At 38.5% G+C, this 72,089-nt stretch overlaps 1 protein-coding gene across 7 annotated transcripts; it reads left to right on the top strand.

The window, feature by feature from the left end:
• The first annotated feature begins 18,373 nt into the window (after positions 1-18,373).
• On the top strand, positions 18,374-46,343 carry CXXC4 (CXXC finger protein 4). Of its 7 annotated transcripts, none has more exons than XR_006263768.1 (4): positions 18,646-18,946; positions 19,070-19,145; positions 21,586-29,886; positions 41,237-41,248. XR_006263768.1 is itself a non-coding variant. In XM_043438667.1 (4 exons), exons 3-4 carry the CDS (start codon positions 21,843-21,845, stop codon positions 42,324-42,326), a joined length of 1,107 nt encoding a protein of 368 aa, XP_043294602.1. In that variant the 5' UTR covers positions 18,646-18,946; positions 19,070-19,145; positions 21,586-21,842; the 3' UTR covers positions 42,327-46,343. The 7 variants fall into 7 exon arrangements, 6 of the variants coding, with proteins under 6 accessions (XP_043294598.1, XP_043294600.1, XP_043294602.1 ...); XM_043438667.1 differs by lacking the exon at positions 41,237-41,248 and adding an exon at positions 42,282-46,343 and having other exon boundaries at positions 21,586-22,904; XM_043438663.1 differs by lacking the exons at positions 18,646-18,946; positions 41,237-41,248 and adding an exon at positions 18,374-18,507 and having other exon boundaries at positions 21,586-31,673.
• Positions 46,344-72,089: the final 25,746 nt, after the last annotated feature.

The raw sequence follows: 72,089 nt of genomic DNA, 5'->3' as shown, positions 1-72,089 counted from the left end.
GATTCAAGATGAAGGCACTCTCACTGGACTCCTGCTGGAAGTCTTCCCCATCTGGCAGCAAGTCCACTCGGCTAGAAGAAGCTATGGTTGAGGTCCCTTCAGACTCTCTGTCTTGATTCACGAAAGGAGAGTTGTCACAGCGCTGAATCAAGATGGTGAAACTATCCTGTTGTTCATTTGAAGTGAATGCAAGAGGTTTCCTGCTCCCTTTTCTGAGAAGGTGGGAATAAAAGCTCTCTGTTCAGACCACTTACTCTATATCATGGACCTGAGGCAATGTGAACCAGTTCTGGCAAATATACTACATCTAGCAAAGCAGGTGCACTTGGTATTTCTAGGCTGAGTTTTCAATAAGTGGTCCACTGTAAACCAGGATCCATCTGGGTTTTGTAGGGACCCAGCTGGTGAATTAAATGGCACTATGAGATGGATCACTAATCCTGAATCCATTATGTCTTTAATAAAGGCAATAATATTTGCTTATTTTCCCCTGGTTTTAATATAATATATCCAGATACATCTGAAGGGCATGATTCAGAGACTTTGCCTTTGCATTGCCCACTTCAAATGTTCTTGACCTAAAAGTCAAACAGCCAGTATAAGGTATTTTCAAATGCTATGTATGTCCATTTCAATTGTGCATTCAGAGGCCAAGTGAGTATGAAAACCCACTGGTCCCAGTGAACTCTGTGTGAGTCATGCCTGGGGCTTGTCTCCATTGATTAAATCCCCTACTCCTGCCCTGAACTGAAGGGCCGTAATGATGCTGTGGGCCTCCAGGTAGCCATGTCAACTTGGACCCTGTGTCAAGAGATCTTGAAAGGTTTGGACTTTCTTCCTCACTCCCATGTAAAGTTACCCAAGTAAATGTCAAGGTCAACTTGGAAAGTACTAGGATAATCATTACTATATGGGGACTGGGTACCCTTTCCATGGTGTTAACAATTTCTTCCTTCTACAGTACACGTCTCTCCTTCAATTACAATTTTCTAGGGTTGTATTAATGCATATATATGGAATCTTGGGCTTCCCTGGTGGCTCAGGCAGTAAAGAATCTCCCTGCAATTCAGGACACAGGTTCAATCCCTGGGTCAGGAAGATCTCCTGGAGAAGGAAATGACAACCCATTACGGTATCCTTACCTGGGAAATCCCATGGATAGAGAAGCCTGGTGGGCTACAGTCCATGGAGTCTCAAGAGTTGGACACAACGTAGTGACTGAATCACCACCACCACCATGTAAAATCTTGAAAAATGGTACTGTGCTTTATTGCTCAATTGTGTCCAACTCTTTGCAAACCCATGGACTGTAGTCCACCAGGATCCTCTGTCCATGGAGATGCTCCAGGAAAGGATACTGGAGTGGGTTTCCATGCCCTTCTCGAGGGGATCTTCCTGACCTAGGGTTCAAACCCAGGTCTCTCATATTGCAGGCAGATTCTTTACCATCTAAGCCACCAGGAAAAATGGTACAGATGAACTTATTTGTAGGGCAGGAATAGAGATGTAGACATAGAGAAAGAACATGTGGGCACGGGAGGGGACGAGAAGGGTGGGATGAATGGGGAAATTGGGATTGATATATATATACTACCAGGTGTAAAATAGATAGCTAATGGTAAGCTGCTATGAAGTACATGTGAACCCAGCTCGGTGCTCTCTGATGACCTAGATGAGTGGAATTGGGGGGCAGGGGGAAGGAGGGAGGTCCAAGAGGGAGGGGATATATGTGTACATACAGCTGATTCACTTCATTGGACAGCACAGACTAACACAACATTGTAGAGCAATTATGCTCCAATAAAAAGCAAAAGTTAAACTAAAAATCAAAAAATGCTTGGTCTGAAACTGAGCCAGGTCTGGAATCTGGGTAAGAAAAAGATGGAAACTTTATTAGCTTAACTGCCTACAGGCTTCTGATCATCCATCCTTTATTTTTATTGTACAGATTTGAGCACAACCTTTGTTGGCTGCCCACATAGAACCATCTCTCTAGCTCTCTGCAGGTCCTCTTCTGGCCTCCACTCCCATGTTGTTGTTGATTATAGTAATTGCCCTAATGGGCACACTGCCACCTTGCCTCTATTAACTAGAGATCCTAGGAGTCCCATTGCTGTCATTGAGCCTAGTGTTATCCCTACCCTCTAGAGAACATCTCAGTAATGCTGATATTCCTCTCACCAACATATTCCTTATTCCTTTGGTAAGTGGAATTTTCTCTCTTGGAACATAGTAGTCTGGTAGGTTTTCTGACCTACTCAGTGTATCCACTCAGGCATGCCTATCTCTATGAGCTTTTTGATCTCTCTGCAGCTATAAGCTATAGCAGTTCTACCACTTCTGCCTCACAGAATATATAGTCCACTACTTTCTCTAAGCTTCTGGGAACCAACCTAGCGCCCTGTTTGCCCTCCTCCCAGGACTTTGCATGGGTTTTAAGTCCTGTGACCTAAGAAAGTGCTCTCACATCAAAAATTTCTCATATCTGAGATCCTCAGAATGCAATCCCATGTATACTCTCCTGGATCCAGCCAGTATAAATTGGCTAGCTCTTCCTTCAGCTTCCAGTCCCATTGATACTTTAGAATATTCAGCACTTCCCCAGATGAGTTAGTTGGTGATGTAACCCTAGTTGTTGGCTTAGACCAGGAGAGAGGGAGGGAGAAAAGTGGAGGCATATCTTGAGAAGAGCACATTGTCTTGCAGAAAAGACACCTCACGCAAAGGTAATCTAGCCTATTAATTAACAAGGAGAAGTGTCTTACTGTGATGGTCTCAGAGGGCTCAGGAGTATCTGGAAATTTAACGTGTAGAAGTTCTGCAACCCAGACATCACATCCCAGTTTTCAGAGTTCTACTCCTTCCCAAACTGGGACCTGACTTTGCCACAGCAGACCTCCTAGACTAGAGGATTATACTTTCTGAAGAGCTCTGTGTTTTCAGTTGCTCGGTCATGTCCAACTCTTTGTGACTCTGCAGACTGTAGCCCACCAAGCTCCTCAATCCATGGAATTCTCCAAGCAAGAATACTGGAGTGGGTTTCCATGTCCTCCTCCAGGGGATCTACCTGACCCAGGGATCAAACCTGTGTTTCTTACATCTTCTGCATTGGCAAGTGGATTCTTTACCAGTAGTGCCACCTGGGAAGGCATCACCGACTCAATGGACATGGGTTTGGGTAGACTCTGGGAGTTGGTGATGGACAGGGAGGCCTGGCATGCAGCAGTCCAAGGGGTCACAAAGAGTCAGACACGACTGAATTGAACTGAAGTGCCACCTGGGAAGCCTCCTCCCCACCCATTAAAAAAAAAAAAAGCTCTACTCCTTTTTAATGAAGATATAATACTGAGTCATCAGCTTTCACTCTCTGCTGGCCACAGGTGATGAATTATAACTTGATAATAGACTGCAGGAGAGAAGGGGGCAAGGAAAAGGCCAGTCATGAGGGTCTCTAGGTGAGACATGCTGATGGTATCACCAGAGTGTTAGTAGTTAAGGTGCTAAGATCTGATTCTTGATATATTTTGATAATGGGGCAAATAGGATTTGCTAATGATCACAATAAACTGTGGAAAATTCTGACAGAAATGGGAATACCAGACCACCTGACCTGCCTCTTGAGAAACCTATATGCAGGTCAGGAAACAACAGTTAGAGCTGGACATGGAAAAACAGACTGGTTCCAAATAGGAAAAGGAGTACGTCAAGGCTGTACATTATCACCCTGCTTATTTAACTTATATGCAGAGTACATCATGAGAAATGCTGGGCTGGAGGAAGAACAAGCTGGAATCAAGATTGCCGGGAGAAATACCAATGACCTCAGATATGCAGATGACACCACCCTTATGGCAGAAGGTGAAGCAGAACTAAAGAGCCTCTTGATGAAAGTGAAAAAGGAGAGTGAAAAAGTTGGCTTAAAGCTCAACATTCAGAAAACTAAGATCATGGCATCTGGTCCCATCACTTCATGGCAAATAGATGGGGAAACAGTGGAAACAGTGGCTGACTTTATTTTTCTGGGCTCCAAAATCACTGCAGATGGTGATTGCTCCCAAGATGTAATTGAAAGACGCTTACTCCTTGGAAGGAAAGTTATGACCAACCCAGATAGCATATTAAAAAGCAGAGACATTACTTTGCCAACAAATGTCCGTCTAGTCAAGGCTATGGTTTTTCCAGTAGTCATGTATGGATGTGAGAGTTAGACTATAAAGAAAGCTGAGTGCTGAAGAATTGATGCTTTTGAATTGTGGTGTTGAAGAAGACTCTTGAGAGTTCCTTGGACAGCAAGGAGATCCAACCAGTCCATCCTAAAGGAGATCAGTCCTGGGTGTTCATTGGAAGGACTGATGTTGAAGCTGAAACTCCAATATTTTGGCCACCTGATTCGAAGAGCTGGTTAGAAAAGACCATTAGAAACTCATTAGAAAAGACCCTGATGCTGGGAAAGATTGAGGGCAGGAGGAGAAGGGGACGACAGAGGATGAGATGGCTGGATGGCATCACTGACTCGATGGACATGGGTTTGGGTGAACTCTGGGAGTTGGTGATGGACAGGGAGGCCTGGCGTGCTGCAGTTCATGGGATCACAAAGAGTTGGACATGACTGAGTGACTGAATTGAACTAAATGATTAGATGTGGATTGTGAGAGGTAAAGAAGAGTCCAGAATGACACCAACGTTTCTGATATGAGTAACTAGAGTGATGTAGTTGCCATTAATTGAGGGTCAGTTTTGGTGGCATTATGAAGAAAGGTGTTCAATTTAAAATAATTTCAGTGCAATTTTCGGGTTGTTACATGTAACAGTCCTGATAGGAGATCTATATATTGGAGTCTTTAGAATATAGATGCAATTTAAAACCGTGAGATTACATATATGACCAGGTATATAGACAGCTAGTGGGAAGCCATTGTAGGGCACAGCGAGCTCAGCCCGGTGCTCTGTGATAACCTAGAGGAGAGGTCTGGGGGTGGTGGGAGGGAGGCACTTGAGGGAGGGGACCTATGTAACACATACAGCAGAAACTAACACAACATTGTAAAGGAATTATACTCCAATTTAAGAAAGAAATTATTTAAAAAATAAATCATAATATTGGATGAGAACTGCAAGGGAGTGAGTATAGACAGATAAGATATATAAACTTTGGGTTACTGCAGTGTTAAGAGGTTAATAAGGCAGGAGGTAAACCAGGAATATGGTTTCCTAAAAGCTGTGTGAAGAAAATGTCAAACGCTGCTGATGGGTCAAATAAAAGTAAAGCTGAAAACTTTGTATTTAACAAAGTGCAAGTCATTGGAAATGTTGACAAGAGCCTAGTTGGATTGGAGTCAGTTCAGTAGATAAAAAGGATATTGTGACATTGCATATACACCATTCTTTCAAGAAATTTTTCTCTCACAGGAGAGAATAAGCTCCAGGTTGGCAGGGAGAGTGGAATTATATCTACAGATAGATAGAGATAGGTATCAATGAGATTTGATAAGGAGATGAGTGTACAGACATACACAAAGTTCAGAATCTATGCACCTTTCTTCATCTTAATGGAGGTGTGAGGACCTTTATAAAGAGATGACCTAACTGCATAGTTATCCATGTAACCATACAGTTTTTGATTTTTTCTTAATGGCCAAAAGTCCTTACTACCAATTTATTGGCTTCTGTAAGGGGTAAGCTCAAATACATAGCAGGCACCTCTAGTTTCTGTTTCTCCACATAAAATAAATAATAATTTCCCTAAATAATCAAATAACCAAAGTTTTGGCACATGAATCGGCAGAAGTCGATCGTGAGGTTGTACTCGGAGCAGTAATAGTAATGGAAGCTTGCCATCTCTTCCCAAACCAATTAGTGGTGAAAATAAAACTGCTCTGACTACGACTCTAGGATTGCCCCTGGCAGCTTCTTTCAAGGCTTTCTGGACCTTTCAGCATCATTATTTCTGTGGACCACTCAGCAGTTTAGGAATACCCTTCCTTTTGGGAATTCCTGTCACTATCTCCCGTCCTGATGTCTCTTTCTGAGTCACCTTCCTTGTCTTCTGAAGCTCATCTGTCCCTTAAATAGACTGTAGGCATTCCTAAAATCTTCTACTAGATCTCATTCCTATTTTATCCTGTGACAGGGATCTGAATCTTAAATGCCCTCAAGGGACAGAATGTGTCTCCTTCCTCCAAATCATCTTCTCCAACATACATCAGAGGGACTGGACTTTTTCAAAAACCAAAACCCAAAAAACTGATAGTAAACATCCCATATTCAAAACACCGAATGACCTCTTTTTACTGCTAAGCCGTCTTTTTTTTCCTTAGCATAAGGTTGAACACTGTGTACAAATTTGACTGTTCTTCCTAGGTCTCATTTTCCATCACTTGTTTTCTTCTTAGGGAACCCTTAGCTGGAGCCACATTTATTAACACATCAATTGTGGGTTCTGATATACACTTGTGTTCCTTTGCTTCCCAATATTTTTTCTCCTCCTCTTCATTTGTTAGTCAATCCAGTTAAAGAGGACTTCTTTTGTGAGGTCTTTCTGAGAAGCACCTCAATCCTTCAGATTGCCCAGTCTTCCCTGTTGGCGGTCATGACAGTGTGCCTGTGTGTTTAGTAACTCAGTCGTGTCTGACTCTCTGTGACCCTATGGACTGTAGCCCACCGGGCTCCTCTGTCCACGGGATTTTTTTTTCAGGCAAGAACACTGGAGTGAGTTGCCATGCCCTCCAAAGAGTCTTCCTCCCAGAGATCGAACCACATCTCCTGTGTCCCCTGTGTTAGCAGGCGGATTCTTTACCAGCTGAGCCACTGGGACACTTTGTTTAACATACTTCCAATATAGATATTTTCATAGTCTGTTTTTGCATTACACTTTACCTATTCATTTAAATTCTTCTTGTTAAAAAAGAAGTGAGATAATTGTCATTAAATCTGTGTGTGTGTGTTTTCCCTGTCTGAGTACTCTCTATTAGATTATCAACTTCTCCAGGGCAGTTTTTTATTCCCTCAGTACTTCATACTGTGCTATGCATATAACTGGTGTTAAAGAAATGTTTATTCAATTAAAATATGACAGGGAATAATTGAGGCTAGAAAGGAAAAGTGAATGGCCATCAGCTTAATAAGGAGATGCCACTAGACTGTGAGTTCCAGAAAAATAGGAATTTTAAACTGCTTTGTCTTTGGGGAGTGCTGTTAAAATTCATTGAATGAAAAAGACTAATAAAGGAGATTTCACACTTTTATTTCAACACTTAACCTTGAACAACATAGAAGAGTTATATGAAGGATAGGGTTTGCTACAGCCCAATTCAAATGCACTTTTCAGAAATGGTGGCTACTTTTCTCAGGTTTTTACAGTCAACCTTAAAAAAATCTGAATATACGTAAAGGAAAAAAATGTTTTCCCAAGCATAATATTACAATAAAATAGTCACTCTTCTTTTTATCAAACTTTTGGGTTGAAAGAATGCTCCTTAATTCTATTCAATTTTTATATCAATCACTCTTGTGCTGAATATTTTTAAATGAATATGGCACTTTTGCATGGATCCATAAATAAACAAAACGTGCACAGCTTTGTTTATGTTAGGAACCTTCTGCTAAGTGTTGCTTCTATTTATTTACTTTTAAATTATGCCAGATTTTTGCAAATTTGAGTCAGTCTGGGGATCAACTTGAAATTTTAAAGACTGGCTATTTACTTTGCTTCTCATACCTCGTAAACATATTAAAGTAATAGTTTTAAGGGCCAGCAGAAGTTACAAGAGGAAGTTATTCATGATGGACTTAATTATGGAAATAGACATAATATATCATTTCTCTTATTTTAACTTCCTCATTCTCTTTGCTTTCTCCTCTTACCCATAGTTTTTAGCCCCACCCCTTATATCTTAAGCTCAAATATTGCCTAATTTGTATGCCTAAATGCTAAGTCATTTCAGTCGTGTCCGACTCTTTGTGACCCCATGGACAGTAGCCCGTCAGGCTCCTTTGTCCATGGGATTCTCCAAGAAAGAATACTGCAGTGAGTTGCCATTTCCTCTTCCAGGGGATCTTCCTGACCCAGAGATCAAAAGTGCATCTCCTACAGCTCCTGCTTTGCAGGCTTATTTTTTTATTGATGAGCCAGCTGGGAAGCCCACCTGATTTGTGTAGCATGACACAATTTTGAGAAGAACCTGAAGGAGTCTATTAAGAATATGTTAATAAATCAAAGCTTTACCCAAAAAGCCATGTGGCTACAAATAAGTTCTACTTATAGACATTCATAGATGAAAGTATAATTCACTAATTCGTTCATCATAAAGAGCTGGTGTCCATGAATTGACTTCTTATCATGTGTAATTTGGCATGATTCATGAGATTTAGAGCTGGTTAGCTTTTCCTAGAGAGCAGAAATGAGGTGATGGAGTTGTGTAGGGTAACAATAAACACTGATGTCTCACCAATATTCATCTAATCCTCCTACTTCCTTCTTCCTCTTTCTTAATTGAACAACAATTATGTTCAGGTATTTCCTATCCTCCATGCTGGCATGTGCTTCAGGATGATCTCATCTCTAGCTCTATGGATTATTGTTATTATTTAGTCACTAAGTTGTGTCCGACTCTTTGCAACCCTGTGGACTGGAGCCTGCCAGGGCCCTCTGTCCAGGGAATTTTGCAGATAAGAATACTGGAGTTGGTGGCCATTTCCTTCTCCAGGGGATCTTCCCGACCCAGAGATCAAACTTACATCTCCTGCATTAGCAATTGAATTCTTTACCACTGAGCCACCTGGGAAGTCCAGCTCTATTACTTATAAAACAAATCAATCTCACTCTCTTTCAGAGTGGTTGATTTAGGTGTGGGCTTGTGACCTAATTTTGGCTAATGAGGTCGTAGTGGAAGTCAACCTTAGTGCTTCTAGGAAATTTTATCACTAGAGATATACACCCAAAAAGATAGTTATTTTCTTTCCTTGATTGCTTTTTGTGCCTGGGTATGATGACTGGAACTGCTACAACAGTACCTGTGAGGGAAGGCTGCCTGAGGGAAGAGCCAAGGTGATGGGGATGGTGGAGTGGAAGAGTGGGAAGAACCTACACCACCTATGCATGACACATTGAAGCCTCAGATTGTTCCTGCCTGGAGCATGCCCAACCTGGGACCACCTTGTTTAAGCCAGTTTTGAGCCATTTTCTATTACCTGCAGTCGGTAGAAATCTGACAATTTTCCTTCTCTTTATGGTTAAAGAAGAAAATTATGTTTTATATGTGGAAAAGACACAGATATCCAAATTCCTTTTGGAAGTACATTAGTGGCTGTAACATAACTGGAGATTAGCTTTCAATGGACATTGTTCAAGTTTTGGACACTTGAAATTTGGTAAGGAAAGAAGTGTAATCAATTACTGCTGCCATTGGGTAACAAAATTATTTCGTTTTCACTAATATAAGGTAGCCAACATTACAGGAATAGAATAGCTTTAAAAATAGAAACACTCAAAAGGAAATGCCATCAAATCATCATGCATTTTAAAAGAGCTAAGTTACAAATAGATTTTAAAAAAAAACTGCTCTTCCTAGCAGTTCAACCATTATAAAGTGTTAGCAGTTAGCAGAAAGAGACTAGGGTGTGAATGGTGGCCTCCTCTTATAAACAGTAGGTTTTCCCAAAGAAAGAAATGTAACATTATTATAACTATCTAATATACATGACTGTTTGAGTCATTTTGTTAATTTTCAATTAAATGCAGCTCCTGTTTTCTGCTGCAATGAGTTAACACAATTAAAATTTTCATATTATTTTCATCTTATTTGTAAAATCGTTTATATTAGAATGTGTTTTAGGATGAAAATGGGTCCACAAAAAGGGGGTAAGGATAAACTTGAATATGATTTTAAGTTTAGTATAGATATAGTATTCTAGGATATAATTTCAAAGATCGGATGCCAGTTTTTAATGCTAATTAAAGTGGCTATGACAGTCACTGCTCTATTTAATTGACTTATAGCTGGGATACTGACCAGGCCATTTCTGCTCCCTAGAATGCCTTTATGCAAATGAGACCAGAACATGGCTTGGCAAGCAGAGCAACGGGCTGGATTCCAGTCCCTACTTGTCCATTTGGCCAGGCGTTGTTGTGTGGTGAACAGCCAGCAAAAACGTACTCAGGAGCCCTGGGTTGCAAATTCCAATGTTTAGGCGGACAAGTGTTAGATAATAAGGAGTGCAGAGAATGGGCAGACTGGAGACCCCATTTCTAATCATAGCTCCAGCTACTGTTTACAGGAGAGAAAGTAGACACAGTGTTTTCAGACCTCCCAAGTTTTGAAAGAGGCTGGAAGTCTAATTCAGTTTATTTAACACCATGGTTCCAAGCAAAAGTTGTGTGAGGTCCAAATTGGAATTATGGACTAGATGTTTGCGACTCTGATCTAAGTGCATCACCACAGCTGCCTCCTCAGATTCCATGGTTATCCTGATCCTGTTGGACGTCGGAATGTGTGAGCTCTTGGAGGTGATGGTGCAAGTGAAAGATGTGGGACAAAGGCTATTTGTCATCCAAGGTGAGAGTCAGGTAGGAGAGGTCATAGATATAGATATGAAGGGCAGGGGAAAAGGTAATAAATGTGATATTAACTCTGAAGAAGAAAGGAGTATATAAAATTAAGTACTACATGGGGAGGGGGGAGTTGTAGTTTGCCTTTTATAGTACTGTCCTACTAAATAGCTCCAACACGTTGCTAACATTAATTAAACCTCACAAACCCTTGAGATACGTAATTACTATAATTAAACTGATATTCCAGATCAGTAAAATGAGACTTAGAATGCCCAAGGTCATAGCGAGATTGTGTGGCCCAGTTTGGCAGACAAACTGCATTTTCTTATAATGTATTACTTTCCTGGAAAGGACTTTTCTAGCTCTCTCTTTCAATCTCTCTCTCTCTCCCCCTGTTTAGATTAAGAAGATATAATGATAGGATAAATAAACTTGATCACTGAGAAGTTAAACCTGCAAGTTGATTAGGGAAGCTTAAGGACATAATGAAAAAAAAAAAATCTAAATGAATGAACAATTCGTAGTTCTAAACATTTATAATATGCAAATTCCAATTAATTGCATTTGTTTAAAATATTTCCATTTAAATTGATGGTTTAGCTAAATGCATCAATAAATCAAGAAATCAAGGCATGTAAAGCTTTCTTTAGTTTAGAAAAGACTGTCATTAGTTTGGAAAGAGAATACAACAGACAGACAGAAGGAACTCTTCTTGTTGCTATAACTACAGCATAACAAAGGTCAGCACTGGGGAAAATAAAAAACAATATAGAATAACAAACCGTCCTGAATTGAACGTTAATAACTCAGGGACATTATCTTGAATTTTTCCTCCCAACAGAGAAAGATAATAATCCTTTATGTTGAGAATAGTTAATTGAAGATAACCAAACAATGGAAACCTACATTTTAAAACACCAAGCATAAAAAAATTGGTTTTGATTTGAAATCTTGAGAGCAATGTCAGAAACTTGTGCTTTTGCAAATAGGGTCATTCAGGTTACATTGGAAGTCAACAATCTCAAGTTCAGAAGAAAAAATTAAAAATCACATTTTATGAAAAATCTTTCTTGTATTTAAAATGGCAAATCAAAACACTTCCATTAACATTATTTAATAGAGAATAGTTTACAATAAATTTAATCTCCAAGTTGTTTGACAGAGCTAAAAAGTATGATTTCTATAAGCCTCATTTTATGTCCCTAAAAAGTCAATTTTAGAACGAACTTCATTATTAAAATTCTTTGAGTTTTTTGTTTGTTTTGAACAACTGGGCAAGTCCTATCTGTTGATTTGAATATTCAGAAGCCTATTTATAAGATGCCTAGTTTCTGCATATGAATCAGTTTCTACCTTTAAGCTCAGGAGACCAGTGATTACCTGAGTTACTGGGTCTGAGATTTTTACTGAGAGTAAGACTGAGAGAGGAGATCCTGTCACTTGCTTTCCAGAGTTCTGTAAATCCCTGTCAGATAACACTTGTGTGCAGAGAATGGCTGAAAGCACGTGGGAGGCTGCTGCCGCACTCTGGACTGCTCTCTGGGAAACGAGGAGTCTGTGACAGCGCTTACTGACGGAGTGATAGGAAGTATTTTCTGGTCGACTCATAACTGCCAGTTTCACCAGGTTCCTCAATTATTGGAAATAATAATCTCTTATCTACTTTAAGAGATACTAATGAATTTCAAGAAAGCATAGAGATGGCTCCATGCTTAAGACAAATTTTCCCAGGAGAAAGGTCAGTGAAGGGTGCCTTGATACTGCCAGGCAGAGGAAAGAGAGAACCCCCCAAGAAGGAAGTTGGGGCTCAAATTGCAACTTTGTGTTTATATCTATGAGTATCTGGAAGCTACTCACTGTGACTTGTTGTTTTTGGTCTTTTTTAAACCAAAATTGACCCACTATTTCCTTTGAAAAAAATCTGGAATGCTATTGCTTGGGTTTTCTAATACGCCAATGGACAAAACATACCAAATATTTATGGTAAAATACAAGGAAGCTCATATATTACAAAGATCAAGCCAAATTAAGGAGCTTTATGGAAGAAAGGATCTTCTGGAGATTTTCAGTTTTAGTCTATTGTTATTTCAGCTGCGTGGGTTTCTGCATCTGGGGACAACTCCTATTATCCTGCCATGCAGTATCAACCCCATGGACTATACAGTCCAAGGAATTCTCCAGGCCAGAATCCTGGAGTGGGTAGCTATTCCCTTCTCCCAGGGGATCTTCCAAACCCGGGGATTGAACCCAGGTCTCCCACATTGTGGGCGGATTCTTTACCAGTTGAGCCAATAGGGAACCCCAGTAATTTTATAGAAATGAGAAGTTATATAATGAGAAGGAGTGACATGAAAAAATAAGAAATGGCCTAGACCAAATTAAGCTTTGCAAAGAACAATTCTAAAAATTAATGCCCAAATTAGTGTTTGGTACAAACTGTCCAAATTGTATGTAAAAATAAGTGAATGTGTGTCCTGATTAGCAGAGTTGATTAGAATATGCTGCTAATGAGGCCAAGGTAATGGGTTTAACCCTGTGAACCCATTATTTTCATTATCCTCAACAGTCACAGATTTTATCCCTAACAGTGGTCAGCCATTCCATAAATGCATCCTGTTAGTCATTAGGAGGACAGGGCAACAGGGTGTAGAGAGCTTAAGACAAATTTATTCTTGCCAGAAAATAGCTCAAAGCTCATGACCTGTGGTTGGCAGGTTAAGAGTGCCAGCTACGAATATGAAGGTCAACACTGTGATAATGATGTATAGATATTTAATTAAAAGTGAAAGAAAATAACAAGTGTGCAGAATATTGATTTTAAGGATTAATTTCATCAAATTCCACTTTGTTGAGTCACCAAGAAAATCTCAGAAAATTTTAGTTCATTTAAGAGATTTAAAAGCATTATTTCATTATAATAGAATAGTTCCTTATAAGTAAAGTGTCTCATATAAATAATAACTTCATCTTAGTTTATGGTTTTTTATCAAAGAGTTTTTATGATCATGGTAAGGTGATGGACATTTTCTGGGAGAAGTGGACCTGCTAGAATAGACAGTTCCTGCCAGCCAGGTGTAACATGAGATGAGATTCAAAACATGGGACAAATTAAAGAAGAGTTTTGGATGCAAGTTTATTAATTTTGCATTTTTATCCTACAGACCACGGGGGAATGTACTTCCACATTTTTTGTATGCTACTTTCTTCAATGTGCTTGGCACAGAATGTAAGAACCTTCTGTGGGCCAGGTGATATATGAGATGGAACGCAAAACTGATTGTGACATCAGACACAATCACTGATGACAAGGATCTCCATTTCTGGCAAAAGACAGGTCAATAAAAATCCAAGATAGCTATAGTCAGAGAAGAATTAAAGACATCATTCCCTATTGTTTTATTGGCATAGTCCTCCTTGAATATGGTGCTTATTGTATTATTATTTGCAGTATTAATTACTATGGAAAGAGGCAGTCCTCAGAGACTGTATGAATGGAATTGGGAAGCTGGGTTCTAAGATGGGTGAGAGAGTTTCACACACTTTACCTAACCTGAATGGTGAGTAGATTTTGTGACTAACAGGGAACACATTATCGGTGGAGGGATTAAAGCTTACCTCTGGGTTTTGAAAATACCAGTAGACAAGCTGCTAATGCCTAAGATTTATCTCTAAGTCAGTTTATTTTAGATTTATGGTATTTCCTCTGCTTGTGTTACTTCTGCTTTCTTTATTCTTTAGTAAATTTTTGTTTGACTATTTCATCCATAGCTTGGCTGTCCTACAGGTATTTAAGAAAACATAGTTTGTTCATAGTTACCAAACTTTCCCCCAAAATCATTAAGACTGCTTTTAGTGGTAATCTCTAAGGATGGTAATCAGCAAAAAATGCTCTCAAGGGAAAAGAACTCTCATGGTCGACTGAGGGTTGTGTGGGCCAACTTAACCTTTCTGGTGGGTTATTCTCCTTCCAGCATTACTCTTCTGGGAAACTGCCAGCTGTCCACCAAAACCGTTTGTCTACTCCATAGTAATAGAGCTGCATCCGGGAAGTGACTGCCCAGCCCATCTTTGCAGCTAGCTGCAGCATGTGACTGGTTCTTGACAACTGTCAATGAGTCATGGTGCTGTGGGTTACTTCAAGATGAAGTGTTTAAGAAGGGATCATGCCCCATTCTTGCCCTTCTGCTCACTGGATGTAGTTGATTAGAAATCCATCACGGATGGCAAGGTCCCATGATGGAAGGAAACTAGATCCATGAATCAGTCATAGAGGAGAGCCATCCTCTGATCTGCAATTCCCACCCTGGATTGTGACTTAACAAATATACATCTATGGCTTTGCATTGACACATTTTGAAGTCTGTCTATTACAACAGATTACCTTTTTAGAGATTCTGGATAATGATGACAATATTGACCATTATAAAAGCAGCCATGTTTTAAAAATATTTCATAGCACAGCACAAAATTTCTGCATAGTACAGGACACTTTTTCAGGTGATATGCAAGTTAATTTTTTCCCAGGAAGATATCACTGAAGCACCCATACTCCTACTGCAGATCACAAAACATACAAAGTGGAGTAAAGGCACAAACCACTTCCAGGAAACTGGAAGCTGTGGCAGACATTTTGCATAGAGAATGAACCTGAAGTTTGAGTACTTTATAGAACTGTGAGTTTTGAAGAAAAGTTAATAGAGGACTAACTGTTCTCAACAATTTACCTAAAAACTCTGACACATTATTCTGAAGAATACAACAAAGAATGTGGAGTAACGTGAGAAATGGCAGATATGCAAGTGCTAAAACTACTGTAATATAAAAAATAAAGGATATAAGATATCCTAGACCAGAAGAGAAATGTTGCCCTTTATCACATTTGGCTAACGTCACTAAGTCGTGTCTGACTCTTTGCGACCCCATGGACTATACAGTCCATGGAATTCTCCAGGCCAGAATACTGGAGTGCGTAGCCTTTCCCTTCCAGGGGATCTTCTCAAACCAGGGATCAAACCCAGATCCCCCATTGCAGGTGGACATTTGGCTAAGGATGTCATCAATTCCCTCAGTGCTTCTCTGATGGTTCAGCAGCAAAGAATCAGCCTGCAATACAGGAGACACAGGTTCTATCCCTGGCTCATGAAAATCCCCTGAAGGAGAGCATGGTGAGCCACTCCAGTTCTCTTGCCTGGAGAATCCCACAGAAAGAGGAGCCTGGTGGACTACAGTCCATGGGGTTGCAGGAGTCAGACTTGACTGAAGCGACTGAGCACACACATGCACATAATCAATTCCCTAGTAGGAAGGAAATGGATGTTGTATCAGAGCTAGTAGATATACTGTTTGAAATAAATTCTGTATGTCATATAAATGAGGGGCTTGTGATCATAATTAAAGCTAAGGTTCAAGGATGCAAAGAGGGCTATTGGTTAATTAATTGTTAATAGACTAGAGCAGAGGTTGTAAGCACAAAGCTTTGGAGATACAGGATTGGGTACCAATTTCACCCTTGTCGTTGTTCAATCACTAAGTTGTGTCCAACTCTTTGTGACTGCATGGACATACTAACCTTTTGACCTGAGTTATCTGATATCTACAGGCTTATTATTTCCACTGGAAATAATAATAACTACCTCATAGGGTTATTTCAAGGACAAAGTAAACTGTCTGCAAATTACTCCCTACAGTGTCTGACACAGATGGGTCACTAATAGTCACTTTTATTAATGACCAATGCTAAGCATTCTGAGTTTTCCCATTATAATCTAGAAAGTAAAATTCTTTGGAATTTAGAGCTTATCTTCTCTCATTTGTTTAAAGTTTCATTTTGAAAGAGAGCTTGAAGCATTCTGAAAAGGAAAGCAAGTTTGGCATATGAAAGCATGATATCTTTATTTGATTTTTTTAATTTTTAATTTTTATAATGTTGTGTTGGTTTCTGCCATACAACAATGGAATCAGCCATAATTATACATATATCCCCTGTCTCTGGAGCCTCCCTCCCCACCCCGCATCTCTCCAGGTCATCACAGAGCACCAGACTGGGTTCCTCGTACTATACAGCAACTTCTCACCAGCTATCCATCTTAAACACATGACACTGTGTGTATGTTGATGCTACTTTCTCCATTCACCCCACTCTTCCACTGTGTCCAAAAGTCCATTGTTTGTATCTTGTCTCCATTCCTTCCCTGCAAATAGGTTTATCAACACCATTTTTCTAGATTCCATATACATGGAAATATAGGATATTAGTGCATATATATGGAATCTTTGATTTTAAAAATCGTTTATTTACAAACTTCAAAATATCGATATTTTAAATATTTTGAAAAGATGTCTAAGAATCTATCATCTTTCCAGTATAATGAGTATAGGCACTCATTAAAAAGTGCTTACATTTTGCTGATATACTTACCATGATGTTCAGTTCAAAAAAAAAAAAAATCAAATGCAAAATTCTCTTCTTTGCTTTCACAAAGCATCAATAAAAGTATAAAAATGTCAATGAACTTAAATAATAATCACTAATAACCATCTAGTTATTTTGTCTATAAATACAAGTCACTAGTTTGATTGATTTTATAGCCAAATTTATTCTGTCTTTTTAAATTACAAAACATACTTGTTAATGAGTCGGAAAACAAGCTGCCCCCTATTTCAATAGTTGTCCACTCTTGGTACAGCACCTTCATTTATGTACACCACAATTGTTAACATCTTATCAATAATCAGTCTTCCAGAGTTGGCAGAATCTTGATATGGTCAAGGTCAATCTTGAAAATTCAAACAGAAAGTGCTTTAAAGTATCTTTTCAGCATTTTGTTATTATAAAAGAAACAGCTCAAAAAAAAAAAGAAACAGCTCATTATCATACTTTTCTTCTTTCTCTGAAACTATATTATTGTATTCTAGAGTACAGTTTTAACACAGAACTTTATAAGATCAATTTAAATAATCTGAATTTTTTTCTTGCCTACTTTTGTAGCTTATTATTAACCATTTGTTCTTTAAAACTATCCAAAAGATTCATATCTTATATGTTTCATATAAATATAAGCATACTTCAATAGTGGGATAGCATGTAGCCAGGAATATCTCATGTGCTTTAAGGCAGCAATGAAGAAGTTAATTCACAGCTGCATTTATGAGTTTTATTTATTTTTGACCTGTGGTAAAAAGATTTATCTTTCAATTACTTAACTATTTTTCCCAAGTGTCAAGAAGTCATACTAGTATAAAATAGATTAATGTAGCTATAAAAGTAGTTTTTGTTTAAGTAAAGTTTGGAATTAAAAATGGGGTAAGTTACAAATTAGACTTAATCATTCGAACAGTCAGATGGAACAGTAAAAGAATGTGGGGGGATGAGGAGAGAGATAGAGATTGATTTTGAGCTCGGTCAAGCTCACCCTTTTTTTTTTTTTTTACATTCTGGCATACTAATATTTAGAAGAGCTGGACAACCAGAACACCGATCCGTTTTCCCTTAAAGATTTAAATGATCATGATTTTTAAAGTCTTCTTGGGTACATCAGTAGTATTATTTAAAAGCCATGCGGTAGAGTGTGAAATAAGAGTATTTTTCAAACAAACACGACCTTTTCTGTTTCTTGTACGGCTTTCTCTACCCAGCCAGAAAACCCAGACAAGTTTATTTACACACACACCCGCACATGCACACACACACACACCCCACACGCAGAGTGAGAGAAGGAGGGAGAGAGTGGCGGAAACGCCCTTTCCATCCCTTCCAAACAATTATCTCCGCGAGTAAAAGAAAATAATCAACAGCCCTCTGTGCTGGGCGGCCGAGCCGGAGAGCCAGGCGCGAGGAGGAAGGGCGAGCAGCAGGCGAGCCGGGAAACGTGGCTCCTCCGGCGAGGAGAGGATTTGTGCAGGGCAGCGCCGGCCCGCGTGCGCCTCCGGCTCCCCGTGCAATTGGCAGCCAATCATCAGTAGGTGTCCGCGTCCCCGCGTCCTGCTCACCTCGGCGCCGACCGCCCCCGGCCCGCCCCCGCCCCCAGCCTCCGCCGCCTCCCCCGCCTTTCTCTCCCGTCCCCTCCCCCAGCAGCCGCGCACGGGCACACACACAAACAGAGGGAGAGAAGGGGGGAGACGGAGAGAGGAGAGAGGAGAGAGAGAGAGGGGAGAGAGAGGGGGAGAGAGAGGAGAGACTCCCCGGCTCCCTCCCTCCCTCGCACACAGCGACTGGAGACGGACGGAGAGCAACGCGCTGGGAGAGGAGACCACCGAGAACACCCCGCGCTCTCACACATACACTCACACGCGGCTCCTTCCTCTCCCCCCCCACCTCCTCCTCCTTCCACCCCCTCCACTAACACCATCTCCTCCTCCTTCTCTCTGCAACAAGAAAAAAAAAAAAGCCATTTACAGGTATTTTTTTTTTTTGATCCGCATATTTATTTATCCCCCCCTCCCCAACAGTTTGTTTACAAGTATTAAAGTTGTAATTGGGAGCTGCCAAGACACATCTGGATTTGTGTTTCTTTGTGTTAGGGGGTGATGTGCAACTAATTAAAGGCAGACTGGCAGCGTCTGCAAATTCTAAGGCTCCCCAAATAAAAAGAGACTGGTAAGTGATTGTTCTTTCTCTTTCTCTGGCTTTTTGCTCTTAAATGTTTGCTGTCCGTTGGGATTGTAAAAGTAGATTATTAATGCTGGACTCCAGCGATGAAAGGCGTCGCTGTATTAATTTATTAATTAATCTGCACCCGCCCCTCCTCCTGAATGTTAAATATGACCTTTGATCTCTGTGTCTCTGGTAGACCAGACATACAATATTAGGCATGTACAGTCACATTGTTTAAAGGCAAAACAGGATCATGAAGTATGATGTCTAATTTATCTTTGGAATAGGACTATAGTTATTTGTGTGTGTTTTATTTTGTTTTTTAAAGAAAATCCAAACAATAGCTGTGGCTTAGGTACCTTTTTCATGCTCCAGAGATGCATTGATTAAACAATAATGACCTGGATACTGGGCACAATCATTTTCTACAGTTTCTGGTGGCATTAAACCTTGAGGGAGGAAGGGGGAGGTGATGGTAATAAGGAAAGCTTCTGTTTGGAGACACCACTCTAATACTCCGAAAAAGGGACATTAAATTATTTCGTTATTTGGAACAAGGTCAAAAGACTAAAATGTTGAAATTTTTCCCTCCACTCAATGCGCTGGTAACTAATGCATGGTTGGCATAACTAGTTTTTACTGAGTAGCAGTTATTATGGTCTTGCAGTTACAATGTGATTCACAGAAACTGAAGCTATATGCATATTCTTGCTGTGTCTTCCCCCATCGCCTTCCCAGCATCAAGAATATTTAGCCAGGAGCATTTTGGGGGCACCCTTTGTATTGCCTTCAGACCTCTGAAGGGAGCAGTTTTCCCTAATGCGAAACCACAGAGGTGGTTCCTGAGTGATTAGGGACTTGCTGTGATTGAAAGATGCCTGCTAGCTTCTAATCCAGCCTGGGGTGAGGTTCCTTATCTTGATTTACTTTGCCTAATAGGGATTTGTTTACATAAACCTCTCTTTTTTTAGGGCGCCTTCTCATCAGGACTTGAAGTTTTTGCACTTGGAGTTTGGGCATAAATGGCTCATTAATCTAATTATAAGCATAATTGCTATAATTGATACCATTTTGAACTGAATATTTGAGACTGAGACTGCTGGGCCCCCATTTGAAATTCCCTGAACTCCACATTCTAGACCAATATATAGGTTTCAGAAGATGTCACAAAAAGATATTCTGTCCCCCCCCCCCAAAATCTGGAAACAAAGAAACTGGTTTTTTAGGTTAATATACACTTTACATTTTTGCTTTACTTCTTAAAAGGCTCTGATGTATCTCTCCCTCTGTAATAAACAACTAAAATACCTCTGCCTAAGCATAATAATGCCCTGTAAGCAAAGAGATGAATACAAATACCCAGTTAATATTAAACTTTCCTCTTAAACAGAGCTAAAGAAAAAAATCATCTTAATGACTGTTTCTTCATGGAACACCTTAAATGATGTCCCCCTACTTTAACTCAATGTAAAAATCAGTGACTGTGAGAGAGCCTCCAAGTCCATGCTTTCCTCTTGTCTTGGGAAGAGGCTGGAGTCTCCATTAGGAATTATTGGGAATATTCTTAAAGTGACTACAGGCACTTGGTTTAAAACCTATGACATAGTTTGCATTATTTAAAAAAAAACATTTTTTTTTTAATCTAGTCCATCTTTCTTTTCTTTCTTTTAAACAAGTAGAACACCACCCTCGTACCCCCTCCAAGCCCCACCACCAAATGGCTTGTACAATTGAGACCTGTCCTTGGTCCATTGAATTAAGACCCTAACAGAGCCAGCTGTGCTGGGATTCAAACTAATGACCGCAGACACAGAAGGACAGTGTGGCAGCTGGTAGTTCTTTTTTCCCTGCCTCTTTAGTTCAGATTGTATGTGGGCAGTCTCTTAGCTCTCAGTTGTATTGTGTTTGCTTACAGTTTATACTCGGATGTATTGTAGACTTTCTCAGTACTTCATTTGCTAATTTCCTGTTCATTTTCCTCATAGGGCCATAGCTGTTTTCTACTTTAGAGCATTTGCATGTTCAGGCACTACTTGTTCACACATTTCACAGTGTTTAAATGCCCTCTGCTTATAGGTAGTATCGCCCTCCCACCCCTGATTTGCATGTCTTTAGCACTCCAATTGCCCTTTTCCCTCGGCATTTGTCACCCCCGTCTTTCCTCTTCCCTGGGTATCCTGGCTATTAATACATTTTCTCAGGAGGGTTATAAGAATAGGGGGGAGGAGCCGTGGTGTGCTCTGGGGAGGGAGGGAGCGGGGTTGGGAGCGTGGGGGAAGGATGGGAATGGGGGGGGGGGTGTCACGTCTTGATGATTGTTATGCAAACGACCTGACGAAGAATGTGGGAGCTTTCTGTGTCTGCGGTGGGGTAGTGAGGGAGGCTGTTTATTTTTTCATCTTTTTCCTCGCGCAGCTCGTTGGAATGACTTTCTTTATTTTAGTTGTAACAGTTGGAGGATAATGCAAAGGAAGACGCTGCCTGGGAATTCACCGTCTGTGGAAATGCGCCCCAGAGAGGAATAAAGCAGTCCTCACCTTGCTCTCCCCACCCGGACCCACTTTCCCCTCCCGCCTCGGCCCCCACCCCAACATCACCATCACCCCCTTCCCTCCCCCCCACCTCCCCCCCTTTCCCACCCAGGTGTCGGACCAGACGGTCCCCACTTCCACCCTGCACCCCTTCTTCCCCCCTTGCACCATGAACACCAATGTCTGCGTGGAGCCCGGGCCGAGCCCGGAGGCCCCGGGCTTGCCCAAGGAAAGCCACCTGCCCGAGGGGTCCCTGAACAGCCTTGTGGATTACAACTCGGAGATGGAGCGCTACCGCTCCTTTGCCACCTCCTTCTACAAGACCAACGGGGGCGCCTTCCCGCAGGCGGCCAAGATCGCGCGCATCACCACCCCCATCTTCCCCAGCAGCGCCGCCGCCGCCGCGGCCGCCGCGCGCATCGGCATGTCCCCCTGGAACTGCGACAACGCGGCCACCGCCGCCGCCGCCACCGCCATGCTCTGGGGCAGCGGCGGGGGCGGGGGCGGCGGCGGCGGGGGCGGCGGCGGGGGCGGTGGGGGCGGCAGGAAATCCTCCTCCGCCGCCGCCTCCTCCTCCGCCTCCTCCTCGGCGATCCTCCCCGCCGGCGGCGGCGGCGGCGGTGGCGGTGGTGGCGGCGGCGGCGGCGGTGGCGGCGGCGGCGGCGGCGGCAGGACCAGCATGCACCACCGAAACGACTCCCAGAGGCTGGGGAAAGCTGGCTGCCCGCCAGAGCCATCGTTGCAAATGGCAAATACTAATTTCCTCTCCACCTTATCCCCTGAACACTGCAGACCTTTGGCGGGGGAATGCATGAACAAGCTCAAATGCGGCGCTGCTGAAGCAGAGATAATGAATCTCCCCGAGCGCGTGGGGACTTTTTCCGCTATCCCGGCTTTAGGGGGCATCTCATTACCTCCAGGGGTCATCGTCATGACAGCCCTTCACTCCCCCGCAGCAGCCTCAGCAGCCGTCACAGACAGTGCGTTTCAAATTGCCAACCTGGCAGACTGCCCGCAGAACCATTCCTCCTCCTCCTCGTCCTCCTCAGGGGGAGCTGGCGGAGCCAACCCGGCCAAGAAGAAGAGGAAAAGGTGTGGGGTCTGCGTGCCCTGCAAGAGGCTCATCAACTGTGGCGTCTGCAGCAGTTGCAGGAACCGCAAAACGGGACACCAGATCTGCAAATTTAGGAAATGTGAAGAGCTAAAGAAAAAACCTGGCACTTCGCTAGAGGTCAGAGGAGATGATTTCTTGTTTCCCAGTCTCCCCTCTTCCCTCCTCACTCCCCTCTCCTCTCCCCTCCAGGGCTTCTTGTCTGGCTTCAAGACGCAGTACCCTTTTCCTGAAGCTTCATTCAGGTTGTAAGATACAGTTGGTGGTGGTTTGCGGAGGGCATGGCCTCTCCTTGCCCCCTCCCCACCTGCACTTCGCCTGGAACCGCCCTCCAGATGCGGGAGGGCGCCCCTCTTTTTTTTTTTTTTAGCTCCAGGAGGAAAACTAATGTAATTGGTTTGAAAAATCAGAAGTTTCACATTCAATATGGTCAGAAATTTCCCTCGGTGGTTTAAAATGCCCCCTTCCCCCTTATTATTATTTTTAAAAGCATCTATGCCCAAAGGGTCGGATACATCACATTCTATGTACTTATACTGGGCAAGAGAGACCTATTAGTGACCCAGTTGTAACTGTGAGGACACAGTTTGTGGCACACAAGTCTACATTCCCTTTTACACTCACACTCACACACACACACACACACACACACACACACACACACAGTGATCATTGAAACTAACATGCATGAATTCAAAAGGGGATTTTCTATACTCTTCTAATTTTTTTTTCCTTACCATGACAAAATTTTTCTGTTTTCCATTTTATTTTCTGCATAGTTGGTATTTTTTCAGAAAGGGGAAATAGTAGAGAAAACTGAACACCACTTGCAGTTTTTTAAGGAGAGATGACAATTTGTAGCAGGTGAGATGGTAGTTTTATTTAAGAATGATTTTATTTACATAGTTTAGAAACTAAGGATTCTTAAAACTCAGTTACAAAAAATATAAACTTGGGTTTCTGTGTTTAACAAACCACTCTGTGGTTACAAAATCGTTCTATACATCAAGCACTGTTTTGGTTGATACACTATATGGTCAATGACAGTTTCTTTTTTCTGTGTGTGCTTAAAACTATGTACAGATTATCACTAAAGTACTTGTTAAATTAGGCTTTCGGTTATGTTAAACAAAAAGATCGATGTGTTTGGTGGAAATTTCATACAGTGACCTGATCACAACAAAAGGGGAAAAACAGAAAATCAGAAGTAAATGGCTTTGGTGATATACTTAGTAATGAAATATGGACAGATAATCATATTTAGCCTCTTGATATAATGTACAGAGTAGATGGCTAAATGCTCATGTATAGGTGGTGGATTAGCATTAGGGAATATTCTGTGGGCTGGACTGTAGGCTGACAGTGGTTCTCACAAGTTCTCATCAGAGGGAAACCTGCATATTCTTTTTAAAAATTGTGAACAATGCTTAAAGGAGTTTTCTCCAAGAAGGACTGGCCTTTGAAAGGAGAAGAGTTAAAGATCTTTGCAGGTTTGAACATAAATGAGATACAGATCTTTTTAAGTTTTATTAATATAAATCAAAGCAAGTAGCACTTTGTAATTCTCCTCAAACAAATATTATGCTGATATCATCATCGATTATGATCAATTCCATCAAAATATTGCATTTATTCCTCCTTATAAGAGAACCCATGTCTGCTGAAAGTTTGACTTTATTCTAGGGTGGTTTATTACATTCCCTTTGGCAACTCTTCTTAAGCAAAGATAATAGCAATCATAAAGGCATAGATCATGTGTTTTCTTAGGTGGCAAAAATTTGTTTTTAGCTTTGAATGATCTTCTCTGGATTAATTTACTATAACTTCTAAGGCCCATGGGAAATTAAAATTCAGTTCATACTTAAATCTTCTGTTAATGTTTAGTTGATGAGCACTACCTGGGTTTAATTTTTTTACCCTTGAACTATAGCATCTAGAATTACAGGTTTGCTGTGGTTAAGTGGACTTCATCTTTAGCTAGACCTATGTACTGCCTGCACCCTGATTTATTGTATGTAGTAGGACCACTGAATAATTCTGATTTATTTAGTAAGCAACCTCTCTGAACAAGTTTAATGTGAATACCAGTAGGTTTTCTGCAAAAGTTTCTATGCTGGTTTATTAGTCTAGAACTTCATAAGTTTCTTTTTCTTCCTTTTGATAGTATTCCCCAAAACTTCTTGTGATCTTTAAGTTCCTTAGGGTTTTTTTTTTAATCACAAAATTCCATAGTATTACTTTTTCTTCTTTTTAAAAATTCGCATGCACAAAGTTCTATTGATCTTCAGAAAGTGGGATGTAGATGAGAGGGGAAACGTATTTCTCTCTTTGTAGAGCTCTCTGAAGATGTTCTCCTAAGTATATACCCTTTCCTACCAGAGAATGGTTCTTGGTTCAAGGCTAAGGTTATTAGTGGAATGCAATTTGGCAGAAAGAAAGAAAAAAAAAATTAATTGGCTAAGATTCTATCTAGGTCATTTTTAAAAGGAGAGGCTGCATGATTGCCTTAAGCACATGTGTAACCACAGTTACGGTTGTAGGAAGCCAGCTGGACGCATGTCAGAGTGACAGGGTTTACATGACTGAACCAGAGCTGAAACAGTGGTTGCAGGATGGTGCAAAGTCCCCCTGCTGACCTGCCTCCATCTCTAATTTGGTTTCTGTAACTTATCATCATCTGTGGAGATGTTTTAGATGTCAGATAGACTCCGGAGCTGAGGATAGTAATTTGGAGATTCATTATGGATATTACCTGTGGATTTCAGGTGTAAGTTCAGTAGCTAATATTTATTGGCTTTAAATTAATATCTGGATTATAGTCATTGCTGATACCAGTATTTATCACTTCAAGCCCCACGTGCTCGTCTTCCCTTTGACTTATTCTCATGCCAAGTTCTGGAGGCATAATCAGATTTTCAGGGTGAGTAAACTGAAATTAAGACAGACTCACATGGGTGTGTTGGGCCTCTTGCCCACATTTTTTAAAGCCTCCCCTCTGGCATTCCTTTTAAAATGGCTTTACTTATTTCCACATTTTCCTGATAAGTCTCATGTGAAGAGCATCTTAATTCCTTAAAAATATATTTACAAAATCACCACTTTATAGTATTTCATATGATAAAAATGCACATAAAATAAATTTAGCTTTTTGGTGTTATTGTTTATTGTATAGTTGCATATAACACTATTCATTTAACCAGTCGCTGTACTAAAAAATTATCACTGATTATTCAAAGCAGTCATGCTGTATGCCCCTGTGTGACAAAACTGATCTTAAAAACTTGTATCCTAAATGGTTAATATTAAGTTCTGAAATATTTTAAGAAATTATCATATATCATGATGTGTTCTATGATAGACCTTTGTCTCAAAGAAAAGTAATCTCATACAAAGGTATTCCTTTAGTTTTTATATTCACAGCAGTTACATTTCTTATACTAAGATCTAACTTTTCAAAATCCCTCTACCTAATCTTACTCGAGGGAGAAAGTCATCCCGAGGGCTACCCCAGCTTCTCTTAGCCCCTGAGCGTTGTTCAGGTGACATGATTGATCTCTGTGGGACAGCATTAGAGACCACACAGATCTGGTTTCTCTCCCATTAGCTGATTTATGGAATTACATTAGTCAGCAGTGCCTCAGAAGTGTTCCCTGCCCCTCTCCTGGCCCTCTGCTGCTGGGTGCAGGAGCCGGACGAGGGACTTAGGCATTAGAGTGAAGAGGTGGAGAAACCGGAGTCAGGAGAAAGACAGTCTTTTTTTCCTCTCTTTTCTTTTCTCTATTTTCAAAATTTATCTGCTGAATGTACAGGCCCTAAATTATTTTCCCCAAGTTAGGTCAAGCTCCTAAGGGGTCTGGTGGAAAACATCCAGGTACTGTCCTGCACTTGATAACTGGATTTAGAAGAGTCTTTTAAAGGAGGATGTTAAGTTCTCAGAGCCCCAACCACACAGATGACAATTGTGAGTCTGGACAGAGCGTTGACTGCAGTTTGTGCAGGAAGGTGACACATGCTCCCCAAAGAAATGCATTTGCTCAGTTCAGTCGCTTAGTTGTGTCCGATTCTTTGAGACCCCATGAACCGCCACATGCCAGGCTTGTAGAAACACACATAAAATAGTTGTGTCACTCAGATTCAGAATCTGAATGGTTAAATAGTGAAACCTGTCACCAATTAAACATGTCATATAAATTCTTACAGTTGGTGACTAAAAAAAAACTAGAGGTAAAATATGAATGTTTCATATCTTAAATTGTGATATATAGCAGTTTATTATTTTATATCATAATTCAAAAATGGGTTTTCAGATTGAAGAGTCAGAACTGTGCCAGTTTTGATTGGAAAATGTAAATATATAACTATTGAAAGAGGAAATATTTCAATAAATTCAAACAAAATGATAATATATTAACACTGGAATGTAGTATAGAAACAACATAGAGAAAAGATCCAGAATTCCACAAATGTTAAGAAAAAAGCACAGAAAAGTTCAGCTTGGGCTGAAGTCAGAAAATAGATTTGTAGCCAAGGCAGCAAAGTGTTATACAAGTCCAATGAGATTCTCTTTCCATCACTAGATTTAGTACAAGGTAGCCAAAGTTGTTTTTAAAAGAATCACACATTTTAAAATAATTCCTAAATGAAAATAATTCTCTTTCCTATCCAAACATCATGTAAAATCTAAGCAATCTTTTGGATGGCGATTAGGAATAGTAAAGTGAAAAAATTAAAAGCATTTGTAAATTATCCTATAAGAATGTTTGTTTGAAATTCAGTCATCACCATCACCAAGCAGAATTTTTTAAAAATCAGAAGCCAATAAGAACAAAAACAAACTTTAGACTTTAATCATATAAAACTATTTGAGTATTTTAAACAAGAATGGAAAGTGTACCCAGTGATGAGGTAGATAAAAATTACTTGATTTTTAAACTTTTTAATGAATTGATTACCGAAGCATTGTTGCATATTTTTGTTGGTCAACTGTTTTCCTGGGTGAATAGTTAAGACTTTTGCACAGTTCAGACTTACAGATTGATGAATACAAGACAATTTATAAAATAGTCTGTAAGACTGAAAATTGAAAGGTGTGTCAAAAGTGATAGGCGTTTCATCCATATTTGCTCTAGAGTACACAGTAGGAGATTGAAGATCTATGTCGGGGTGACTGTGAAGACACTGGTAGAATATTCCTTCTGGATATAAACAGAAAACATTGCTGGAGTTTTTCCCAGGAATAGGTTTTAGTGTGTCTTTAAAAAAACTCTTCTGAAGTAGTTGGTGCTCCTAGAACTTACTGTTCAATCTGAGTTGGTCAGATTGGTCTTATTTTAGTTTACTTTTACTAGAAAACAATTCAGTTTTTATTTTTGCTTTGGAAAAACATAACAAAATGTCCTGTTATCAAAACATTTCATAAGCATGGATATGCTCAGTTTCTTATGTTTATTTTTATTCAAATTATAGAAAATATTTAAAATAAATTCATTCATCATATAAAAATCACTACCTAATAGGTTAAATTCAAGATTTATTGAAAGGCCCATGTAAAAATGCAAGTTGGAGAAAGGACTCCTTCTCTTTTAGTTTTCCTCTTATTTTTAGATTAGTTTTTAAAAAGTAATAATGAACCCAAAGTAATGGTAAAGTCATTTTATAAGTGTGATTTTTCATTCACTGATTAGAATGTCAGATGATCTTGGCTGGGGAAGTAGAGCACTCTAGAAAAAGTCTTTTTTTTTTTTTTTTACAAAACTTGTTCTCAAGAAAGTACTTTTTTGGTGGAATTGGTATAAGTTGTGAGGATTTGTGCATATATAATTTAATTTCTTTATTTGTCCTGCAGTGCTTCTGTTCATTCTTAACATACTTTTTTCATTGAGCATTTATGCTATTATCCTTAACAGTTTCAAATTATTGGAGGAGGGGCACATGGGTGGTTTTATCCTTCAGTCACATCTTGTTCCATCACATGCAAACACCTGTCCTGAAATTGAATTATTCTGCAGGGTAATCGAAAGGCCTCCCTCCATCCGGCATCATATGCTTTCTGTTGTTTATTGAGTTATGTTGCACCATACTTCAGATGCGACAGCCATTTAATAATGTTGAAGACTTAGCTCTGCAGGGGCTAAAAGGATCCCAGCAGGCTTGTTAACTTCTGCTGTAAAACATTAGGAAAAATATTTTTTCCTCTGTGAAACTTTAGGGCTTTCTCTTAATTTATTTCAAGAACAGGAGAATCCAAAGCCAGATATGAGAATGAGCCTGTGAAATCTCTGTTTCTGTTTTTTGATAGTTAACCTTTTTATTTCATGGTATGTTTCTTACTCAAAAGACAGTGGCAAAGCAAACAACTGCTTTTTCAGAGAACTAATGACTAAAGATGAATTTCTTTGGCTGATATAAAACCAAATATAAATTCTATTTAGAAAATGTACTACTAGTTTCTTGGCTTTTCATTTCTTTTATAATTAAATTTGTATTTGGGCCACGTGGCCACATTTAGATGATAGGTGGTGGGAGGAGCTACCAGTTTCAGGTATAACTTACCAATGGAACAATGTTAGCTCCATCAGCATAACTTCTCTGAACATTTCCTCAACTGTGAAATGGACATAACAACATCAACCTTCATTACAACTCTTTGATACTGTATGTAGGTTCATATTCTCTGCATCCTGAAAGATGCTATATGATTTCTCATTCCTAATTTAAAGTCATCAATAAAAAGTAGAGAAGATGATTATATTTACAGATAATTCTGTACACCAGAAAGTTATTTGTAGTTATCAGGAATTAAAACCTAGATAGATTATTTTGTGGTTTTGTTTTCTGAATATTTGTTTTAATCGTACAGTTCACCAAAGCTCTGGCTTGATTTCACTTGGAAAGGGATAAACCTGATAAACAAGTTTCCCTTGTTCTTGTACCTGTATTGTCAAAAGCCTGGGAAATCTGCATAGGCTACCTAGTGACCTTTGTCACCATGGTGAGCCAATTTAGATAATTTAGTGCTCTTCCTCCTTCCTCACCAAAGGCACACTACTACCATTAATTTCTATATCTTTTAATAAGATTTTGTGTGTGTGTGTGTGTGTGTGTTTCATTTTACCAACTCAGTACCTTTGTTTAGCTATTTCTTTATTTGGGCAGACACAGGGAGTTGTTCTAAATGTGCATTAGTGGGTTTAGGAAAATCATTGTAATAAATGGTTGAATGCTTATCACAAATTCTGATTGGAGAATATATTTAACAAATACTGAAAAATTGTAGAATTACTCTTGTTTCAGAAGATATCGGTGTGTGTGTATGTATGTGTGTGAGTGTAGGAAATTAAAGTGGTAGATAAAAATTTTGTGATTAAAAAATGAACTGACTGTGCAGAGCTTTTTCTCTTAAGAAGAGAGCATTTATGAAATGAAGAAAGTGAGCAATAATAGAAAAGGCTGGTGGTTTTCTGGGAGAAAATAATGTTAAGTCCTAAAATATTTGAAATACTAACCAAGAAAGCTTTAAAAACAAGGGAGAAAGGAATATGCAAGCAGGCTGCAATGCACTATCTAGAAGGAGTTTTGTAAAGACAGGATATGGATGTCTGCTTTGCTTCAGCAGTTATAGAAGTTTTGCCGAGAATGGAAACTATAAAGAGGGGGAGATAATGTTTTCATACTTGACTTAGTGCATTTGGTTTGGAAGTCAGAGCTAAGTCTCAAGTTCAGTGGAGTGGCAGCTGACTCAGAGACAAGGAAAAACAGATTGTGTTTTAGATGATGTTATTATATTTACTTATGCCTTTGAAACATTTGGTAGAATAATTTCAGAGTGTAAGTAAAAGAAGACATCCAAGATGGGTGGAAAATGGGATCCTATTTGGGTCTCATTCTCATCTAAATTCATGTTTCAGAGGACATCCTGGAGCAAATGAACAAAAGTGTCAAACTATCAGGAAAACTGGGCTGAAAGTGCTGTTTCTTGCTCAAGGACTTAAAAAAAAAACAAAAACCAAAAACCTCTGAATGATTGCTTGTATCAAAAGGATAGAGATCAAGTAGGATGAGAGAAGAAAGGGATAAATGTATAGATCAGGAAGCGTCATGGGCATTTCTGTATAGTTCAGCAAATCTGGCAAATTCCAGAGAAGATACATTTTCTCCAAAACTTTATAGAGTGAAAGGAGATGAAATGAATTTTTCAAAGAATAATAGACTCTATAAGTTTAATTGTGTGGAAATGATGATTTATGAGTGACGGTGAATCGGTGGCAGAAAAATAACTATGCTGGGGGAAGACTTCTCTATGGTAAATGTCTTATTTATAGCTTAAATGAGATCAGGGTTGGTTTTAATGGAGTCAAGAACAAGTAAGAGATAAAATTCTCAGTTCTACGTAGATGGATGCGAAGTGAGATGTAGAATCTTCTAACAAACCCTAAATACGTTGTATGCTCTAATTTTCATTCCTGAAAAGCAAAACAGAGAACACCAGCCTTTAAAATTCCAAAGGGTATAAATATTGGATCTTCTATATAAGGCTGCTATCTATCTGTTGTTAAATGTGTTATGATGTGGAGTGGTTTTCAGTTTTCCTCATGTGATGCTCTTCACATGTATCTGTTTTTTGTATGGCTTGAATTTGTAGATAACACATTGGTGGTATATGAGACCAATGTGTTGGCTTATGGCCAGGATTTTTAGAAAGTAGGATAGATTAGAGTGGAGGAGAAAATATATGAGTGCATCACATGTAGTAAGAACACATATTGTTAAGCCTCTGTTTTGATTATGTATGTACACATAAATGAGTGTGCATGTTCTAGGCTGCTGTGTGAAATGTATTTCTAACTTGGTTGCGGTAAAAAAAGTTTGAAAAACACTAATTTAATGACAGCAACAGTGGGAGGGGGGATCGGGATTGGGAATAAAGACCTGCCCTCTGTAGTTGAAATAAAAAAAAAAATAATAATAATGACAGCAACAACTCTACTGAACAGATATGTAGTGAGGAAAGAAATTATATTTGTAAATGGAATGATGTTAACAAGATAAAGAGTAAATTTAAATGTGTGTCTATAAATAGTGTGTCTTCTCTCAGGCAGGTCTGTACATATGAGGTAGATTTCTAAATTCATGGTGTATACTTAACATATGGTAAACCCTTGATAAGTTCCATTCAAAATATCTTTAGGTAGGATGAGATTGTTGGATGTCCAACTCGATGGACATGAGTTTGAGCAAGCTCTGGGAAATGGTGATGGACAGGGAAGCCTGGCGTGCTACAGTCCATGGGGTCACAGAGTCAGACATGACTGAGTGACTGAACTGAACTGAGGAACTATTATTTTCTAAGATTTGTAAGCAAACGCTGTGAAACACATATACACATATATACACCTTGGCTTAAAGAACTCAAACTTTTCTTTATTTCTAATTACCTTCTTAAAATACCCATGTAACTCCACAACTCTATATCTTACTGGTTCATCTAAGGCACTTAGCTTCCTGATTACATTCTTTATTCTCAGTCCACAAAATGGACACATTTCAATGATATGATTGTAATTTTAGAAAACTCTGAATGCAATCTCACACCTATTTAAAAGCCTTAGAATTCCTCGATTCATCCTTGGCTTAGTTCTTCCCAGATCTAGATAAGAAACACATACTGCAATTGTGATTTCCACTTAGCTACCTCATGTGTTTATGTGGTATATAGTATTGTTTTCTATTAGTACTCCAAAATTTTTCAAGGAATAAGAAAAGAAAAGAAATACTTGCCTTGAATACTTGAACACAGTGAGAATCTACATTATGACTTGTTATTTCAAGTGTATTTTATAGAGTACTGGAAACCTTTGTATGACCTGAATAAGGGAAAGGGCCATGTTGAAAGGAAGAAGTACACGAAGGAAGTAAAGAAGGAAGGGAGGGAGGCAGGCAGACTGTAGTGTTACAGATTAAAGGGACCTAAGAAAGGAGCATTCTCGCAGAAAGGACTGTCATTTCAAGGTCATCTTCTTGAATCTGGTTTAAGTAAGAAATTAGTAGAAATGGTTAATGCCTCAAACTTTTTTCAAAGATGCCACGAGTTTGGGTTAGACTCACTAGAAGCAATCAGCATCATTTCTTTTCATTTACCTTAGTGGAAAAATTAGTTTCCTGTAAACTGACTAGATTTTTTTTTTTTCCTTCTAATTTCTCTTTAAGAGTAACTTGTTCAAATCTGCAATTGGAAACATTGAAATGACAGGATGGGAAAATTAATGCTCAAATTGATGGAGTTTAGGGAGATAGAGGCCATTCAGCATCTATAAACAACTAACTGTTCAAATTATCAGGGTAATTTTTAAGTGGTAATTCGGAGAACTTCCTGGAAAATACAGAATTGCACATATAGAAAAGACTCCAGAAAATTGATGAAAGAATATTAATTATGTCTTATGAATCCTATGCCTGAAAAAGATTAGGCTTGTTAATTTACTCTACTAGTTAGTTAACTATGCAATTGTGACTATGTTTGCATGAAGATGGAGCATACGTGATACACATAGAAAAAGAAGTAGTACATGGAAATTCCCTGAGGAGAAATTTGACTTAAGGACTTGCTCAGTACAAGATATGCTGATACCCTGTTAGTAGAGATGCTTAAGAGTGTGTGTCCTTTTAATGATGGAGATTAACTAAAATTCATTTCCAAAGAGGAAACATGTAATCAATTGATTAAATTATAATTGTTGACTATGTACCTCTTAATTTTATTATTTAAAAAGAAAATTAAGGAAAGAAACCAAAAAGTCAAAGTGATTGTGAAATTTAAATATCTGATTTAATGTCAACAGCAGTTACTAAAAAAAACTTTTTTTAAAAAAGAAAAACTCCAAAAGCAACATGTAATTCTCAGAAGTATAGTTTTAACCAAGTACATTTTTTTCTTTAATGATAATGTCTAATGACTGTGAAATGTTTGCCTAAATTCCCTAAATTTGCTGTTTCCCTAAATGTTTGCCATTTTCCCTAAATTCCTCCAAGTAATTAATGGACATAAAACCTGCTTTGATTTCTAGGCTGGGTCTATCTCAGGAGTTGGGTTTTTGTCATAGAAGATTCTGGACCAAGTGACGTTAAGTGGTTACATTCAAAACACTACAAAACTTAATCCAAGCAGAAATCTCTATTAAACTTCTTTTTGGATTTTATGTAATATAGAAAAAATAAAAGAGAGGAACTATAATTTGAATTCTTTACAGAGATTAGGTGTAACTGTTGTATATTACTTGAATGTAAGTTAGAGGCTGTCCAAATCATAACTTTTGAATTTTAAAAATCACCTCTTAATTTTTTAAGTGACCTCCCATTTCTTCACATTTCACATGAATATTCCTTCTTTTCAGTATGAGGAGACAGTTAACTGTCTGCTTTAAAAAAAAAACCAAAATTTAAAAAAATTGCCCAACAAGTTGATCAAGAAGAGAATATTGGTGGTTTTTTAATAACTAATTAGCTGTGATCTCACCTAAAGGTATTGTTGCAGTCAACAGTAATCAGTAGAGTGATTTTGAGGGCGGATAGACTCATTTAACTTGTGGCTTTGCCATATATATGAATTCATATATTCATATGTATATTCAGATTCATTTATTATATATCCATATATATTTGGATATATATTTTTCATAAAGATGTGTCATTTTTGACTATTGATTTTGTTAACCTAATTTTCACTTTTTAAATATCAATTTTACTTTTCATTTCCTTTCGTACTTCCTCCTATACGTGAGTGAAAAATAGTATCTAAAATAAATTTTCAAAAACATCTTTTAAATTTTTGGATTGTTGAAAATATTGGCTCTTTCTGCTTATCCTGATACCATCATATTATATTTTATTTTTATAAATCCAAGGATATTTTAATCACTAAACTACCTATGTGTAATACAATAATTTACTTATTATTGGAAGGATGTGGTTTGAAGTGTTTTTATCAAATGTAAATGAAATATGATCTTTTATAGCTTTAATCAAGACACTTGCCTGAAGTAGTTACATTAGATACTAGGACCAAAAGTGCGTGCATTTTTGGCCACTTGTAGGCCAGTTTGAATCTTGGTGTCAAACTGTTCCTGTTCTTCCTACAAGCCCACTCCTTTCCCATACACATATCTCCCTTTGGACAGTTGTCTTTATTACTGGTTTAGCTACCTGGTTGATTTGATTTAGCACTTTTCCAACCTAGTATACAATCTCATCTTTCCATTTACAAAAGTTAGCTAAGTTTAAAGTCATACCACTGCAGTGGTGATGGGGAAGGTGGTGGTGGTCTTGTAGAAGGAGGAAAAAGGAAGAGCCCTCCCGTTTGCCAGGCATAGGGAGTAGCAGGAGCTATAGACCACGCAGATTCAATACTAATGAAAAAGCCATCTCTGGGTTCCACCATTAATCAGAGAAATTCTAGCCACAGATGTCAGTTTGGAAACCAGAAATGTGGAATGCTCCTTACAGTTGTGATTAAGACCTCCAAAAATTTGGGTCATAAAAGTTATGCAGTTACTTATTTGGTGCTCTTCTCCCTTTTAAAGAGGGGTCTAATATTCCAGTTAGTGGCATTTGATAGGTGTTGTTAATTTATATCTGGATCATAGCCAAAATAAGGTGTGAGTATACAAAAGATTTATACAGCTATAAGTGAATCTGAATTATAAGAAAAATTAATCTGATAGATATCACATACATTTTATAACAGGAGAAAAAGAGAAAGTAAGGAAGGTGTACTTTAAAAAATGGAAACATTATATACTTATATTAATCCATATATCTTAAAACATTGGAATTATTATTGAAATATTGGTATTATTATTAAAATATAAAGTTGCTTTTATTACAGTAACAGTGAATTACTGGACTTTGAGCTTATCATTTATCATAAATTACTTGTTCTCTCTAACTGACCTATGCTATACTTGTGCTTGCTAATAATTCTACTATAGTTATTGGATTATGATTTTTAAAATATGCTATTTATAAATAGGATATAGAATAATATTTTTGCCTAAAACATTTGAAAGTCTCTAACATTTACTAGGTATAATTTTAGACCATATTTACTAATCATCCAAATTTGTAATCATGTGCATGTGTTTTCACATTCACAATATTGTACAGTACATATAAAAGAATTTTCCATTTCTCCAATTAGGTTTTGAAATTTTGTCAGTGGAAAAATTAAGAACCTATATAATTTGATATTTTAGCATTCTCTGTGAGTCAAATCAGAAAAAGTAGTGGTTTTTCTTTTTTTTTTTTTACCATCAGGATTTCTTTTCCTTTTGTTCATCCACAACACTCCAAAGCTTGTTTCATATGAAGCCAAAAGAAAATATAATCAAATATCTAAAGGCAAACAATGAGCCTTAGTATTCTTTATCATATTGATTTATGTATTTCCTATTGCAAAATTTCAGTGATTCATTAAGGTTTTCAAGTTCTATTGCATAGAGCTAAATCAAATGCGGTAAGAGGTTCTGGTTTCAAGGACTTAGATGCTCAGAAGTTTAGTAAACTTATAGTGGGGCTTCTCACAGTGAAAACGACACTTCAAAAGAGTTTAGAAGAGGCTGTGTTGGCTAACTGCAGTTCGAAATTGCTTTGTTGTTGGGTGGAAAAAGCATACTTCCCATTATTATATGGGGATCAGAAAATGATTGGATGATTTATGCTTTTTCAATTAATAACAAATGGGGAAATAGGAAATTTTTGATGAATATAAGAGTAATGGTACCTCAAAATACTGACTTCAGCTTAGAATGTATTGTATTAAAGCCATCCTGTTTCACAGTAGAGTGTTGAAGACCTGGGTGAACCACTGAGTCTTTGGATCAGAAACTACATGAATACATCTTGGAAAGATATATTTAACTTTAGTTATAGAAGTTGCTAATGTCTTAATTATATTTCAATTTATAACTTTCATGCATTCCGAAGCAAATTTCAACATCGAGTTGTCTTTTATATGGTCTGAAAACTTGTGTCTAGCTTTATTAAAAATGATTAGTTTTGTTTGGTGTCCTGAATACCGCAACAAATTTTACATACGTATCTGGCTAGACATGAATAGCCAATCCCATATAAACTCATATGTATGAAGATACAGATATTCAATTTCAGCATTTAGGAGATGAGTTTTTATTAGACTGAACATATTTTAAACAAGAGTATGTAGATGTGTGGGGCTTCCCAGGTGGCGCTAGTGGTAAAGAACCCACCTCTCAATGCAGGTAGATGCCAGAGACAAGGGTTCAATCCCTGGGTGGGGAAGATCCCCTGGAGGAGGGCATGGCAACCCACTTCAGTATTCCTGCCTGGAGATCCCATGGACAGAGGAGCCTGGCAAGCTACAGTCCATGGGGTCGCACGGAGTCAGACACGCCTGAAGCGACCTCACGCTTGCTTGTACGTAGATGTGTGCCCAACCTAAAGATGCCATGGTTCACGTGACAGCCTCGCAGGCACCAAAAGAGAAAATTATGCTCACATTCTTAAGGTAGCAGATTTGGGGATGTCTATTGGTTTTTAGGTAGTTTAATAATTTCTTCATTGCTGATTTAATGAGAATCAAACTGAAATACATTTCTGCCAGAGACATATTGATAATTTTTTGTATTCAGTTTTTTAAAAGAAGTAAATGTAAAATGTACTTAGGCATGGATTACAGTTATCTTATTCAACAATTTGCTTTTTAAAGTTATTTAGGAGGAGAACAGAAGACATTTCTTTTTTTTAAATTTTCCTGATGATTAGTGATGAGCATCTTTTTTTTTAATTAATTCATTTATTTTAATTGGAGGCTAATTACTTTACAATATTGTGATGGTTTTTGCCATACATTCACATGAATCAGCCAAAGGCGCACATGTGTTCCCCATCCTGAACCCCCCCTCCCACCTCCCTCCCCATCCCATCCCCCAGGGTCATCCCAGTGCATCAGCCCTGAGTACCCTGCCTCATGCATCAAACCTGGACTGGCGATCCACTTCACATATGTTAATATACACATTTCAACGCTACCCTCTCAAATCATCCCACTCTCACCTTCTCCCACAAAGTCCAAAAGACTGTTTTTTACATCTGTGTGTCTTTTGCTGTCTCACATATAGGGTCATCGTTACCATCGTTCTGGTCTGGCGCGTGTAGGGATGAATTCCCCCGACATACTTCACGGCAGTCCCGGAAGGAGAACCAGGGGCTGTAGGGCTCTCTCCAGGCCTCCTGGGAGCAAGGCTGCTGTTTATCAGCACCTGTTGGCACCTGCGTGAGCTATGAAGGCTGCTTTAAACAACGCTGATCAATTCAATTCTATTCTTTACCTCCCTGCTCCCTTCTCTTACTGGGGAATCTGGCTTCTCTGTTACTCCCAATTCGGGATAACGATTTCCTGCAAGCATCACTGAGATCCAGAAAGTCACTGTAATCTCATCAACAGTGTGACTCCCCAGCTGGGACTCTTGAATTTATGTAACCTGATGGTAGCTGGTCAGGGTGCTTAATCCCCCACATTGCTGTGCTGAGTACCCCAGTCATTTAAAATAGAAGTCCTGTTACAAAGATGACCTCATTATGGCCCCAAATTAGGACAGACTTCATCAGAACCCATAGTTAAACCAAATATTTTACCTGTGAAAGCAGTTTACTACCCCGTCCTGGCTGAAAAAAATTCAGCCCAGGCCTTAAGGAATTTTCCAATGATCCCAGTGAAGATTAGGTAGGAGGTTGGATATACACCCAGTCTTTTTTCATGGCCTGTGGGACGCTGAAGAGTTTTGTTAGCTTTTTTAACCCTGAAATAGAACAGAGAAGCCTCACCTCGAGTTTCTGGTTAATGTGCCTTGAAGATTATTCCAATTAATGCACCTGTGGTTTTCCTAAATTTTCTCAAAACATTTTAGGTGATTTCCCAACTAATCATTTTTAGGGTTCAACCTCAAAGATTTTAATAAAAGGAAGAAATAATTTTTAAAAGAAGCATCTCTGCTTACTTTCTCCCTTCCTCTTTAGCAACAAATTGTTTGTTTTGGAGATACATACCAGTCTCAAAATTGTATACATACTAATATATACACATCAGTGTGCAGTTTTGTGACAGGTAATGATAGTAAAGAAAACTGTCTCTCTGCTTTTCTGATAGTTGCCTGTCAGGCAGGCATGCGTGTGTGCTCAGTCGTGTCCAACTCTTTAAGACCCTATGGACTGTAACCCTCCAGGCTCCTCTGTCCATGGAATTTTCCAAAAAAGAATACTGGAGTGAGTTGCCATTTCTTACTCCAGGGGATCTTCCTGACCCAGGGATAGAACCCACCTCTCTTGAGTCTCCTGCATTGGCAGGCAGATTCTTTATCACTGTGCCACCTGGAAAGTCCTTCTCACATTTGCATTATCTAATTTTTAGTGCTAACAAGCATTGAGAAGTGATTATCTTTTTCTTTACAACCATGACCTTTGATTGCAGGTGGCATTTTATAAAGCTTGCTTTTTCTAAATATTACAAATAAAGTTGAGTGGTGGAGAGGGGCACAGGAAGAGCCAAGAGTTGGAAGAGAGATTTAAAAATGAAACTAAGGCATAAGGAGTTCATCTTATTTAAAAAATGTGCTCCATATATATTTCTTCTGTTTATCTTCATAAACATATATGTTTATCACGATACAAGATATATAAGTATATACTTAGAGTCTTGTTTCCAGTTGGCATCTGAGAGCAAGTTGGCATCTCTATGTCATATACTGTACACATAAATGTGAATATATATGAATATATATGCACATGTTTATTTTTCATATGTGATTCTGCAGTGCATGGATATGCTTGGATCTAACTTATCTTGTTAAAAATGACTACATTTATATAAGTATGCATACTTATATAAAATGTATTCTTAGTTGGCATCGGGCAGCAAGTTAGCATCTGGTGTAAACTAAGTTTTCATTTACTGCTTATATATGTGTGTTGTAAATTATGAATATTAGGATGAATGAATATATTACGTTTTCTTATAATTTCATAAGTTCCTTTAATAATGATTAAATATGTGTCATGAGCACATATAATTACATTTATCATTTAAAAGGTAGATATGAAAAGTAGTAATGGGGTTTTTTTCCTCAGCCAAGTCAAATGATGGGATCCAGGTTTGCGTAGTGAACTGGGAAGAGGAAGACATATTAAACTATGAGGAGTAAGGATTACAATATTAATAAGTACTATTTTTATGGGAATAATAGAGCTTTTTAAAATTTATTTATTTTAATTGGAGGCTAATTACTTTACAATATTGTAGTGGTTTTTGCCATACATTGACATGAATCCGCCATGGGTGTACATGTGTCCCCATCCTGAACCCCCCTCCCACCTCCCTCCCCAACACATCCCTCTGGGTCATCCCAGTGCACCAGCCCTGAGCACCCTGTCTCATGCATAGAACCTGGACTGGTGATGTTATTTCACATATGGTAATATACATGTTTCAATGCTATTCTCTCAGATCATCCCACCCTTGCCTTCTCCCACAGAGTCCAAAAGACTGTTCTTTATATCTGTGTCTCTTTTGCTGTCTCTCATATAGTGTCATCATTACCATCTTTCTAAATTCCATATATATGTGTTAGTATACTGTATTGGTGTTTTTCTTTCTGATTTACTTCACTCTGTATAATAGGCTCCAGTTTCATCCACCTCATTAGAACTGATTCAGTTGTATTCTTTTTAATGGCTGAGTAATATTCCATTGTGCATATGTACCGTAGCTTTCTTATCCATTCATCTGCTGATGGGCATCTAGGTTGCTTCCATGTCCTGGCTATTATAAACAGTGCTGCGATGAACATTGGGGTACACGTGTCTCTTTCGGTTCCGGCTTCCTCGGTGTGTATGCCCAGGAGTGGAATTGCTGGGTCGTATGGCAGTTCTATTTCCAGTTTTTTAAGGAATCTCCACACTGTTCTCCATAGTGGCTGTACTAGTTTGCATTCCCACCAACAGTGTGAGAGGGCTCCCTTTTCTCCACCCCTGGACCTTTTTGTTTGTGCTTTTACAAAATACTTCACAAGCTAAATATTTTTTGTATATTTACATGGAAATTTGAATTAGATAGTGTTAGTTTGTTCTTAACACATTCATTGTGAAGTATATGGTAATGACTATGAGAACAGTTTTTTAAAATCCTTTTTAGTGCAGATAGCCAGCATGGTTATTTTATTCATTTAAATTTCATTTGAATCTTAATCAATTAATAACAGTTTAATTTTTGGATGACATCTCTATGGTAGGATTGTGTCAACCTAATGAGTCATGTATGAAAAAGTAAATAAAAGCTAACCTCTATTAAAGAGTATTTGTAGTAGAATTTTTATATATTTTCTGAAAATTCAGGTGCTGTTAACATTGTCTTAAGTTGTGTTTATGAGGAGTGTGTGTGTGTATGAGTGCGTTCTTTTATACCTCTTAGATATTTTGGTAATATTCAACTTTCTGATTTATATACTTATTCATCTTGAGCAGCTATCTTATAGGCTCCATAGGTTTGTTGGACGGGTCTAAGGAAAAAAAGGAAGTTTTTTATTTGCCCCATATCAAGATTTACTCTTGGCTAGTTGTTCCTCATGTACCTTCAACATATACTCATGTGATTCTGTTTTATAACGAAGAGTATGGAATGGTGACCTACTGTAATGTTAATATATAAAGAAAAATTTGACAGCTTAACTACCGTTTATCTTGCAAAATCCCCATAGTAACTGTAAACTTCTTGTTAAAAGAATTGCTCATATGTTTAGTGTTGCCTGTTACTCCATTGGAAAACTATAGTATTTTTCTGGTGCAAAAAGATCCTTTTGCTCTATTGAGTATCATTAGTTAGTTGTAAGTTTGATTTGTGTATATGACATTAATTTGTTGCAAATGCAGACATTTTAAAATAGAGGTATATTTTTCAGTATAGCTCATATTAGATTATATATAGGAATGTTTAGCACTAATAGTTAAATATAGAAGTAATATGGATGTTACATTTGTTGTTGTCCTGTCATAAAAGAAATTCTCCAGAATGAAGAAATTACTTCACTAAATTTGAAACATCAGCCTTACATAGGCTGCATACGTAGCAGATACAGATTTTAAGTACACTTGCTGGCTGATCTTCTTACTGTTGGTTAGTAGTTGGTACATTCCCCTTTCTTCTGATTGCCATCCATGTTCTAAGCTGTGTTTCTTCTAATTTTTAGATCAGTGTGCTTTAATCATTATATTTAGTAAATTAGCATTAAATTCAATATTCTAATTTTTGTAATATTCTAAGATTAAACATTTATTTTTTTTATTAAATGTTGAAATATGCAAGTCATTATTTGTGTATGACTGACTAGAAATATTGCTGAAGTGTAAAGGAGAAATTCTAATTTTATATTGGCATAGAAAGAAAGCTTAACTTGTTTTCTTGCTCTTTTTTTATAGAGAACACCTGTTCCCAGCGCTGAAGCATTCCGATGGTTCTTTTAAAGCAGTAGTATATCTTATTTTCAAGGCATTTGGAAGTGAAGGGCAAACTAATGTCTTGTTTTAAGAAACTGCTTAGTCCACCACTGAAGAAAATATCCAGATATTATTTTCATTTTATGTATAGGGGTTTCTTCAAAAAAAAAAAAAAAAGGGAAAGAAAAGAAAAAAGACATATAAAAATAATCTGGGAGCTTGGGGAATTGGCCAGTCTATTTACTTTCAATACACTGATTCTTTCTTTGATGTAATTTAGCTATCCTAGTGAAGTTGTTGTCTATTTTGAAAGTGGCTGTAAAAAATAAGTTTGGGTAAACCCCTGCTGTAAAATCATGTATCTTTGCAAAGTACATATCTATACTTCATTTTCAAATATATGTGTTTCAGTACTGTAAACTGTACAGATAGCAGCTTGTATTTTGTGTGTTTAGACACAAGAAGACAATCATGTCTGAGCATCTATGGAGATTAACAGTTTGTTCACAACACTCTGGTTCTGCGAGTTAAATCTGGAGCAATAAATTTTAGCTTTAAATATTTTTTTGCCAGTTGTTTCTGGGAGCAGCAACAGCAGTGGCGTGTTTTGCCATGCATCTTTCCGTAGAGACTTGATGCCAAGTTTTACGAGACTAAAGGATGGCGATGCATCCGGCAGTTACCTTCCGTTGTATTGTTCTAAGAGGGGAAGATGTTAGGAGAGTTTCAGTTAATCTTTTGAGCACTATATTAGACTAGTGGTTATGCACTTGCATTGCTTACAAACGAACTGTACAGAAGGGCATACCTCCCAAATCCTTAGTGTAGTTGACTTGTCTTGGGTGGCACTGTAAGGCGGAGTACTCAGAGTAGTTGAAACATGCAGAATCTGTTGGATAACTTTTTTTTTTCTTTCTTTAAACAGTGTTTTCTAGGACACAGGCTAGAGTATCATATCTTAGAGGAGAAATTCATGACTGACTTTCCCCCCCGCCCCAGCCCAACACGGGCTTTTTTTGTTTGTATGTATTTTTTTGTTTGCCTATTTTTCTGCTTCTTTTTTCATAGAAAAAAAAAAATAAACACTTAATAAAACATATCCAATTGTTTAAATTCCATGTGTGATATTAAAAGTGTAGTTTTGTTTTAAAATTTGATTACATAAAGGCCTCCTGCCTCAAGACATGGCTGGGTACATTTTTAAGTTCAAAAGAGTGAAACACATTCATGGGAGTGAGGCTGTTAAATCGCTTTTGATCTTCCTTTCTCACAGCCTCCCAGTTAAAACCGTGGCCTTCTCCTAGGCCCTCCGTGAAATGTTCCATGGTTCCCATTCCCGTTCTCGTCACCATCACCAGATGCTTCCATTCCTGAGAAGGCAGGGCCACAGTCTGTGGAATTCCATAAATGCAAACAGCCCCCAAACAAAAGGAGCTAATGTTTCATAGGACCTGAGCTACCTTTTCTCATAATGTTTGGTTTTCTTCTGCAGTCAGTGTTCTCTAGGCTGGCCCATTAGGACAGATGTTTATGGTGGCATGATCCCTACGAGTTTTAGTTCTCTCTCTCTCTCTTTTTTCCCCCAGATTATAAAGACTGTTTTCAGCTTCAGAAATAAGACAGAGTTTAGCAAAAACACATAGAGTATGCCAGTTGCCATATTACTGTATCTTTTTGTTTTCTAGTCAGTAGCCAGTTGTTTTAGCCTGTGACATCCATTGACCTGCTGAAAACTTAGCAACATGGATCAGGTGAAGAAAAATAACTTGAGAAGGGAGAGGGTGATGAAAGGAACAAAGTTTTAGAAAGACTAGCAGATGAATAATTTAAAAAGGCTAGTTGTAGTTTTGAATGGGAAAAAATACAGACAGAGGAGGTTTTTTTTTTAAGCAGAAGGAGCACTTCATTGGTAGAGTGCTGGCAAGTCGGGGAGAAGGTACTTACAAATGCCAGTGTGAAAACCAGTGTGACTTAATTTGCCTAGAGTATGGATACAAGGTCTACAGTTACTGTCAAATAGCTTTTTTAAAGAAAATTCACTATGTATTACACTTATCCATGTTTAGAGAAGACAATTATATGATCGCAAATTAAAATGTGCTGTATATTAATTTTGAGATAGCTTTCTACTTGATGTATATTCCTTTGAAGGTTCTAGTTAGAATTTCTATTTCTGCTGTGGGACCAATAAGAGCTATATGAGTTCTTTCTTGTTCCATTTTTAATTTTATTTGACTTTTTTAAACCAATTTGCTAATGAATTACAAGTAAGTGAAAACTTACTTTCACACTTGAATGGTAAGCTTGCCTTGCTTTTTGGAAAATGATCATTGTTATTACAGAATTGAAACAAACTTTTATTCAGGCTGCATTAAGCATACGGTAACATATGAAGATCTCATCGCAATGTACTGTGAGTCTCAAATACATGCTAGTATTGCATGTCTTGATGTGTTTTTGTTTGTTTTCTTAATGAATGAATTTGTATATTGTAAAATGTGATTTTTTACATGTGAATTCAATTTTTTAGTGAAATAATCTGTTAATTATTGATATGGGGAAGTGCAGCTTTTCTTAAATTCCTTATGTGTTTTTATTCCTGATGTTGTCCTTTTTTTAGCCACCCATTTTTTAATGTTTTGGGTTAAGCTATTTATGTAATGGAGGGTGCATATAAGGTTCCCTTTGGTGATGCTGAAGAAAGGTATCACTCCTCTGGCCTCCCCTCAATTTTCTCACTTGTAAGTTTATGTATTGAGAACTTATAAAGCATATCACGGCAGCACGAAGGGAGTGATTGAAAGATTTACACTTTTCATGATTCTTAAATACCAATGAAGTGTAACTTTTAAAAATTCCTTGCTGTATGTTTCATATTCAGAATCAAGAAAATTCAGAAGATAGCAATCAGCTGTAGGTCATGTGGGCTATCTTTACAACTTAAAAATTACATCTCAGATAAGCCAAATAAAAAACTTGGTGTGCGAGGTCACGTACAGAGGAATCTTGCCTTCTCTAGGGGTAGGTGAGAAGATGCCATCATGTGTCTGCATCTGGGGAGACTATGGAAAGTACTTGGGCTGTTGCCATATAGTGCAGTGGGCCCATCCCTTTGTCAGCTCTCACTCAGCACCCTAACATCACAAGAACATCAGAGTGCTAATGTCTCTCTTTCCAGGGCTTCAACCCAAAGTGGCTTTCTGATGGATTCTGCCTGTCTGTGCACAAGTGGAGGGCATATTTACAAACTAGCAGTAGGTCCATTCTTGGGAGGGAGAATAGTAATAGGCTTCCTCCAGGGTAAGAATATATAGAAGTGTCTCCTGTTGCTTAATTCCCAACACCCAACTTTCTTCTAAACACATTCATAGGAAGCAAGAGATGGAATACTTCCTATGAATTAATATTAAGCAGTCACTAAAAGAAAGGAATATTCTCTTCCTTTCATTCAGAACCCCTGGCATGTAAGTTGTACAATTAATACTAAAGCATATAAAGTCTTTAAGCTGATTGTCTCTGTAATCAAATAATGAAAAAAAGAAAGTAGTTAATTGAACACACTATTCAGGGTCAAATATGTTCAGCAAAAAACCGTTGTGGGTCTTTGATCATGGCTAGATTCACAGTGATATCACACAGTTGGTTCTCATGTAACAGCTAAATGTTTCAGATTTTGTTTTTATTAAATTTGGCAGTTTCACACTGAGATCTGTATTCCTAGTGAATAAAAGACAGTTACTATGTTAGGAGGGATTTCATTTTCACAATTGCAAGGAAGTCAGAGAGATTTCAGGAACATGGGCCACAAAATGTACTCCTTTCACAGTGTTCTCCTATTCTGAACTGTGCAGTTATCTATTAAATTTTCTAATAGATATTTGTGTAAGGTGTATGTATGCTTGTGCAATTATTAAAAAAGCAGTTTTGGAAAACAGTGTATTTATTAAAGAAAATTACTTATGGGGCATGTACAAAACTGTAAAAAAAAAAAAAAAAAAAACCTTAAAAAAAAACACATTCAATTTGCCCAGTAAAGTTGTTTTTGTGAAATTTCTGTGTTGTTGAATAAAGGACTTTAGTATTCAAAAGATCTCTTTTTCCATGAACAAATTTTTATTTGTGAGATTTTAAATAACCAGCATTTTATCCTGAAAGTCTAATTCTTTTTATGATAAAAACATTTTTCATTCTAAACTTGCTTCTACATCAGCAGAATGAATACTGTATATAAAATTTTCATAAAATATTCCAGTTTTGTTCATCTGTTTTCTTCATATATTTTTGTCTTTCTTATATATTTAAAGGAAAGAAAGAACACGATGCCTTTCATATTTCTAAAGGATATATTCTTGTTGAAAGCTTTAAAAGTTCCCCAAAATAGAGGAAGTAATGAGTATATCCAAACTTTCTTCCTTCCTTCATCATAAGAGTGCCGCGAGAAAGCTTTCCATGGAATCCTTGTGCTTTGAATGAAAAGTCTTGGTGATAATACTTAAAAGCGTTAAAGTACATGAAGAAATGCACAACACTGGAATTCTACCTTCAGCCACTCCCAGCAATACTCAGGTTACTTTTTTATTGTAGAATATCGTGGTCCACCCTGCTTATTATTTGGTGGTGAAGGCACTTAACTATTACTTCGCTGCTTCCCAGAACAAAGATCTAATTTTTTTTTGCTGCTTCATAAACTACGAGAAATGTAGAACACAGTATTACATCTTGGAAATCATTAATATGGTTCCAAACACGGAGCATTAGACAATTGAAAGAGTTCATGGTCACAGAAAAAAAGACCACGTGAGAAGATTTTTGTCAGTGTTATAAATTTCAAGATGTGTTCTGTTAGAATAATATCACTAGTATAAAATATCTTGGCCATGGCAGCAGAATTGGATTATATAGTGTGAGAAAGATGAATTAGGTAACTGGAATCATGAGAGTTTCTGGGTATTCAGCAATTTTGCAGGTGAGTTGCTTTGCTTCTTTATTATATTTTGGTGTAAGCAACAATATGGCAAAACCGGATTTTCATGATAATACTTTCCTTACTTGACATCTTCAAGGATACAAATGCTTTGAGGTTTATATGTAATGATAAGAGAATAATTCTTCAAAATAGCTTGAATTAACCAAAAAGGGAAGACAGCGGAACTCTATAACTTCTTTAGACATTGAACCAGATAATTTCATATGGTTTCTGGAAAATAATGCACATTTTTAAGTGTCTTTATTGGTATCAGTTGTTTTAGTTGACATGTTTTATGCAGAAGTTATTCCCCATTTTATTTCTACTCTTTTTTAAAAAAAAAAAAAAAATGTTATTTGAAATAAACACAGTGAACACAAATTGAGATTTTATTTGCATACATATAAGTATCATAGGTATATAGGCATTTTTGCTATTTGTAAGTTTTGTTGCTAATCTTTTAATAACTTGGTTTAAGATCTATCTTTATGTCTTTGCAATTCAGATTTTTTTGGCCATTTTTTGAGTCAATATTTCTTATTTTCCATGTATTTATGTAAAATGGAATGTCAACTGAACTGTCTTTTCATTCTAAGTCTGTGCTTTGTTTACAATATGTTTCTTATGACAAAATCATTCTGGTTAGCAGGTGTTGTAATTTCACAAATTGGAAGCAGTGTCCATGTCTCTTTCCAAGAACAGTACTTTTAAAAGCCATTCTAATCATGTACAAAACTATATGTAAAGCATTCTTAATATGGGACTGAATTACTGACTTCTTTAATAATTAGATATTAGGAGAATCTGGTTGCTTGGTTTGAATTATGATCTTCTGCTTACAACTTTTCTGAAAAGTGATCTTCTGTTTAAAATTATATGGCTTCAGAAAAATTGCACAGTTGGAAGGAAGGTTAGAAAAGAAAAACATTTAAATGGCACTGTTTAACCTTTGATATAATCATAAACATATGTAGCTGAAAATTCTTATTATGCCAATCAAAACCTTTTCTCACTTTTCATGAATTACCATGTAATTTCATTCATACTTTTAATTATTTATAAATATTTAGTTTTATTAATATTGAATTAATGTAGGGGGCCATGGAGATAGATTAATCTGTGTGTGCATATATATGTGTTGTTTTTAGCTGACAATTCAATTCATGCCTCCAGTAGCTAAGGGTCAGTGTAGGTTATTAAACATCTTTCGTGTAAAAGATTCTGCCACCATTCAATTACAGTTGCAGTTGAACTTAATGACTCAACATCTTATAATACTTCATATCTTCTCTGGCAATCAGGGAATTTGGGGAAGTCTACATTAAATCTTTTGAGCATTTTAGGGGTGTTTTAATAATTTAATATTTCACTGTGTCCCACTTGCAGTCATTTGGAACAGTTTTGAAAATTATTTACACAAATTGCTCCCCAAATATATTATTTTCTTCATATAATTTGGACATTTTAGATATATCTATGTATTATTGAGATGTCTATTTATACATATGTATGTTTGAGCTTCAAGTGCACATGCAAACACTAATAGATTATTTAATCTGTAGCTTATATACTTTGATCATAGGAAAAGACCTCTATCCCTCTAAAATTTGTGATGTCTATGGAGCAGCAGCAAGAAGAACATTGTGAATAATTTTTGTGTTTGCAAACCAGCAATTGATTTGATTTTTCATTTATTCAATAAGAATTATTGTGATCTTCAATGTGCCAACTACTGGAGATATCAAAATAAATAAAACGTTCACCCTGACACATTTACCATCATCATGAAAGTCAACCGAGTGATTGAAATAAATACACAAATAAACAAAATCAGTGGAAAGTGTTTGTGTTGAACGAAACAGGCATCATGTGAATGCATGGCAAGAGATGGTAGAGTGAAGCTTTTTCATTTCAAGCTTTTCCCTGTTGAAAGAAGAGGGTAAGGCTCAAGTAAATACTCTGGGGGTTGTAAAACCTGAGGTTAAAGTAGTGAACCAAAGAGACTGGAATGGCAGAAGAAAGAGGAAGGTTCAAAGAACCTGAGACATGCCACCATCCTAGTCTGAGTTGCTGTCATTTCTCGTGGGGGCCACTTGAATCACTACCACAGTATTCTCTTTCCATTCATTCCTGTCAATTTTCAAACATTTTCTATGTTGCAGCCTAAGCAGTTCTTTTAAAACACATACACACAATGTTCTTGGGATTCCATGCTCATTGTCAGTGATCTCCCATTGCTCTTAGAATAAGATCCTAAATGAGGTTGCAAGGAACTTGCAATTTAGCTCTGCAGTCTCATCCCATTTCATGTCATCCCTTTCTCAGTGCTCCAGCCATTTAGACTTTCTTCCATCCTCATACTTGCAAGATGGGTTTTGCCTCTCACCTCAGGACATTTTGTTCATTTTGTTATTAATATCTGGAATTTTAGTTCCTTCTCTCTTTTCCTGGGTAATACCTCTTTATTCTTCAGAAATTAGCTAATGCTTCACTTTTACAAGAAACTTCTCAACTTTTATGACTTTGTTAAATTCACGTATTACAGGCTCTAAAGTAACTTGTACCTCTTCAAAGCCCTTATTAATGAATTAATTCACTCAATAAAGAGAGATTACACATTCATCATGTGCTCTTCTCTCTTCTAGGCAGCTAGAATATGTTCATAAGCACATAGGACAGAAATTCGTGTTCTCTTAGGGTTCGTATTCTAGTGGAAAGAGAAAGGTCATAAACAAAGAAGTAAATAAATATAAATGTCATATAGTAATATATAATTTGAATACAAATAAGGAGAGAAAATGAGATTAGATATTCCAAATGGGGGGAGAGGGTGTGGAAGAGAGTTGGAATTTTAAATGAGTAGCTAGGGAAAGCCTAACAAGAGAAGGTAACATTTGCGGTATGGCCTGAAGGAGGCAAGGGGCTTCCCTGGTGGTGCTGGTGGTAAAGAACCTGCCCACCAATGTAGGTTCGATTCCTGGGTTAGGAAGATCCCCTGGAGAAGGAAATGGCGACCCACTCCAGTATTCTTGCCTGGAGAACCACATGGACAGAGGAACCTGGCAGGCTACAGTCCACAGGGTCGCAGAGTCAGGCTTTTCATGAAAAGTGAGTTAGTACGCATGCTGAAGGAGGCAATTAAGTAGGTGAGTAAGCAATGTGGATATCTTGGAAACAGCCTACCTGGCAAAGGGAATATCAAGTAACAAGACCCTGTGACAAGAAAGGGCCTGGAGTTTTCAAAGACCAGCAAAGTTCAAGGACCAGAAGTCATGGTGTCTGGAGTGCAATGGGTAAGAGAGAGAGAATAGTAGGCAATATTAGAGGAGGAACAGAGACAAGACCATGCTGTGTCACATTAAGGACTTTGACCTTTACTCAGAGTGAGAAGGGAAATATGTGGAGGGTTTAATTGGAGAGAGACATGATCCAACTTATAAAAGGACTACTTTGGCTACTGAGTAGGATTAAGAAAAAGACTACAGAAGGTCAGGAATGGAAGAAAGGAGACCAGTCTGGGGAGACCATCGCCATATCCAAGTGAAAGAAAGTGGTGGAAGTAGAGTGGCAGCCTTGGAGGTTGTAAAAAAGAGGTTGAATTCAGCACTTCGTTGGAAATGAAGGAAATAGAATTTGTATAGACAGGTAGAGCTTTAGGTATGTAAGAACAAGAGAAATGACTAATAACTCCAAGGCCTTTGATGTGAATAACTGGAAAAGTGAAGTGGCCCTTCCCTTAACTGAAAAGCAAAGGTTGAATTTTGGGTTTAGATGTGCTAAGTTTGAGCTGCTTCTCAAACATTCAAGATGTCAAGCATACAACTGGATCTATGGACTTGGAGTTCAAGGTAGATTTATAGGCTGGTGATATAAATTTTAAAATAATGAGCCTGGATGAGATTATCCAAGGAGCGAGTGTGGATAAATAAAAGAGGGGAAGGGCAAAGACTGAGATCCAGGACTCACCTACCACAGTTGTATGTTCACCTTCATTCTAATCATTATTTGATTAGTGCCCTTCTTCCATACTGACAAAGTAAAGAAGAAATGGAAAGTGAAGTCGTTCAGTCATGTCCAACTCTTTCTGACCGTCTGGACTATACCCTACCAGGCTCCTCCGTCCATGAGATTTTCCAGGCAAGAATACTGGAGTAGGTTACCATTTCCTTCTCCAGGGTATCTTCCCAACCGAGGGATCGAACCCAGGTCTCCCACATTGCAGGCAGACTCCTTACCATCTGAGCCACCAGGGAAGTCCAGAGAAGAAACGGAAACCCAAGAAAAACTTCTACAGGTGAATTCTTCCATTTCCCCCTCTTCCCAGTGACTCATATTCTTTTGACCTTTTGTTACCTCAGTCCTTACCCTTCATCCACAAGTGACTGATTATTCATCCCCCTCAATTTATCCCATCTTCACTGCATGCAAAAGCTTACATTTATTATTTGTATTTGTTCACAAACATTCTAATGCAATAATTATATATGACAATCTTTTCTCCTAACACATATGTAAATACATGAAGTTCAAAGTTTAATGCTGACCAAAATTAGTGCATTAAAAAAATTAAGCATAATTCTGTACTCAATATAATATAATTTATCTGTCTGTTTTTATATTCTTTGTTAGAAATTCCATCAAAGGATATAAAATCATTCTCTCTTATTTAATATCTCTGGGAACCTAAATGTTTGAGAAGAAAGTGGATAGATATTAAAACTACAAATTGAGAATTAAGATTGTTTAGTTGACTCCCAGTCACAAGAAAAGAATAAGGTTGTCAAATTTGTCTAAACTTTCTTCATGAGGAGCAAGCTGGCTCATGACTATAAAAATGAGAATGAAAATTTCTTAGTATTCATTGTTTTTCTTCTTTGCCCTTGATTCTTTACACAGATAGTCATGCCTATTTTCATTAAAAGCCTAAATGCACTTCAGAAAGCATGACTAGAAGTGTTCCTTCATTACTGTATACATGAGAAAGCATTTTGTACCAGAATTTCCTTAGACCCGAGTTTCCATTTCAAACCTACCATTTGACAGAAATTTCTGTATCTCACAAGTTCCCCACTGAATCCTTATCACCAGAGTTCTGAGGATTAAACAATCAGTTCAGTTCAGTCGCTCAGTTGTGTCTGACTCTTTGCAAGCCCAAGGGCTGCAGCATGCCAAGCCTCCATCACCAACTCCCAGAGTTTACTCAAACTCATGTCCATTGAGTCAGTGATGCCACCCAACCATCTCATCCTCTGTCATCCCCTTCTCCTCCCACCTTCAATCTTTCCCAGCATCAGGGACTTTTCAAATGAGTCAGCTCTGCCTATCAAGTGGCTAAAGTATTGGAGCTGCAGCTTCAGGACTGATCTCCTTTAGGATGGGCCGGTTGGATCTCCTTGCAGTCCAAGGGACTCTCAAGAGACTTCTCCAACACCACAGTTCAAAAGCATCAATTCTTCAACACTCAGCTTTCTTTATAGTCCAACTCTCACATCCATACCTGACTACTGAAAAACCATAGCTTTGATTAGATGGACCTTTGTTGGCAAAGTAATGTCTCTACTTTTTAATATGCTGTCTAGGTTGGTCATAACTTTCCTTCCAAGGAGCAAGAGTCTTTTAATTTCATGGCTGCAGTCACCATCTGCAGTGATTTTGGAGCCCCGCAAAATAAAGTTTGTCACTGTTTCCATTGTTTCCCCATCTGTTTGCCATGAAGTGATGGGACCAGATGCCATGATCTTAGTTTTCTGAATGTTGACTTTTAAGCCAACTTTTTCACTCTCCTCTTTCACTTTGATCAAGAGGCTCTTTAGTTCTTCTTCACTTTCTGCCATGAGGGTGGTGTCATCTGCATATCTGAGGTTATTGATATTTCTCCTGGCAGGCTTGATTCCAGCTTATGTTTCATCCAGCCTGGCATTTTGCATGATGTAGTTAGTCTGCATATATTAAATAAGCAGGGTGACATTATGTAGCGTTGAGGTACTCCTTTACTGATTTGGAACCAGTCCATTGTTCCATGTCCTGTTCTATCTGTTGCTTCTTGACCTGCATACAGATTTCTCATGAGGCCGGTAAGGCACTCTGGTATTCCCATCTCTTTCAGAATTTTCCTCAGTTTGTTGTGATCCACACAATCAAAGGCTTTGGTATAGTCAATAAAGCAGAAATAGATGTTTTTCTGGAACTCTCTTGGTTTTTCAATGATCCAACGGATGTTGGCAATTTGGTCTCTGGTTCCTCTGCCTTTTCTAAATCCAGCTTGAACATCTGGAAGTTCTTGTTTCACATACTGTTGAGACTTGACTTGGAGAATTTTGAGCATTACTTTGCTAGCGTGTGAGATGAGTGCAATTGTGCAGTAGTTTGAACATTCTTTGGCGTTGCCTTTCTTTGGGATTGGAATGAAAACTGACCTTTTCCAGTCCTGTGGCTACTGCTGAGTGTTCCAAATTTGCTGGCATATTGAGTGCAGCACTTTCACAGAATCGTCTTTTAGGATTTGAAATAGCTAAACTGGAATTCCATCACCTCCACTAGCTTTCTTCTTATTGATGCTTCCTAAGGCACACTTGACGTCACATTCCAGGATGTCTGGCTCTAGGTGAGTGATCACACCATTGTGGTTATCTGGGTCATGAAGATCTTTTTTGTATAGTTCTGTGTGTTCTTGCCACCTCTTCTTAACATCTTTTGCTTCTGTTAGCTCCATACCATTTCTGTCCTTTATTGTGCCAATCTGTGCATGAAATGTTCCCTTGGTATCTCTAATTTTCCTGAAGAGATCGCTAGTCTTTCCCATTCTTTTGTTTTTCTCTATTTCTTTGCATTGATCACTGAGAAAGGCTTTCTTATCTCTCCTTACTAGTCTTTGGAACTCCGCATTCAAATGGGCATATCTTTCCTCTTCTCCTTTTCTCCTTTCACTTCTCTTCTTTTCACAGCTATTTGTAAGGTCTCCTCAGACAACCATTTTGCCTTTTTGCATTTCCTTGAAACAATGGTTAAACAATGAGTAGTTCCAAATCTGAAAGAAACAAATGGTAATTATTTCAGTCCTTTAAAATCTCAAGGACCCTCAATATATTCAAAACAGGAAAACAAGCAATGACTACAACAAAAACTGAAATGCTTGATTTCACAGTTTGATGGAAAATGTTGAGACACATACGAAATGTGAAGAATAAAAAAACTGAAAAGAATTTAGTGGTAAAACTACAATTTGACACTTTCTTTGGCAATTTGAGCAACTTTGTCCCCATGGATAGATGTAGAACTTCTGAGGGTTATCGACAGATTCATCACTAAGAAAAACATTACATAAGTCTGCACTCTATCTGTTGCATCGAGTAACGGTTAATTTACACCCTGAATTATTAAATGCACTCCCATACTCTGACAAAATTGTAAACCTGAGGAAATGCAGTACTTTCCAGTTTTATAAAGTCTGTTCGAGAGTTTCTTAAGTGGCTAATTTAGAGGAAGCTGGCACACAATTTGAAGATGTAATTTGAGTCATGGCTGATGATATACTTTTACTTGTTTAGCCTTTTATGCAGCTTGTTTGCATTACTTGAACAGATTTGCTGTTTCTATTCTAACTGCATTGTGTATGGCATGAGGAATGCTGATTAATTCTTGTCCGTAATCATCACAACTCTGCCAATGTTGAACATATATATCCTTCATTACATAATCTATGTATGCATTCCTTATGTTATTAGTGGGAGTAGCATGTAATAGGTAAACAAACCTGTTCTTGATTTAAATTAAAAATCACTGTTGATCCTTTTCCATCTTTAACAGAAACTGCCTTAGATGGAGGAATCTGGCATAGGTTTTATCTGTTTCAAGTAGCTTTAATTAGAATTCTTTAATTGTCCCTACAGCTGCCACCAATAGTAAACTCTAAAATATCAATTGTAATTGGAAGATAAATTTGCATTTTATTCATGACATAAAGTTAATATGCCTCACTTTGTAAATTTTGAGACAGTGAGGCTATTCACTGCCTTTGGAGTGTCTCTGAATAGCCCTTTTCAATCATTTTGATACTTACATTGTAGGTGACTGTCTCATCTACTTACCTTTAAAAAGAGAATTAAGTAAACAATGACTCCTAGGTGAGCCTTATTTAATAAATTACTTACTGGTTTATTCAGAGACTCCTGAGGAAATAGGTTCTTAAATGATGGGTTGTAGTTTGAAAAAGGCATTTCACTAGAAGTCCTAAAGCATTTAAAAGGAAGTAAAGTATGTCACTCTTTATGTGTGCATGCTAGTCCCTTCAGTCATGTTTGACTCTTTGGGACACTATGGACTGTAGCCCGCCAGGCTCCTCTGTCCATGGGATTCTCCAGGCAAGAGTACTGGAGAGGGTTGCCATGCCCTCCTCCAGGAGATCTTCCCAACTCAGGAATCAAATCCACGTCCCTCAAGTCTTCTGCATTGGCAGGCATGTTCTTTACCACTGGCACCCCCTGGGAAGCCCACTCTTTACTCACCTAGTCAAATTACAACTGCAAAGTTGTATAAAGGATGAAAAAATAAATGGCAGATAATGAAAAATCTAGTGTATCCATATCTTCGTAAGTATATTTCCAAATTTCTCAGGCTTTTCTTGAGTTGCTAAGTTGGAACCACAAATCAGATGGTTAGATTCAATATAATTAGCTTCCTGTTTTCTAACTGAGTAAATGAAGTACTGGCTTCTATGAAAATCATTTTGTTAAGAATTTTTTATTTCAGCAAGTCACTTTAAGGTAAAAACTGTAACTACTCACAATGGTAGGAATGAAAGGAAACAATGAAAGGAATTTATTACGTCAGGTAATTGAAAAGTCCTAAGGAAAGACTCAGACCTCTCTGCCTGTAGTACTGTAAGTTGGTTTTATTTTGAGGCCTTAGTGACTTATGTTTTGGCCAATACTGCCTGGAAATGTTTACCTTCCATTGCTAGGAATTTGTGTAAAGGAAAAACTTTTCTTTCCTGACAAGTTTAGCAAATATCCTGGAGCTCATTCTTGGTGGATCCAATTGGCCTATACTGGATTTTGTGTCCAACACTTAGCTAGTCCCTGTAAAGAGTGAAGCGCTGGTTTATCTTATACAAATGTAATGTGAAAACTTTTGTTTAATCTTAACCTGTCCTTAAGATCTGGGTGGAGATCAGCCTCTCCCTACCACATTTACTAAGAAGGAATTAATAGTAGTCTCCAGGGAAAATCAGGGTAATGACAGAAACAAAAAGGGAAATAGGTACCAAGGGCAGAAAAAAAAAAATGAATGAAAGGGAGGTAGAAATGAAAGACTGAAGAAGGAAAGAAAGTAAGAGAGAAAAAAGAGAGATAAGAGAAGGAAAGAAGGAAGAAAGGGAGGAAGAGAAGGGGAAAGAAGAGAAGAAAGAAGGAAGGGGAGATGATGATAAATACCTACTACACATGTTTTATTGAAGGGTTAATGGACAAGGAAGCAGCAGGAGGGAGGAGGCAGAGAAACATCTTCACCAGAATTCTAATAGGATAATTAATTTCTGTATAATTGTATGATAACTCTATTTAGTTAACTTGAAAGATCCATTTTTATTAATTAGTCATGTATATGCATAAACACACACACAACACACAGGTGCACACAATACCATTACGTCTCTGATTGGATCTACATGAGCACAACACTATTTCTGGGATAAAGAAGACAATTTACAACGAGTTTGATAGACTTACCAGCAAAATTCCCTTCCTTATAGTTAACCCGTTACTTTATAGAAATGTGTACAAATGTTGATTATGAGGAAGATCATCTGTAGGATTATACACGAGAGGATTTGTTTCAGGGAACTAAGGTCATAAAATCTCAAAATACAGACTAGATTTTCACCACCAACTTTAATGCATTTCACACAGATTGTTCAGTTGTATTTACTACCTCACAACTGAACCTTCATTTCACCGGATTCAGCCCAATGAGTATGATGGAAGCCAAGGATTTATCCAGTTTCAGCACACTTAATTTTTTTCATCTTATCTCAATTACTTTATGCTCATGAGAAAATTCTTATTTGCTATTCTTAGGAATAGCAAAGTCACATTTCCCATTTATTATCAAATGATAAAACTGTGTATATAATAAAAGACTTAAATGATTACCCTGAAGACAAAGATGGTGCAATTGAAGAAGCTGAACTGTGGGTAGAAATGATAGCTTAATATATTTGTTCTTTGGTGGAAAGGAAAGTCTAAATCCTGTACACCAGACTTTCACTTAGGAATATAGGGAGCTCAAAAGTGTACCACCCTCAATTCTACTGAAAGGAGTGGAGAATCAGTGTAGGAGGAAAAGCAGAGTCAAACCATAATAAGGGGGAGTGGATGCAGTGCAGGCAAATGCAGTAATTTTCCACTGCATGGGGCAATGGACACTCTCATCATTGCCGGCACTTAAATCTCTTGTTAGACAGGGAAGAAGGTGGAGCCTGTGATACTTTGGAGAAACAAGACAGTAAGTAATTGAATCCATACTCTTTCTGTGGCCAGCATGAGAGAGACCACCCTCTTCTCTCTGTCCCTGTAGTTCAGGTGGATTGATTTCACATCCTTCACGTTGAAGAGGAGGAGGGAGCCCATTTTGGTTAATAAATGTATAGACCAATGATTCAGGGATGAGTACAAGATCTTGAGAAGACAAATCTGGTTAAAATACATTTGTATAAAAATAAAACACCCAAAATAGGTAATGCTAAGAAAGAATAATTTGTAAACTCCCGAATTAAGATTCTCATTATATTTGAATAGTAAGAGGAAACTTTTTGATTAAAATAGACCTTTACTACAGATATCAATATGAAAAGATTGATCCAGGGACACTGCTGTGAAATCTAAGTATGACATTTAAATATGCTTATCAGAAATGTAATTATACTTGCTTTTATTTATGACAATGAATGCTTTCAATCTATATGGAATACCTTATTTATAATAAGTGGTTAGACTTAATAATGACTCTCTATCCATATTTATGAATTTTCAATTTATTTATCATTCCGGAGTCATGAATAGAATTTATACACATACATGCTAACACTAGATTTTTTTTAAAAAAGAGATGGCTGTCATTCTAAAAACAAGGCATTTATGTTTACAACATTGATAATATTGATAAATCCACATATGTAAAAGCCCAAATGACAGTTGACATAAGAATTCTTATGTAATTTGATATTAGATAATTAAAATATAATTACTGCTACTTTTTCTGTAACATTTCACAAATGTAAATGTTCAGTTATTTATTTGCATAAATCTTTAGGATAAGGAAGCCACCTAAGTGGATCCAGTACTCTGTTCATTCCTAAAAATATAGCTCTTCGGAATTAATATCACAAATAGCTCACAAACTTAAATAATTACATTAATATTATATTTCTCAAAAGCTTCCACTAAAACATGCATGCATGCTAAGTCACTTCAGTCATGTCTGACTGTGCAAAGCTATGGACAGTAGCCTCCAGGCTCCCCTGTCCATGGGCTTCTCTAGGCAAGAATACTAGAGTGGGTTGCCATGCCCTCCTCCAGGGGATCTTCCTGTCCCAGGGATCAGACCCACTCCCTTAAGTCTCCTGCATTGGCAGGCAGGTTCTTTATCACTTGCACCACCTGGAAAGCCCTCCCAATGAAACAAGTATACAGATAATGTTATGCTAAGTCACTTCAGTCATATCTGACTCTTTGTGACCCCATGGACTGTAGCCCACCAGGCTCCTCTGTCCATGGGGATTCTCCAGGCAAGAATACTGGAGTGGGTAGCCTTTCCCTTTTGCAGGGGATCTTCTCGACTCAGGGATCTTAAAGTAGACTCCAAACAAACATACATTTTAATAAGCGTCATGTATATTCAACGTCTCTAGCAGCATGACATTAATTTTCATTTATATTGCTTTTTTAAAGGAATGATTGATATCCTTCCATATTTTTTATTATTTTGGAAGCAAAAACATATGTAAAGAAATAGACATAACTGAAAAGCAATCACCAAACAAAGGTAACTTCGAAAGAAGCCTGCACTGTTGAAGTCTATTCTCTTACCCTGCCTTCAGCCGTGGAAGCGCTCTTTCATCCAATGACAAATAGTTCCTTCTTAATTATTAGTTAATGATTTTTTTTGGACATCAACACTGTGGCGTTTCATTTTTACATTAACTAATTCATTTGTAAATGTATTAACTTTTCATATCTGATCAGGTAACACTTTGTTAACTTCAGTGAATGCCTGGCCCCTCTCTTACTTCATCAAAGCTCTGCTCATGGTGAATAAAGGACCTCCTAACTGGGCTTTGGAGTTCTGGAGACTTCTACAAGGCCAGGTGAAAAAGAGAATTGCTGACCTCCTCTTATTTGCCCTTGGTTAGTCATTTTAATATAACTGTATCACCTACCCACATAAAGGATATATCCATTATTATCTCAAGTTTTTAAAAAGTTAAAATGATTTTCAATTGTTTGATTCCTAATCCCTCTTTTTCTCACCCTGAATCCCCAATTATGATACTCCCAGAAAACTTTGTTTATGTTAATTTAGTTCAGTTCAGTCGCTCAGTCGTGTCTGACTCTTTGAGACCCCATGAATCACACACGTCAGGCCTCCCTGTCCATCACCAACTCCCAGAGTTTACTCAAACTCATATCCATCGAGTCGGTGACGCCATCCAGCCTTCTCATCCTCTGTCATCCCCTTCTCCTCCTGCCCTCAATCCCTCCCAGCATCAGGGTCTTTTCCAATGAGTCAACTCTTCGCATCAGGTGGCCAAAGTATTGGAGCTTCAGCTTCAGCATCAGTCCTTCCAATGAACAGCCAAGACTGATCTCCTTTAGGATGGACTGATTGGATCTTCTTGCAGTCCAAGGGACTCTCAAGAGTCTTCTCCAATACCACAGTTCAAAAGCATCAATTTTTTGGTGCTCAGTTTTCTTCACAGTCCAACTCTCACATCCATACATGACCACTGGAAAAACTGTAGCCTTGACTAGATGGACCTTTGTTGGCAAAGTAATGTCTCTGCTTTTTAATATGCTATCTAGTTTGGTCATAACTTTCCTTCCAAGGAGCAAGCGTCTTTTAATTTCATGGCTGCAATCACCATCTGCAGTGATTTTGGAGCCCCCCAAAATAAAGTCTGACACTGTCTCCACTGTTTCCCCATCTATTTCCCAAGAAGTGATGGGACCAGATGCCATGATCTTAGTTTTCTGAATGTTGAGTTTTAAGCCAACTTTTTCACTCTCCTCTCACTTTCATCAAGAGGCTTTTTAGTTCCTCTTCACTTTCTGCCATAAGGATGGTGTCATCTGAATATCTGAGGTTATTGATATTTCTCCCAGCAATCTTGATTCCAGCTTGTGCTTCTTCCAGCTCAGTGTTTCTCATGATGTACTCTGCATATAAGTTACATAAGCAGGGTGACAATATAAATAACCAGTTTTCTCACTACAGCACTTCACTGGGCAGGTGGAGATACGATTTTAAGGTGTGTTATCGGATCTAGACCTTGGTTTCCAATCTCGTGTCCTCTTTTTGCTCCTATGAAACCTTTGATTGGTGTGTTTACTGCTTGTGCCAGTATAGAACAGTCCACTCCAATATTCTTGTCTGGGAAACCCCATGGACAGAACAGCCTGGTGGCGACACGACTGAGTGACTAAACAACATCATAGGTCCACCTAGAAGCAGACAATAAAATAGGATTAGAGGTGAAAGAAATTTATTCTGGGAAGGATTAGGAGAAGAAGGGGAGGACTTTCAGAGCAGAAAAGTTGTGTGGAAGGAGCATGCAGGATTGAAGTTTGGGTAGCATGAATGTTGTCATGTAGAATCTTTTCAAAAAAGATCTGAGGCTGATCAATCAAGTTGTGAATTTGCCTACTCCCTGAGGGCTTTTGTCAAGAAGCTAAATTGAAGAATTGCCCCTTTCATCCAAGTCAATGAATTTTTCCTTACCTAGTCTTATATTCCAACCCTCTTGATTAAGCACTAATGCAAAGCCTGGGCTACTTTCCAGGCTATTGCTGGTACAAGCAAGCTAATTCTCACAAGTACATTCACATGCAGTCTCCATCCTCCCTTATCAAGCCCAACAACAACCAGCTGGGTTATCCTGGAATTTGGCTTCAGTTAGGTCCTGGAAGCCAGGAGAGGAGATGGAGGTTGGTCCTTTAAGGCAGGAGTCCCCAGCCTCTGGGATCTAATGCCTAATGATCTGAAGTGGAGCTGATGCAATAATAATAGAAATAAAGTACACAATAAATGTGATGTGCTAGAACCATCCCCAAAGCATCCCCCCTCCCCAGATCCATGGAAAAAATTTCTTCCATGAAATTGGACCCTGATGCCAAAAAGTTTGGGGACCACTGATTTAAGGGATATCAGTTGTCATGCAGAATAGTAACTTTTGCAGCATCTTCTAACCTGTGGGGGTGAAGCTATAGGCCACCTCTGAGTGGTCAGTGCAAGTTCTGAGGGGTCAGTGCAGAGCAAACCCCTTCAGGGGCAACTGTCTGTATGTCCCCACCTTATATTTTAAGATGTCAGGTTTTCCCAAACAGACCCCTGCGTTTTGTGTAATAGATCTTCCTCTTCTGAGCATCCTCAGGTCTCTGGAACTCTGTAACTTATTGGATCTTTGGTCTGCTACTTAGCTGATCTGTTCTTCATTCAAGGAGATAAGGGCTTTTTGTAGCTTACTAAGAATCTCGCTGGGCTTCCCAGTTGGCACAGTGGTAAAGAGTCCACCTTCCAATACAGGAGATGCAAGAGTTGTGGGTTCCATCTCTGGATTGGGACAATCCTCTGGAGTAGGCAATCCACTTTGGTATTCTTGCCTGGAAAATTCCATGGACAGAGGAGCCTGGTGGGCTACAATCAACGGGGTCACAAAGAGTTGGACAAGACTGAGCAACTGAGCATGCACACGAGTCCCTTTAGCTTTTATGCTAACTATTTATAATGCTCCTTAGTGTCCCATTCTCTGTAAGATGTCAATATCAGTACAATATAGCAGTAACCAGCCAACACCACCCTATTTTAAATGTCTGAACCATTATGCCTGAAAGGCAAATCATCACCCAGAGTGAAATCTTTAGTAATTGGGCTTTGTGCCAGGGCATTTCTATGACCCATCTTTCACTCAAAATGGATGGTTAGTGAGACATAATTAAATACCCACCTTGCCACTGTTTTCTCTGTCCACTCTTAGTACCACATGCAATAGTTGGGGTTCACAGATGCCAAAAGAGGGTTAGACTATATACAAGAGGTATATTGAAGGAAGAAATAGCAGAAGGTGAGGGCAAGCTTCAGATCATGGTATAGGTTTAACAGCTGTGTTAGGAGAGAAGCAAGCAAGGGGAATAAAGTAGAATCACTGACTGCAACACAGTTCCCATAAGATTTGGTGAGGCCGATGGGTGTCCTTGAGCCAAAATCCCCATTGGAGGAGTTCCATATGTATCCTCCTCAGGGTCTGTCATTGAGCAGGAGCAGCTAGCAGGAGGTATAGTATTAGAATAAAGGCAGAGGTGGGCCTAAAGGGACAGTAGTCGTGTTGGGGCATCAATCAAGTTGCCCATTGGAGGAGATGTAAGCAGTGCATTTGTGTGGACACCATAGTTGCTGTTTTTTGAAAAATGATAGCATAGAGACTGGGAACATAGACTTGGAAGTCAGATTGCCTGAGTTCAAATACTGCTGGACCACCTACTAACTATGATAACTTGGTCAAGTTAAAATATGTGATCTTTCATTTTTTCACATGTAAATTGATAATAATATTATGCTCATAGAGCCATTGGAGGATTTAAAATGGCTCATTCATGTAAAAGTTATCATTATTATGATGATTATGTCCACAGTTCAGTCATGCAAAAAAAAGAGTAATTTTCTTTTTCTATAACTGAACTCATTTTTCAAGTTGATCCCTAAACCTAGCCGGTGTTAGAAGCTAAATATTAGGTAGCACGGTGTGTCTTCCTTAGATTGCATAAAAAGATTGTCAGCCCTATTTAGAATCAGACGACGGGGATCCAAACACCAAGTCTGCCAGTTCTAATGGAATGACTTTGGATATATTATTTAGCCTCTCTGTGACATAGTTGTGCAAGTGCATGCTCAGTCGCTCAGTTGTGTCAAACTTTTTGTGACCCCATGGACTATAGCCCACCAGGCTCCTCTGTCCATGGCATTTCTCAGGCATGAATACTGGAGTGGGTTGCCATTTCTTCCTCCAGGGGATCTTCCTAACTCAGGGATTGAACCCACAACTCCTGTGTCTCCTGCATTGGCAGGTTGATTCTTTACCACTGCGTCACCAGGGAAGCCCTTAGTTGTATGGCTTATAAAATGGGGTTACTATAATGGTCAGACCCTCATAATCTGGTTATGACTCAAGATTTGGTCAGAATAATGCCTGACCTTATTCAGTGTTTGATCACGGCTGTCTCTTACTGTTCTCATTCTGAGGTTTGACATGGCCCTATCCCAGTTTTGGTATCTCAATCTTCAGGGTTTAATTATGCTTCCCGAAGTTAAGGGAGGGCACAGTAAGGGGTCCTTTTGAGGAATCTAACAACATCTAAGCCTTAGCTTCCTCCTGGGTTAGCTCCCATTTTTCTTAGTCTGTGCAGTCTTCATGTAGTCTGTGTAGGGAGGTATGGTTCTTTATTCCCTGTTTATGGCAGAAACATTATACCTGGAATAGTTCAGGGCTGAGCTTCTTTCAGTGTAAAAGCCCTTGCCTTTTGAGCTTTAAAAGCTTTAGTTTTTGAAAACCAAAAGATTTTTCTTTGTGTAGTCTATCTTCCCCACAATGTGAGAGGAGGAATACAGTACAAAGAGTTAAAGGAAATATAAGAGGCAAATCTCAGTTAATATCTCAAAATATTATTCCTCTACAATGTTTATGTTTAGGCTCTTCTCTGTTCCTGAAAATCCTTTTTGCTATCAATTAGAATTTTATATATTCAAGCTGCAATTTGAGTGCCTCCTCTTCTTGGAAGCACTCATCATCACTCCAGTCCAAAGTGCTTTCTTTTTCTAATTTTATTAATGCAGTCATTACCACATGCATTTGAAATGGTTTGGTACATACTCTGTTTTCCCCACTACACTACATGTGACTTGGGAATAAACTCTATACTTTTTTTATACCTATATTCTCTCTAGTACCTAACATATGGCTTGATAAGTAGAGGTAGTTAAAAATGGTGAACATAATGGGTTGCCAAAAAGTTCATTTGGGTTTTTCCATAACATCATGCAGAAAAGCTCGAAGGAACTGTTTGGCCAACCGAATAATTAAACAAATTGCTTGCTTAGTCACTCAGTTGCATCCAACTCTTTGAGATCCTTTGGGATTTTTCAAGCAAGAATATGGGAGTGGGTTGCCATTTCGTCCTAGAGGGGATCTTCCTGGACCCAGAGATCCAACCCCAGTCTCCAGTGTCTCCTGCACTGCAGGATTCTTTGTCTGCTTAGCCATCAGGGAAACCCAATTAAACAAATTACAAGAGATTTTATGCAAGGCCTTATATTTCCTTCTGAATCTCTACCTACCTTTTCTTGGTGTTTTGAACAGGCCTGTGTGTTGCTATGGATCCTTGCTTGATATTAATGTATTTGTTGCAGGAAGGGGGACCCCTTCCAGGGCCTGAGAGTGGACTCTTGTTTAACACGCGGATAGGAATCATTGGAGGAGAAATGCATACTAACAAAGCAGAAGACTTTATTGTGAAAGGGCAACTGGGCGGAGAGCAGAGGGGTAAGGGAAGCCAGGAGAACTTCTCTACCACAAGGCTCGCTGTGCTGGGCCATGCTAAGTCGCTTCAGCCGTATCCTACTCTTTGCAACCCTATAGACTATAGCCTGCCAGGCTCCTCTGACTATGGGATTTGCGGGGCAAGAATAGTGGAGTGGGTTGCCGTGCCCTCCTCCAGGGGATCTTCGCGATCCAGGGATCAAAGCCACATCTCCTACGACTCCTGCGTTGTAGGCCTATTCTTTACCTCTGAGCCACCGGGTTAGCCCACGTGGCTCGCAGTCTCGGGGCCTATGGTAACAGGGTTAGTTTCCGGGTTGTCTCTGGCCAATCATCTTGCTTGGCCCGCCTTTGGGCTGCCTCAGGGTCCTTTCTGGCAGTGCGCGCATCTCTGTCAGAACAGATTTCAGCGTGAGGGTTTCTGGGAGGTCGACAGGAGGGATTGGCTCGTGTCTCCTCCTTCTCCTTCTGGTCCCTCCAGAATTCTTCCAGGTTAGTTTTACGAGACACTTCATGGGTTGGCCTCTCCTCCTTTGTTTTGGCTCCTCCAGAATTCTCCGGTTAGTTTTCCGGCAGCAGCATGGCGTTCTTTATCAGGCCCGCTTATTGTGAGACAACTCAGGCAAGTGGTTATTATCGTGACTGGCCGAGGTGGGCGGTTTTGGTCAACGGTTCCTTAACATAGCTAGAAACAATGACTAATCTTTATTCCAGTTAAAACACGTTAAGTACGCTATGTGCCAGCCATTTTACCAAACTCGGAAGATGCAAAATTGAATAAGGCTTGCCTTCCAAGTTAGAGGTTCTTAAAACAAGCAATTTAAATGTTGCATATCCCAAGTGGCTCAGCGATAAAGAATCACCTGCCAATGCAGGAGACGCAGGTTTGATCCCTGGGTTGGAAAGATCCCCTGGAGGAAGAAATGGAAACCCACCCAGTATTCCTGCCTGGAAAAATCCCATGAACAGAGAGAAACCCACCGGGCTACAGTCCATGGGGTCACAAGAGTCAGACATGACTTAGCAACTGAGCACGCATGCAAACCTTGTACAATATCTGACTCATGGTAGCCCTGAGAACTTTATTAGAGAGGGAATAAGTTAACAAACTGATGGAATTAGTGATGGCTTTACTTCAGAGCACAGAGCAGATAACTTTTGTTTACTCCAAGGAAGTCTTGAAGGAGACTGTGACCAAGCTGAGTCTTAAACGATGAACAACAGCAAAGAAAGCAAAAGTGGAGAGACAAATTTGACACATGGTGGTGTAAAGAACAAAATTATGTCCTTTATGTTAAAAAAAAAAAGCAGTTTTATTTATATTTTAGCAAAAATACATTTTCTGTGCAACATAAGATTATGGTTTAGAGTGTGGACTGTGGAGCCAGACAGCCTAGGTGTAAATTTGGTTTTATCACTTATAACTTGCTCTTTACTCTTAGTGAAATATCTTACCCTGTCTTGCCTAGGTACCCCACTTGTAAGATTGGAAATCATACTTCTTAATGCTATCATGAACTTCAAATGAAGCAACATATTTAAAACCTTCAAAAGTGTCTAAAAAGTGTTTGATACATTTTAGTTTATGAAGATTAAATATCATTTTCTTTTCTTTCTTCTTTTTGCCAACATTTCATTAGAAGTAGTTTCTATTTACCATTACTGTGATCCTTATTTTCTGCCCAGAGATTCTCAGCAGGGAGACAGTAGGAAGAATGGTCCACGCTCTTAGGAAGCTCATTAGAATAATTTGGGGGTGGGGTTATTTAAAATCACATATCGATTTGGCTTCCCTCCTTCCGCCCAATTTCAGAAGTACTGTCACCTTTTTAGTTAATCACTGTTATGGGAAGGGGAAGAGTGCACTGTGACTTTTATTCAGGGATGTTGGGACAGAAGAATGACTTTGAATTTAATTTTATAGGCATTTTAGATACAGAATCAAGACAGTTCTAGATTAAAACAGTTGACATATCTGACCTCAGGTCTCTTCATATTTTACCAATTTGTGTTGGTTCCAGGACTAGGAAAATACCAAGAAGGTACACTTGTTCTGGATATACCAAAGCCTCAGTGATTTCTAGTAAGTACACCACCACCAACCCATTTCATTGTTTTCTTCTGATGATACACTTGTTCTGGATATAGCAAAGCCTCAATGATTTCTAGTAAGTACACCACAACCAACCCATTTCATTGTTTTCTTCTGATGAAAATATGAACATTTTTCTACAATGAGTCAAGATAAAATAGAAATGAACAGAAAGTTTTTCAGTGTTTTGACTCAAAAATCATAAATTTTAAGTTATGGCAAAGAAGTTTCACATGATAAATATTACTTTGTGCAAGGATGGATTTTGGCTTACCTGTAGTTTTCATTTGCTGGAGGAAGTAGTTGGAAAGTATGATATGGGAATGTGGAGTGTGTTGCAATGTTTTCTTGGCTCCAAGGTATTTAAAACCTATTCATTTTTCAGTTAGATCCATCAGTCACATTTACAAAGACTTTCATTTAGCTAAAAGTGATTAATCATTAAGATTTTTTCCATGTGTTTTATTTCTGACTTATACCACAATTTTAATCAAAACAAATCTTACCTATTTGGTCAGAAAACCCCACTATGTGTTAAACACAGGTTGTTGCTTTACTTGTAAAGTGAAATAACTCTTGAAACTAAGATTTAGATGATACAAATACAGGATGCTATGCTCTATTTTGTTTTTTAAAACCATGTAACTCAATAGAAACTGTAATTTAAAACTCGGGACATCTTTTAATGTTGTAGTTTAGTGACTAACACAGTTAATTCATAAAATAATATTCTGCATTCATCCATCACTATAATTACAGTTGACCCTTGAACAACATGAGTTTTAACTTTGTGGGTCCATTTATACTTGAGGTTTTTTTTTTCCCAATAAATATACAGTAGTACACAGTCTGTGGTTGGTTAAATCTGTTCCTGCTGAACTGTGGATCTTGAGGCCCGACTATGGGACTTGAGCATCCTTGGGTTTTGGTAGCTGCAGCAAGTCCTGGAACCAAGTCCCCGAGGATACCAAGGGATATTATAATGCAGTATGATGATGCAACAATTCAATACAGGTGTGGCATTTTGATGTACTTACAAATTGCTACTTTCAAACTACTTTTTAGATCTAGTCCCTTATACCAGATACATCATAAATAATTACATGTAATAATAATGATATAAATTTGTGCAATATTTTGCAGTCTTCAAAATATAATAGTTTTTAAAGTTTTCTTTCAACTGCATGCAAATCAAGTAAGAAAGGAGCCTCCATTAGAAGGAATAGTAGTTTAGGATTAGAGCACATAATAAATGTGAGACATTGTGTTAACGTGCATTGACTGTTAAATGTAAAATGTCTTAACTCTTCTAATCCCATGGACAGAGGAGCCTTGCGGGCCAAAGTCCATAGGGTCTCTAAGAGTTGGACCTGACTGAAGAGACTTAGCACACATGTACAACTCTTCTAATCCTCATAAGAAACCTCTGATGAGGGACTAACATTATCCTCATTTTACATAAAAAGGAACTAAGATGGAAACCAAGTTAACATAACTGCTTCCTAGTAGAAGAACAATTGACACAAACATATGTCTGATGTGGAGTTCGCATTCTTAACAATAGTGTCACACGGCCTGCTATAATGTTTCCTTGCTATCCCTGATGAAGTCACTCATTTCTTTCAGAAACAATACCTGGTTAGGCTATTTTGACACCACATGATTCCAGCCTTAATCAACTATATGATTCATTTGAAAGTAGTTCCTTATACACAGAGTGTAAAGTTATCAGCTTAGCAAAGAATTAATTTTACATGTACAGTTAGTGAAAGCTACCTCTCATTGTTGGGAAAGCATTTGTTTCTATCCAGACGGGCCTGGGTCCCAATCATCTCATCTTTTGGTCTTATTTCTTCGTCTTCCTTAAGAACCTACATTGTCCTTGCAGATCCTGCTGGCTGAGCAGCCTGTCATTTCTTGGACAATCTTTCCAAGCTGGCAGACATGCTATTCCAAGGCTTTCACAGTTGTTATGAGTTTCATGGGAGATTTACAGATTCCTTCCACAGATATCTCATTTTCCTGCTGATACTACTGCTTGCTTTCCTTGCTGTAAATCCTTATTATCTCACTTTATTTCTCCATTTTCTCCTTTCTTTCTAGCCGTACTGCTGCTGCTTCCCTCCACTCACTTCTCTTTATCCCCGTGCTGTTGGCATTCTCATTTAGACATCCGTCTTGTTATGTCTACTTGCTTATTTGTAGTGGTATATGCAGGCCTTCCTTTTTTTTTTTTTTCCATCTATCCTCCATAAGCATCACCGTTTTGTCAGAAAGGACCACCTTCTGGGTAACACCATCAGGAATACATTTCTCCCCCAGGAAATATGACAAAAACCTTTCTCTCCAATGCTTTCCGTTCTTTCCCTTTAAAGCATTTCTCTGCTGAAGCAGCTAACATAATCCTGTATAAAGCTGGCAGAAATGCTATTGCAGGGAATTTGTGTAACTCTTTACTGTCCATTTTGTATAAGAGGCAAAGCTATGTGAATAATCCTTCAATGAATTTTCACTCAAAATACACTTTTTAAGCAATTAGGATCCGTCAGCCCTGTCAGACTCTTCATTATGGATTTTCCTTTGTTGTTCCAATGTGTTCTTTCCTTAAACACCACCCTTCATAGCTAACTATATAGGCTATATCAATGGGCTTCATTTCCCTCTGGCTTGTGGTTTGGGCTCAGAATATGGGAGACACTAGCTAGCCAGGGACAGGGGCTTCCCAGGTGGCTCAGTGGGAAAAGAATGTGCCTGGAGATGAAAGAGACACAAGAGAAGCAGGTTTGATCCCTGGGTTGAGAAGGCATGGCAACCCACCCCAGTGTTGTTGCCTGGACAATGCCATGGACAGAGGAGCCTGGTGGGCTACAGTCCATGGGGTTGCAAAGAGTCAGCAATGACTGAAGCACATGATCACACACACATACAGCAGAGACACAGGGCGCCGAAGAAGGAATATTTATCATCTTAGTTCTTTCTCTCTATGGAGTCTGTTTCAGGGTGATGGCATCGCTGTTGAAAAGGCCACCATTTCGGGGTCACAGGAAGCCCTCTCCATATAACGACCCTCTCCAGGTTCTGTAATTGCTCCCTTCCCTTATCCTTCCATATGGGCTTTCCTCTCTGTTAGCTTCCAAGTTCTGACTTATCCGTTATTGGTTCCCAATTCCTGCTATACCCCTTGAAGTGAGTCTCCTTATTGAACAGCCCTCAAATTACAAACTCTGAGCATGGCATCTGTCTTCTAAACTGATTGGCACAGACTTGGAATATCAAGACGCTGTTGCCTTTAAGAAACTTGCAACTGTAGAAAAAGGAGTCAATCATGTAAGCACATAAGTGACTTACGAATTACAGAACATGTGATAGAAACAGATATAAGGTACAGTGAATTCACACTGGAAAAAGTGATTCGCTCCATGCAGGAAGAGCCTATCAGAGAGGGCTTCTTGGAGTAATGTTCAAGTGATGCATGGAGTGATGAACTTGTTATCAATGGTTTCATGAATGGAATGGGCTGAAACTGGGGCAGAAAGGCCACTGTCAGATGAGGGAACAGAACTGGTAAAGCAAGAAAGCCTGGGACATTATTCTGTGTGCAGACAACTTCATACTCATGATAGCCAGAGGTTACCGTGGGAGAAGGGGCATGTAAGTTCAGACAAATCTGAAGATCTGAGAGGCTTTAATATATCATAGTGAGGAATTTGGACTTTACTGTGTATGTCATGGGGGAGCCACAGAAGTTTGTATGCTAAAAAGTAGAAAAATAGGGCTTTCCTGGTGGCTTGGTAGTAACGAATTCATCTGCCAATGCAGGAAACATGGGTTGGACCCCTGGTCCAGGAAGAGCCACATGCTGCAGAGCGACTAAGCCCATGAGCCACAATTATTGAGCCTATTGAGCTGTGCTAGAGCCTGAAAGCTGCAACTACTGAGACTGTGTGCTGCGGCTACTAAAGCCGGGCCACCCTAGAGCCTTGCTCTGTAACAAGAGAAGCCACCACAAGGAGAAGCCCGCACACAGCAGGGAAGAGCACCCCCTGCTCACTGCAACTGGAGAAAAGCCCATGCAGCACGCAGTGGAGACTCAGCACAGCCAAAACTAAATAGTGGTTTTTTTTTTTTTAAGTAGAAAAGTAAGTTTTGTCTTCAGAGCATTTTGGTGACAGTGATGCTCATTTGAAGGAGACATGGGGAAGAGAAAGAAGCTGAGAAGAGGCAAGAGACTGATGAAAGCAATAATAATATAAAGAGAGATTGAAAAGGTAAAACAAATAAAACTTGTCCATCTATTAGAAATGGAGGTGAAGGAAAAAGAGCCAGCTCTTAAGATGATACCCAGGTTTCTGGCTTGGTGGTTGGTAGTATCATTTCATGAGACTTGCAGTGCACAAAAAGGATGCATTTTGGGGATAAAATAATAAGAAAAGAGAGTTCACTTTGGGATTGAGTTTTTTGTGGGATACTCACATGAAGCAACTGAAGTGCAAAAGGGAACTTTGTAGCAATGATACAGATAAGAGCACCACCATAAAACAGATGTAGATGCCACTGTAGAAGTGGTTGAAATAACCAGAAATAACCAGGAAGGGTGTTTCTCTTAGTAAGAGAAGGGCAAGGAGAGTACCAGCCAAATTTATGTGATGATTAAAAAAAGAAACAGGGTATTCAGAGCATGCTAAGCATTACGATAGTCAATTTATTCTGTGCCTTATTTGACCTGAACCATATAGCTAGGTTGTAGACATTTTATTTTCCTCATTTCACAAATGAAGAAACTCCAGCTTAGAGAGTTAAGCTAAAGTCACAAAACACTGGTAAAAATGAAGCTGGAATTTAAAACTTTTAACTCTTTCCCAGAACATCATATTGTCTTCTTACTGCTTTATTTTAGTAATGCTGGAGAAGGATATGGCAAGCCACTCC

This window comes from Cervus canadensis, chromosome 19 (genome assembly GCF_019320065.1).
Source record: "Cervus canadensis isolate Bull #8, Minnesota chromosome 19, ASM1932006v1, whole genome shotgun sequence".
Taxonomy (NCBI): Eukaryota; Metazoa; Chordata; class Mammalia; order Artiodactyla; family Cervidae; genus Cervus; species Cervus canadensis.
This window is presented reverse-complemented; position numbering and strand designations above follow the sequence as displayed.

Coding starts and splice junctions, on each gene's coding strand:
- CXXC4 (XM_043438665.1), top strand. CDS start 21,843: ATGAACACCAATGTCTGCGTGGAGCCCGGGCCGAGCCCGGAGGCCCCG.